Source organism: Camelus ferus, chromosome 2 (genome assembly GCF_009834535.1).
Source record: "Camelus ferus isolate YT-003-E chromosome 2, BCGSAC_Cfer_1.0, whole genome shotgun sequence".
NCBI lineage: Eukaryota > Metazoa > Chordata > Mammalia > Artiodactyla > Camelidae > Camelus > Camelus ferus.
The window spans coordinates 68,296,525-68,368,613 of NC_045697.1; positions in this window are offsets into that span (position 1 = coordinate 68,296,525).

The following is a 72,089-nucleotide window of genomic DNA, read 5'->3' on the forward strand; positions in this document are numbered from 1 at the left end:
TAGGGCAGAGTTGTCTCATTGTGATGGAGGGTTGAACTCTGCTGTTCTGTGGGTCAGCTCCCTGCTTCAACCCCCCTCCACTCAGCTGAAGCAGGGCCACATGTCACATCTGAGTACCATACCATTGGGGGAATAATTCCCCCAACCAGAGAATAAAAACCCTGCATTTCATGCTGGTTGGACCAACTTAGTTCAAGTGCCCTGGACAGTCACTGAGGTGGGGGGGTGTGATTTATGCTGAATGGATAAAGCCACCTAGTGTTCCTTTCCTGCTGTCAGTGGTGGGATCAACCCACGGGAAAGAAATGATTGCTTCCTAGTGGTGAAGAAAAGGAATAGATGCTTTGCAGGGATGGAAGGTGGAACCAATAATTTCCACTACAGTTTTTAGTAAATATGAAATGAACACATAGGAGAAATGACTATTTTTAAATCTTTCTGTCAGGTAACTATTTTTATTCTAGTAAATGCTTTTTTTTTTATTTTTAGGTTCTAACTCTATCCCCATTATTTATTAAGTATCCATGTGCCATAAATCAATAAAAAAATAAATCAGCATAATGGCAAAGGTTAAATGATTGCAGTTTAACTTCATAAAATTTGAGGGAGGCAGAGATTCTAAATTCATGGAGTACAAAAATAATGAAGATTGAAAACATTACAGTTATGGGAAATGTTTTGGTGATGGGTCCCTGAAAAAACAATTTGAAGATTATTGTATAAACTAAAACTAAACTAATATTGTTTTCATGAGTTAGTGGAATGAGCTTTGTGGACAGTATCCTGGTTACTCATCTTACACAGGGATGATCGCCTTAATAGAGTCATTATTGATGATGCTAAATTGAGACAGAGCTGCTCACAGCAGGCAGCACTAATAAACAAGCAGCCTATTTGAACGCTTAAGAAGAACGAACAAAATGCTATCATTATGGATCGTTTATCCCTTCACAAAATACAGAAAACATGCTCAGGGAAGTGCAAGGAAACCATGAAGCAGTCACATATGAACAGCAAAAGGAATAATATGATAATGAAGTACTGTTCAATACAAGAAGAGAATGGGCTGAAATAAACTAGTTTCCTTGGCCTGATGCTACCCTACAGAAGTACAAGCTCCTTGAAGAGTTATCTCTTCTCCTTGTCTTGTAAAACCTGCTAGACCTTAATATACTTTCAGGCACATAGGCTGAGCTCAATAAATATTTGTGGGACTTATAAAGAGTGTGATGATAAGCACTAGTGAGACCAATATTAAAAATAGCCACCACTCTCAGAGATTCCTTAGTGACTGGAGTCTTTATCCTTAAGCAGATAATACTTACTATATTCAAAGTGTTTGGTATTCCAATTCTGATATTTTCTCCCCTTAAGTTCCGTAAAGGATTTCTACTTGTATCACCATCAGCAAATCTCTTACTATTTCGTAAATAAAATAGAAGCCATCAGTGGGGAAAGTACCTCGCCACCTACTTCTCCAGTTCTCATCTATGCCTATACACCCATGTTGCCAGCTCCTAAGGTTCACACTTTCATCTATATACTTTGCCCCATCTTTAATTGCCCCATCAATTTTCTCTGGTCTTTTCCAGGTAGTCTAGCTCCACTTCTCTTCTACCCTTCACAATAGAAATGTACTCAAGTTTCCCTCCTTCCTTACTTATTTTATTTAAATGAACAAATGTACTTTTTTTCTGAACTGTCATTATCCTTCAAGCTGAGACAGACTGTTTATCTCTCTCCTTCTCTTAGTGATCAGATTATTTAAAAGATATTGCCCACACTTGCTTTCCCAGTCTCCCCAGTTTCTCATCACCTAAGTCAATTGCAAATTGTAAATTGACTTCCATCTCTACAATTCTGATAAAATTACACTCACAGACATCACAGAGATCCTAATTTTCAAATACAGTTGGACTGTTTCAAACTCTTTGATATGTCTAAAGCATTATTTCTGTTGTCAACCATCAAATTCTTTTCTTTAATGCTCTTTTATTCTTTTACTTTTCTCTTAGTTTTGTGTACACATAGACCATATGGCTTCTATTTATCTGTGACCTTTGGTAGCAGGGCCAACTTACTTTCAGTATATGTGCTAGCCAAAGTGTACTCACCCTCAACATCTAACCCTTGATTGATTGTCCTTGATAAAACTCTTTCCTGATAGCTAATTTTTTAATGATTTTAAATATACATTTTATAAAAATTCTTATCACTTACTGCTGCATGCCTTTCTTTAATCCCATTTATTTTCTAATGTATCTCATTTTTCTTCCTGGATTGCCATTCTTTTCTTTATCTTTCTAGAAAAATGCTAACTCCCCATTCCTCTCTCACTCTTTCTCTGTCCCTCTTCTTAGTTGAAGCCTTTCTCAGGCCTCATGGATTATTACAGTGACTTCTTAACACTCAACCCTCCAATCTATCCTCTCTATTATTGTTCGCTGGTATGCCAAAAAAGAAAAGATCCAACGTTCCAATATTTTTATTTGTCCTCTACTGCATAGAAAAATGGTGTACTTATGGAGATGCACAAACCCTCAAGTGGACACAAAACAGTGCACATGACTTATAAGAACAGAACGTCAGGTGTGTGTTCTATGCATAGAGCTGTCCTGAGAAAATGTCTGTTAAATGGAAGAATGCAAGAATTCCCTTGTCAAAGTATGTAGTTACAATGTGCAGTACGTATGATACATTCTTTCACATATTCTCCAAGCTTTTACTGCAAATACATGTTGCAAAAAGTATAGCATTTAAATTGCAATCTGCTGTGTACTTTCTGTTATACTGCTCTGAATAAATATCTGAAATGCCTCAAGTGCTGAATGCCAGAGATGATTGAAATCCCTCTGAGCCATAAATTTAAAATGTGTTCTCTGTGATGGTGAAGATTTTGCATTATGCAAAAGATATAATTGGGTACTCTATCCCGAAAGAAAGACAGAATAAATATTACAGAACACTCTATACCTAATTCCTCTCTTTTAGAAAGTAGAAATACACTGTACCAATGTACATAAAAGTAGAAAATAAAATATAAAATGATACAAGTCAATATCTATTTTGTTTTCTCTGATTCAAGTAGTCCCTAATTTAAACATACAGACTAGCAGCTGAATTTTCATTGTTGTTACTGTTAGATTTAGTCTCAGAGAAGGAATCTCAGAGAAGGAATACGAATTTCAGTCTGTTGAGTGAGGAATTAGGTCCTTTGAAATTTTGGAAAGCCTGCCAAACCTCAAAGACTCTGACCTTCTGCTACCACTTCCAAACCATAGCCAAGTCATTTGTCAGCAGAGTTTTTCAAGCAGAGTTAGCCAGATAGATGAGTAGATATTACCCTGTTGCTAAAATACCTCTAATTTCAGGGGCACTGAATAAGCTAACAATTTCCCAAATATTCCCCAAGCAAACTACAGAGCTGCAAGCATTTTAAAAATTTATACTTATTCTTTAAAAAAAAAATTAGTCGGGGGAATCCATATTTTATATAGGTAAGTCATTTTTCACCTAGGAATTATAATTTACTGGGTAGTTTAGTCATCAAGAATTGGTTTACCTGATTTAATTACTACATATAATCACCTATAAGCAGAGTCCTAAAAAACATATGTTGACTAAAAGGAGATAAATCAGATGCAAGCATTAACTTGTCCTGGTCACTGGTACAGAAGCGGGTGCTAGGATGAGTGTGTGGGGTATAAACTGGTAACGAGGAAGCAGGCAATGAAAGAGCAATGGGAAGAAGCTGACCACATTTTTTTAACTTCATAATTTTGCCTAGAATCAGCTCAATTGCCAGGTAAAGAAAACTCTTGTGGGTTTTTTGTTTTTGTTTTTCTTTTTTTTTTGGATTAGAAATAATGTTTAAAATCATCCATTTCTAGAAACACTGCCAATCAAATGGAATGATGACTGACATGTTTGCTCCATTGGCAGACGGTTTGAATGTTGATTTTGTTAGTGTATAAACTGTTTGGCTTGGGTGTCTGCATACCGCTTTCTGAAGGTGACTAAAAATCTCTGCACCTGCCAAATCTCATATTTAACATTCAACAGTTGGTGGTGCTGGCAGGAATATCATTCAGAGATAAAAATCTCTATTACTCATGCCATTTTAGGTGGACTATTATCAAAAGCTAAGCAAATGGCAACCTGGATTCATTCAAACTTAAATTCAAGGTTCTGATTTTGGCCTTTGAGTCTGCTAAGACACTTAATCTAATACTCGGCACTTAATCAGCTTCATAAAAGCATCACAGTAGCATGAATAGATAATCTAAGAGCATAAGAAACAACTGGCATTTACCATATTTTAATTACCACAATGAGCTGCAAATGCAGAGCCACTGTCCTCGAAAAATTTGGGGAGTTTTTGTTTCATCGTATTAATCTTTCTAATATGATACAATAAACTTTTCTATATTTTCCAGTTTCTAAATTGGATCATAGTTGGGCTATGTATTTTGTTCAGATCATATATTTAGAGGTCTGATTTCAAAGAAGCAGGCAAAAGTGCCTTGTAAAAATGTCATATTGGTCATACCGTGTCTTCATAGATACTATGATAGACCATTGATTAAAATGTGATAGCCTTTTTTTTAAGTAAAGAAGGAATCAATAATCACCAATTAAAAATAGATATGATTTTAGTACAAACGTATACCTTGTACTCTTAAACGCGTAATACTTACACAAAAACTATAACATCTCATGATGTTTTTGTCTTATCAGAGAATAATGTTCAATATAATAATAGCAACTGCTTCAGCTATTAGTATCTTCTATGTGCCGGGCACTGTGCCGAGGGCTAGGGAAATACAGTCAAAAAGAAAATATTCTCTGTTTTGGTGAAGTTTACAATCTAAACATTAATTTTATAAAACCTGTATATGATGTTGCAGAGCAACCATTCTTTACCATAGCTGATTCTGCAATCTTAACTATATTGCCATGCTAAACAAATAAAATGTCTCAACATTGAATTTCATTTTTTAAGAATTTTATTTTTAAAATATATTTTAAAATAACTGGGTATAAATGAATTTAAATTTTAAGGTTCTAAAATTCCAGGTTAGTCCACTACTTAATTACTGCCAAAATAGAGGTGCTAATCAACCCCACTAAAAATAACCTCATTATTTTTGCTAGATACAAAGAAACATTTATTTGACTTACAATTTTAGACTCATTTTGACTCATCTATTTACTTCTGTATATGATTTGCCATCAATTTATTCTGCAGGACATGCCCGGAAATTACAAAGCTCAAGGTTAAATGGCCTGTAGAGGCCTAGCTGGGTTTCATAATTGCTCTGAGTATTTAAATACACACAGTATACTTTTTTTTTCAGGCTGAAATTACTGTGGCCAGATTCAAGGGGCCTTTTTATCCATGAGTTAAAGCAGACTCCAAACTGCCCCCTGAGGAAATTTTGGACCAACTCCTCCCAACAGGCCTTTTCTAAGTAGAAATGGGGTAGCTGTTATTCCATCTTCTTCCAGGGTCCCTCCTCCTTCCTTAGAAATACTGGTCTGCTCCCAGACCACAGAACATAAAGTGTACAGCTCTGCTCTTTATCAGTAACACAAAGCAGTTGCACTCCCAGCACCTGTTAGGGAGTCCAACTACAAATTATTGCTACCCAGTCCCCATCAAAACTTCAGTTAAGAGAATAATATCTGTGGAAATTTTCCTGAAGTGTAATTCAGTCCACATAGAGGAACCTTTAAAACCAACCCATGGATTAAGCCTGACGAACAGAACAATGCACACCTCGACAGCCAGACGCTGTCCCCAGCAGAAATACTTCTGGTCAATTGTGTTTCATCTTGGCATTATGCCCTAGGCCTGCACTGCAGGACTCTGTAACAAGCAGTCCCATAAAACTCGTTTATGTAGTTACTACAACAGTTTCTTGAGGACACTGTTCACTCTGTCACACTGTCCTTTTTATGAAGACTCAAAGGAGAAATTTTTCTCTGGACTCAGTGCCAGGAATAATTGTGCTTCTTCCAGGCAACAGGTAAGTTTCTTCTTTATGGGCACTGGGCAACTTGTTTCCTCTGATGTCCTCTTTTCTTTGACTGCTTCAAAACTCAGGAGTCAGGTGTGTGGCCCACCTCAAGCAAGTCTAGATATTTTTATGGTGTCTTGAATTTATCTCGTTTCCTTCTTTTGCTTTCCTTCTCCCCCATTACTTTTTTTTTATTTCAATTTATCTAAATGTATGAAAGCTGCCATAAATCTTGCTCTGGAACAAGATGTGATAAATAAGTAAGATTAATAATGTGAGATAATAAACAGCATATATTTTCCATTTTCCTATATGAGTCCCTCTATTTGACTGAGAGACAATGAATGAGCCAACTTTTGCCCCAGGGGCAGTTGTCGGAAATAGACTGGGAAAAAAAGCAAAAGCAAAAGCAAACAAAAACCCCCCTCATTTTTAGCTTCTAATTGTAAAAAGATTCACTGATATAAAGAAAAAAATTGAGTCTGTGGAATGTACATAAAAATGATATTTTTCTTCCAATTAGAAGACCACATAAAGAATTCTCAGAGTTAAGAGGGGCAGAAGAGAAAAGAAAAGAAACTAGACTAAGAGGCAGTGTAGGGGCCAGATCTCTGCTCACATTCTCAGCTAGTGTAAACTAGCACCTTTCCTGCCCTGGCTGGGATTCTGGTAGTCAGTAGCCTCACAGAAGTGGTGAAGAGGGTCTTACGGAGCAGTAAGAGTAACCACTGACACATGAGTAGTTGTAGCCCTCAGAAAGGCATAGATGAATAGCAGCCAGGTCCAGGAAGACGTGGCTGGAGATACAGAGGCTGGGCATCAAGGATCGGTGTTGTGGCTGGGGTTATCACAACAGAACTGGCAGAACATAGGCCAAGGAGGTGTCATACTGGGGTGGTCTCTATCAGGACAGAAAGACCCATGTGGACCTCAGGTGAGGGTGAGGCAGGATCACCCCTCTCCAGCTAGTCTGCTGGAGGCAGTAAGGTTCCCTGGAGTTTAGAAATGAAAGCAGGATGAGAATCACCAAGAGGACCCTGAGAACAGTGAACTAAAATGAGACTGGGTTAAACTACAAATGAGTGAAAAATACTTATGCTGACAAAGGAAGACCCATGAAGAACCTAGGTTAATTTGTTGTTAAGCAGGTTGGTACCTCGGTGTAAGGAAATTATAAAGAGGGATATTTGAAAGTTACATTTTTTCAATTTGTGACCAGAATATGTGTCTGTTAAATAAATAAATAATACTATATATGAGTGTTCACATAAGTCTGTAATTTAGATTTTCTTCCTGCCTCTCTTTTAGAAATTGTTCTTTCTAAAGTCAGTAATCATATAATGCAACATATATGTATCTAAATTCTCATTCTCATTTTCTATTTTTAAGTCTTTAGGAGCAGTTCTAAACACCAAACTTCTTCTTTTGGTTTATATGGCACAACCCTCTCATTGTTCCCCTTCTGTTAGTTTGGGTGTCCCTTTCCTATATTTTTACTGTCATAATCTGAATGTATGCCACTATTCTATTCGGGTTTTTCTGTTTCTCCTCTTATATTTCCTACAATGGAAATTTCATTCATCCTCTCAGTTTGCTCTCAAGTAAAGTGAGATGCAAATCTTTATCTCCAAGCATATATTTTTCAAACTCATGTTACAAACCCCAAATTGCTATCTAGATATTTCTAGTTATATGTCTCATTATAGCCTCAAACACAGTATATTAAAACTTAAATTATCAACTTCTCCTAAAGACAGATTCCATTGCCATGCCTGTGATTGATGTCAGGTTACTCCATTCTCTCAAACCCCCGAACAAAAATATATACATTATCTTTTTTTCTCTCACTTACCGTATAAAATGAGTCAAAGACTTTCTTGCTATTAGGCTTACATCCAGACCTACCCACTGCATCCCCACTGCCATTTCCACCATATAGATTAACCTTTGGATCCTCAATTTCTATGATGAGCTATGGTACAAAGAGCATGGATTTTGGTGTTCAGATGAACATAGGTTAGACTACCTTGTGTGACCTTCAGCAATTTACTTAAAACTTAGTTTCATCATCTGTAAAATGGAGACTTTTGCAGTCTTTATGAAAGTGAAAAATAGCTGCCTGACAGATTTGATGTGAGGATAACTTGAAAGCATTTATCTAAAGACCTAGCACAAGTCTAGTACCCACTTAGGAAAATCTATCATCTCAATTATTCCCACAGTTGCTCCTTTATTCCACTTCAGACTGCTGAGAACTACTGAAGAAAATCATACAATTCTGCAATTTCAGAGTCACAAAGAGTAGCTAGGCTTCCAATAATAATTCATTATTTTTTGACCTCTTTTACTTTCTTCCACCTCTTTTACTTTCAGAACAGTTCTGAACCATCACCATTCCCCATAAGCTGTCTTACCTGTTCTCATTCCATTTAATCTCAGGTATGTTTTTGTCTTCAACCTAACATACACGATTGAGGCCGTCAGGAATATTTCTCTCATCTTTCTACCTTCACATCAATAAAATTATCTAACTATGCCTCCTCTCTTATTTCCTTGCTCCCAGTTTTAGAAATGGAGTTGTCCTTCCCTTTGTCCAGTATAACCCTTCACCACTTCTTTTGACCACTCATTTCCCATATTATCTATTTCAGGAACTTATTCCATTAGTAATGCCCCTTTTCTACTACATCCTAAATATCCATGTCCGCTTACTCTTTGCCTTAATCTTAAAACACATTTGAAACTTCTCATCCTGAAATGTCCCTCCCTGGTCTAAGATTTAAATGAGCTACCATCCCAATCCTCCTCTGGTCTTCCAGGAAAAATTTCTTAAAAGGATATTTTTTTATTCACTCTACATACTTCCTCAATTCTTTAGTTCTTAGCCTCCTAGAAACAAACTTGCTTCTCTATCCATCCTCTAAATTAGATCATATCTAGGTTGTCAACCACTTGACTATTTTAAAATAGACCCCTCCAGTGAATTTGCATTTGCCCCTCATCATTTCATGAATTCTCTTTCCTTTGGCTTCCATGACCCTACTGTTTCCTACTTCCAGAACTGTGCCTTTGTAATGTTTCTTGTGAGCTCAGTCTCCTCTGCTTGATGCTTAGGTGTGCTACTCTGAAGTGAAATCTCATGTAATTTCACATTTTGAACAATCATTGGTATGCAAATGATTACCAATTATATATTTATGCTTTTAGTCTTGAGCTCTTCTCTGAGCTCCAGCTCTACGTATACAATTCTTGACTCAATTGCTCAGCTATGCCTCTTCATTTAACTCTTTAACAGGCACATCAATTTCAGCATGTCCAAAAGAGAACTTAGCAATCTTTCTTCAAAACTCACCCGCCTCTTTTATCCCAAATTTCTGTTAGTGATATTGTCATTGCAACAGTGAGTTGCCCTTGTCAGAGGTTGGTTTTCCTGCTTCTGACTCCTACATTGAATCAATGACTGAATCTTATATAACTACTTACAAAATGATTCTCCCGTTCATAATGTTTTCTTCATTCCAAGCATCAGTGATATTATTCAGTCCCTCAACATTTCTCAACTTGCCTAAGGAAATATATTCTAAATAGTAAACATAAAAAAGATAACATAGCATGTTGGCAAAGAGTGTACGCTTAGAATGGTAAGTATACATACACACACACACACACACACACACACACACACACACACACATATGTACATGACCAAGAGGGCCAGCATAAGTTATATTAAACTACAGTGAAGACCAAGTGGATCAGTGAAGCATGCTGAGAGGTTACAGCAGCAATTTACATGCAAGGCTTTGTAGAACTGAACTCTTACTGTTTCAGTGGGAATGGGAATGGGAAAAATGAGAGAGAAAAAAAGGAACCCTTAGGAAACAGAACTACATTAGGCCAATAAAGAATAATGATAAATTTTTAAAAATGAGTCTAAGTTACAAAGTCCAAGTATCTGAAACAGATAAAGGACAACTAAAATCTATTTTGGGGGAAAAATGAAGAATCTTGTTTCCTTTTTTTCCTATATTCAGGGTGAATGAAGTATAATAAGGTGGTGCAATACAAAAACTGTGCGTCAATTTAAATTCAACGGCATCCTTTATTCCTTAAACATTTGTCTGTCTTTCCTCATTATCTGAGAACTGATGTTAACCATCCCAAACCAATAGTCGATAAAAAGAAATAAAAACGCCCTGAAATATTCCATATACATATGTACCCATGTAAACATTTCTGGTGAAAGAATTACTTGAGTGTAAAATAAATAAAGAATGCTTATAGGTAACAGATATACTTTAAAATCCCTAGTATATTAATAGTCAGCCTAAGAAAAAAGTTAGAATAAAGTTTTTGAAAACTTAACTAATGAATAACCACTAAACTGTGAATTAAAGTTCAAAGTAAGAAATTATTTTAGTTCACAGCCTCCTAGTTACTTGGTTTAAGGGTTTTCTCATTTATTCTGAAAAATAAAAGTAAAGGATAAGAGTATATGCTCTAGTCACAAAACAGTAATGTGAAACTTATCTCCATTTCTTTTGGACTATAATAAATATATCAAGGTGATTTAGAAAATGACTATCCCACATAAGTCACTGAAATATTTGCTTATTTTGTTGTATGTATATATTTCCTCTCCTAAAATCTATTTGTTGTCCAACAAAAAAATTGAAAATCAAGAAATTAAAATGATTTCAAATCATTACAGAAATCTGGAATGAATGAAACCGAAACCATCAGATCTGATTGCTTCTAGAGACTAAGTTGATGTAAGCTGTGCATTTCTTATTTATTTTTAGAATGAAAGCTAGAAGATTAATCCAGTATTCCTAAAAATGCATGGAATTCTAAAATCTTTTTAATATTTTCTCTTAAGTAGAGGAATTGTGTCCTTCATTGATATCGTGATATTGGTATCTTAATACACTCACTATTTTGTAGTTAAATTTTTAAGAACTCTGATTCTAATTTGTTTCTTAGGCTGAATATAAAACTTTATTATGGAAGACTTTTAAAAGGAAAATTATGATATTTTCTTACAATAAATCTTCTAAATCCACAGTTTGAATCTAAAGCAATTGAGATTATTCCTCCCAATGTCTCCTTGGAAGAAGTCCAGAAAACAATTATATTTTTTTGTTTTATTTTATTCTAAGCATGTTTTAGAATTTCATGATGATAATAATAAAGACCAATATTTTATTGAGTGGCTGACATTGTCAACCATGATGCCTAATGCTTTACAGATATTAGCTCATTAAACCTGCTCTAGCTCTGTGAAATAAGTAATAATATTATCCCTGTTTCATAAAGGAATAAATCGAGGCTTTGAAAGGTTATATAACTTGCTCAAACATACATCATTAGAACGTTGTCAGAGTAGGTATTTAAAACTTTGTCTGCTTTAAACTATAATCCTTATCCTATATTGTGTAAAGAAAAAGAATTCTAGAGTTCTTCGTCAGTTTTTTAAAATGAAATTTATTTAACTTTTATAGTACACTTTTCATATATGTCTTTGAAATCATAAGCAACTCATCTTCATGACAGTGTCTGAAACTACAACCTAGTATATTTTAAAAATATTATTAAGAAGGTGTTAATTCCAAATAGCATTAAAATTACTTAGTACTGTAAATCTTTCTGCTTCTCTGAGATCCACAATTTCAATGTCATTTGTCAGAAATATTCAGCATCTAAGGTCTTTGTCCTGTGTGCTTGTAAAGAGACTGCTGAGATAAAGGGTGACTTTTCATTGCTGAGTGGTCTGAACAAGTGTCAAGCTGGTCATTTTTCAGCCCACAGGCCGATTAGTTACAACAGTTCAACTAGAAAGTCATTGCTCAGGGCAGTGTTTAAAGTGGTAGATTCTATGATATAAACTGGCAGAGGGACATTAAAGCAAGTGGGAGAAGAGGGTCCTTTTGAGGAGGAATGTGGTAGAAAACATGAAAAACAAAATACACTTTGAGACTCTCTGGGACTTGATGGGAAGGCCACCCACACAAGTCACATCTTTTATAACTGCACAAAAGAGAGCACCCTCCTTGTATGTTTGCATCTATTTCATGTTCCTTTTTTTGTGGACTAGTGTGATTTAGCACTGGTGTCTGCTGGATAAAAAGGGTCTGATTAATGTGTGGCACTTCATGTTACAGCACATACACCCATGTAAGTGATGGAAGACCCTCACATAATTGGATCTGAAATGGAATAAAATGATGAAAAATTTAGCATAGCCTTTGTCTTTATATGCGACAGTGGGGACAGCTGAGAGGTCAGGATACTCAGGAAATGATGAGAGGCATTTTATAGTTTCTGCTGGTAAAAATTTGTTTAACACAATCCCATGATTAAAAGGAGTGTGCATCCTGCTGTGGCACCAAGGTACAAGAAAGGGAATAATAAATTGGTGCCATTGACACGATGTCGTTTGTTATCTGCTTTAAAATGTCAGGTCATGTCATTGTGGTGAAATATTTTCTCTCTTGATGTATGTCTTACAAAGCAGGTTCAATGTTTGGCACTATTCTATTTCAATAAAAGAAAACAGCTTTTTATCTGGAAAGCACTGTCACCAGGAGGAAAATAAGGTCATTCGAGACTCTTATTTGGCCATTTCTCCACAACCCTCCATTAACACTTTATTTCAATAGCCTAGTTGGTCCAAATTCTTTCTTTAATTTATCTTTTGAGGAGTGTAATTATCCATCTGCTCTCTTGGCCAAAGGCAGGGAGAAAAGGGGCTTTTAGATATTGCAAGGTTATGAAAAGGCCACAACATAGTAGTTGTACATTCTTATGTGCTATACCTATCTGATTGTTAGAATCTTCCTAACTCCTTCTCTCCAGAAGTCTCAGGATACAAACATAGAAGGAAAAAAAAAAAAAAAAGGTCTTCTAGATTATATCAGTTAAAACTAAGTGAAGAGAATTTTAAAGGCCAAAAATGTAGAAAAAATATAAAAGTTATGTATTTGCAGGCTATGATACTATTACATTGATATATAATTCAAATTACTATGAATGTCAGTGATATAAAATACAGCACATTAAAGACTCAGTGAGTTGTTTTCCATGTTTCACGTGTCCACATTTTCCATGTAAACTTACTATAGTGACATTGGATAGAATATGTTTGTCTTGTGCTAGATCAAGCTGGCATCTTGAATTACAGAACCATGTTCTCATTGAGCTGGAAAAAAAATCTGTTTTGGGTGGTAGGAAACAGCTTACTCAACAAATGAGTAAATAAGAAGTTATCTGATTTCTTGTTGGACGTATCTTAGCTCAATATTTTACACAAAACTCAAAATTGCGAGTGTCAAACTACAAAATCAGATAAAGTGAGAAAGCTAAATAGCTCTGACCTGTGTCATAAAAGAAAGTTACTATAGATGTGCTAAGACCTATAGGATGTTTTAAGAATAGTATTTTGCATACAACCCAGCATGAAAATTTGCCTTATGGATACCATGGAGGACAGGTCAAGGGTTTAGTGAAGATTGTTATAAAGAGATGAAAAGGTGGGCTTACAGACACCCAAACTGCTAGAATTGGAGAGAAAGGATCAGAGACAGCTCAACAGCAGAGTCAGGTTTATTGCAAGAACCCTGCAGAAGGAGTCTCCAGTTATACTGGAGCTTGCTCTCTGAGTACAGGCTTGGTTATTTATGCCTGGGGATAGGAGCTGATTGGTGGGTTCTTATGCAAATGAGGGATGCTGAAAGTAAGAGGGGCTGAAAGAGAGAGGGACATGTCGGATGAACTCTAACAGGCAGAAAGGGATTTAACTAAAGGCAAAAGTTGCAGCTTGTGGTCGGCTGACTTGAGATGGCGGCTTATCATCAAAATGGAGTTGGTCTTGCCTATCACAAACCTCACATCAGACCAAGTGACAACTCTTTCTTGATGTTGTTTTCATTTTTCAAAAAAGGCGTTAGACTGCTATCAAAAGTAGTATGGAAATAGAGATCTCTTTACTAGAAATCAGCTATAAAGATCAGTGTTACAAATTCAAATGCACACAGTAACCAGGCTAATCACTCTCTGAACTAGCCAGTGGGAGTGCTGTCTGAAAGGAGCTTCTCTGCTGCATCTCACTCTTGCCAAAGCTCATTTTTCAATAGTAGAATAATAGTTTAAAATTTCAGATTTTATTCATGTGAAATCTTCTGAGGGTTTAAAATATATAAAAATAACAATGTATGCCATAGTAAAATTGTCTGTGAGTAGTATGTGACAACCTTCTAGTTTCTATAAATTAATAATTTTTCAAATTACTGAGGCGGGATTGTTCAGAACTTTTTGTTGCAAGTAAATTACATGGAATAGATTTGCATTATTATTTGCATGATGCATTGTTGTTATCTTATTATAAACCAGAAAAAAATGAAGATGATATTACAGGTGAACAGAAATTCCACTGAACTTATACAGCCTCCAGGAACCCAATGACCCCAAAGAGAAAAAGGCAAATTATTTACCTCAGAAATACCATCTTCCACAAGCTTAGCAATTGGTGGAAAGAGCAGCATAAGCAAATAAACTAAAGGATAAGAACGTTCATGAAAGACGACTGATCTTTAAAGACTTCTGTACACACAAGGAAAATCTTCCGTATGATAATGAGTATATCTAACTCCCTCAGAGATTGCATTTAAATGAATTTCCTATGGTGGTGGCAGCTGCTCCTTCTGTTATAGTTAAAAATATCAAGTCTCTATGTTCCTTTTATTCAAAATGTCTACATAGCTAACTAATTTAGGAAAAGATAAAATTGTGCTGCATCCATGCATTAATTCTTTAAACTTGTTAGTGCTTTTAGTGCATAAGAACTAAGCATATCTATTTTTCAGAGAAGAAAAATTTAGAGAGATTTAACACAAGAAAACATACAAACCTTAAAGGGTTTGAACTTTGAAAATTTAAGGTGGAATGTTCAAATGCTCTTTAAAATATCTTTAATGTAGTTTAATAAAAATAATAAATTGTCTCCAAATTCCACAGAAGAACAAAAAGCCAACAGTGTAACCTATGGAGAAGAGATGAAGTTTGCACAAAAGATGCCTAATGTGGCAGAATGACTTATTGAAACATTAACTTGGATTTTGCTTAGATTGCTATAAACATTTTCCCTTTCTTATTCCAAGAAGATAGTCAATGTTGTCTTTTCTTCACTCAGGTTCTGCAGAGTAGTCAGGTCTAAAGGAAATATTCCTTGACACAAGAAGGTAATTGCTCTCCTAGGTTTTGTTTGTAAGAGTTGTGGAATTCTGTAGAATTATCCCAGAAGAGAAGGAATGAAAAAAGCAAAAGTTACTAAATGAGGAAACATTGGCAGAAACTTCCTTCCAAAACTGTTAAAAGGAATAAGGATTTTATGAGTCCCATAGCATCTTGGAAATAGCAGGATCTCAAGGAGAATCGCTAGACAATGCACTTAGAGGCTGGACACTTGAAACCGAACATCCCCACCTTGCAAGTCAACAGCAGTTTAGCTTGGCATCTGCATTAGTAAGACTGGCTGGTTTAGACATTGAACACATCAACTATGGCCAGTATAGACTGAAACCAGAGGGTCCTTCCCTGACATGTTCTGCAGCTCATAGGAACCTAGGGAACATTGTTCAGTTGTCTATATTTTTATCTTTCTATTCTTCTCTAAGCAGTCCTTAGTGAACTGTGGTTAGGCTCTAGACTTCAGCCTCTCATTACCACTGCTTTAGCCAAAGTGGCTAACAAGGTCTCAGTTGCTAAACCCAGAAGACACTTACTAAGGAATTCACTTGAACTGCTACTTTTGACATGGTCTGTAGTTCCTTCTTGAAATGCTCTCTTCCTTTACATTCTGTGATTGTTTTGTGTGGTTTCTCTTATCTGTGAAGTCTTTCACAGACCCCTTTTTGGGCTTTCCTTTGTCTACCCATTTCATAAAAGCCATTCTTTCTTCCTTATGCTAATTCCTTCGCACTGTTTCCTTTTCACTCAACATATTTTCCTGAGTGTCCCAATAGTCTCAAAATAATCCATTTTTTATTCATTAATCATCTCAGTTTAAATATTACTTTCTACAAGAAATTCTTCTTGACTCTCTTAAGTCTAGATTATTTGCCCTTCTGTGTGATTTTTTTCGAATTCAACCTTATTATATCATGTGTCAGATATGTCTCTAGAGTATGATCGACTTAGTACAAAAAAACTTGTGTTCACTATTGCATCCTCAAGGAACTGCACAGTATCAGACATATAATAGCCAGTAGATAATCATATACTGATTTTTTTAATATTGGTTAGAATAGTGGGGCATCCTTAGTATCTCTCTGTCCTCATTCTTTGGGTCATAGAGAGGTAATAACTTATAATTTAAAAAAAAAATTCTCCTTAGATCTCAGAAAACTCAAAATCCTTGTACTTCTCTTCTTTCTGTAGTTGAAGTCATTTAATTCAGTCATTCCTCCAATGTCTATCAATCCTCAGCTTAAACTAGAGATGGAGCTATAAGGTGATTGTAGAAAAGCAGGAGTGCAAGGACAAAAGAATCTTAAGTTGTACTAATTTTGCTCTCTTTTGATATCCAGTTGTTCTTACAGCTGTATTAACTTTGCCCTTCTGCTTCAATTTTGAAAAACTTGGCTTCTGCCTAACCCATTCCTGCATCTGTCTTAGCAATGACCTAGTGGCCCAGTCTCTATGGAATTGTCCCTGTCTTATTCTTGACAGCCTTTTTCCTGTAGATTGGAGGCTACTTAAATTTCACCTCCTCAGGGAAACCTTTCATAATTCTGTTGACTAGGTTATATTTTCCTGCCATATGGTCTCATAGCTCAGTATGGCACTTATTCAAAATACTCTTACACCAATTATACTTATATATAATTATATGTGTAAAATTAATATTTGTTTATCTCACTAAACTGTAGGCTCTATGAAGGCAAACATTATGTCTACCTTGTTCAAAACTCTTATTTTGAGTCACTAACACAGGGGCTGGCACACAGCAGTTATTCATTACATAAGTAGTGAAATAATGAAGCCAGCCCATTGGCTGGGGCATATTCTCACCTGATACATTTCCTGAAGGCCAGGTACCTTTCTTCTTCTAGGTCTTTGCCTTTGGATGCTCCACTCAGCTATCACTACTTTGGACTAATTCAGTGCACTGGCACTCACTCCTGGTCTGAAACATAGCCTTTTGGTGCCATACTTCTGTATGTGTTTTTTCTTTCAGCACCTAAAGTTTAATCTACAATAATCATCTAATCCCAAATGTCAGATCCCCTTAGACTGCCTTTTCAGACACAGTTACCTGAATCCTATCTAATTTTGCCTAAACTGAAACAAATTGCTTTTGTAGCCCAAGAGGTACTGGATATGGTTTGACCAAAAATGCTGCTACTCCTGAGGTCACATTTTACATTCCTGCACATCAAGAAATGCGATGATTAGGCAAACTAGGTGACTCTACTTAAACAAGATTTCCAAGTAGAAAGCCAGTTCAAGAAGGAGAAAGAAAGGTACCATATGTCACTTATACGTGGAATCTTTAAAAAATGATACAAATGAACTTATTTAAAAAACAGAAGCAGACTCACAGACATGGAAAACAAACTTATGGTTACCAGAGGAGGAAGGGAATGGGGAGGGATACATTGGGAATTGAGGATTTGCAGATACTACTATATATAAATTAGATAAACAACAAGGTCCTACTGTATAGCACAAGGAACTATATCCATTACCTTGTAATATCCTATATATATGTATATATCTGAATCACTATGCTGTACAGCAGAAACTAACACAACATTGTAAATCAAGTATAGTTCAATGAAAAAAAAGAAAGCCAGTTCAAAATGTCCCCCTCCATCAACAGAAATAATAATAAACATGCTAATGTCAGAGAGAATGAATTGACAGAGAAAACATGGACATAGAGATTCCAGAAAAACAGAAGAACTCTACATTCTGTGTACAAATAAATTTAGCCTTCAGAATTTAGTTGTTCAAAGCCTGATATTTAAGGGTGGTTAACTTTGAAAAAGTAAGCAAAGACTAAGCATGAGTGAAGATACAGTCAATAGTCTATGCAGTTCACTTTAGACTTCCAGTCTTGTTTTAGCAATTGAGATTGACATTTACTAGAACCTGTTCCTTTGTATTAAAAAGCTGTAAACTTACCATCTCTTCCATCATTTGTATCTGCATCAAGGCTGTACTCTCTCCTCTCTCTAGTAAACATTTACCTGTATGGGATATAAAGACATGCAATTATCAATTGCAAATTTATGTTTCTTTGAAATGTGGATTATATAAAATGTACCTGTTTATTTTCTAAGCTTAGGCTTAATACAATTACTAGGTTTTCTAGAACTTAAAGCATTTGTCTAGGTACGTAGTGATATAAAGACTTATCACTGAATTTTCTCTTGACAAAAGGGATCTTCACTTTTAAAGAAAGGGTTGTTTCCGTAGCCTTTAGAAATAATGTCCTGGAAGAGATTTTGACATTTAAAATACTGTAAATAAATACAAATAATGGTAATCACATAGAACTTATCATTATCTGAGAAAAATTTGCTTCTTTCTTAAGTACCTAAACAGTTCATTGTTTATTTTATCTCCTCAGAGGTATGTTGACATTTGCATTCTGATGTTTCCATACACACAGGCATTTCTAGATAAAAGTTCTTTTCATAAGTGTATCATTATATCATTGAGACTTGCCTCAACACACCTCATTTTATCTGTATACTTGCAAGTTGGTGTACCAAATAAATATTTCTGACCAAATCAAAAAGGTGTTGTATAAATAAGATTTTTATGATCACAACGAAGGTGTGTATGTCATGATGAGCTCACTGCTTAACAGGATCTTATATTGAATGAATGCATCAATTAAGAGAAGGAAAGCTAAACTGAGACGAGAGGGAAGGGGGTAGGACATAGCCATTAAAAGAGTGGCACAACAATTAGCACCAAGACGGCGGAAAAGTCAACTCCCAATAGACCTGGAGGCTCAAGATGGCGGGAGATTCGACCTCCAGTGAACCTTGAGCTTCATTATACACATTGTAACATACTAGCATGGTGAATGACACACCCACAGCAATATGACAGCTCTGAAGCTAACCATCAAAGGTCAAAGAGAAGGCAGTGGCCCAATTCCTAGGAATCCCCACCTTTCCTTAAAGTAGTTGGAATAATCCTCTCACTTGTTAGCATATTAAAAGCTAGGATCATTGCACCTCTCTCTCACTTACCTTCTGAGATGGCCCACACTCTATGAAGTGTGTATCTACTTTTACTTTAAACATGCAACCCTGTACCTCTCAGCCTTTCTCTTGACTTATGAGATAGCCTGCACTCTGTCTATGGAGTATACATCTCTCTAAATAAATCTACTTTTACTCAACTATGGCTCACTCTTGGACTCTTTCCTGAACAAAGCCAAGTACCCTAATTTGGCAGGATCTGCAAAGGACTCTGCCTAGACCTGGGACACGGCCATCCTCTCGCCCCCCCATTTTTTCCTGTATCAAAACAATTAACAACTTTGTTAATAAACATAGGCCATACCTTCATCTCTTATTTTTCTGTGATAGGAAACAACTTTCAACAGATAGAATAAAAATAAATCATAACTATATATCTACATGTTGATTATTTGTTTACCAAATTTAAATAAGCTATTTATTTATTTGGTAAAAGTACCTGCTGTATGTTTGGTACAGTTGTTATGGAGATTCTAATGATGATGTGATGTTTGGTCATCAGTAAGTAGCTTAAGTTATAGTAGAACAAATAACTATTCATACAATAACATGTTCTATAATTTAGTCATTTTAAATAAAGATAAAAATTAGAAGCAGATTACAAAGAAAATTAATTTCCATTGGAAACTGCATCATAGAAAACAGCCTTGAAAGATGTATTGAAAGGGAAGGCATTTTACAGTACCATTTATTTTTCACATTATTTTTTAAGTATTCTGTAATATTGTCACATTTGTTTCTGGCAAAAATTCTACAAATTGAATATTGCTTTTTTCATATTATGGATGAGTAGTCTTGTCTTGAAGAATTATGATTATTGACCAGAGCCCAAATTATCTTGCTACCAACAAGGTCAGAGACAAAGTTTGAACTTGGGTGTATCTGATTCCAAAGTCTGTATCCTAAATTACACCACTATATTTGACCCTTCTGAGGAGAGATGATGACTGCAAAACTAATTGGGTAGACCGGTGTAGTGAATACCTGAAAAAAGTGAGTGGGGTAGGGCAATAATGATGGAGATGCATTTGCCCATGTTTATCTGTTCAGACACATAAATGAAAAGAAAACTCAGAATGAAGTACAGACCTCTCACCATAGTTCCTATGCTCCTTGGTGATCTGACCCAGGCCTATTTCACTGATTCTGTTGCCTACTGTCCTCTCCCTGATCCATAATGGCACTTTTTCTTCTGGAAAGCATCTTCCCACCTTTGGCCTGTTAACACTAACTCTTTTCTCTCCTTTCTTCTGTTAAGGAGGAAAAAAATTTTCCTCTTTCCTTCTTGGTTCTTCTGATTGGTCTAAGAGTTAAATTGACATGACACAGATTAACAGGAGAAAATTCAAAATTTAATAACATGTCTACATGGGAAAGAAAAGAAAACTAAATAACTGGGCAAAGTGGCTGAAGCTGTCACATTAAATACTATCCTCCACTAAAGACAAGAGGATATTGAGGGTGGAGAGAGTAGGTTACCAGGAGAAGCACAGTAAACAAGGGTAAGGTTGTTATGTAAATTGAAGCTTCAGCCTTACTATCCATTGATAAGAGTTTATAAATGTTTTGTCATCATCCTCTTCCTGGTACAGTGAAGAAAATACCCTTATAAATAGAAATTTTCCTTACAAATGTAAATGTTTCTTACAAAAGGGTAACTCCTACTTGGTTTTCAGAGTTTTCCCCATGTCTATTGTTTCTTAGAAAATAACCAGCTTAAAATAATTAATATACCAGAGACATATTTTTGAGTGGCAAATTCTGCTCCACACACTTCCAAATCTTACCTGCTTCCTTCTTATTATTCACATTTGACCTCCTCAAAGACATCTTTAGTTTCTCGATCTGAAAATCTGTCCCTCTCATTAAAAAAAAACTGCTCCCACCTATCCTTGTAGCTATGATATTCCCATCTTTTCCACAGCATTTATCCCACCATTTGCTGCCCCTAGAAGCTCATACTTCATTTCCTTTGTCTTGTTCTTTTGTTAGAAATGCTGTATAAACCCAAGCTCTAGGCACCCATTTGAGTTACTCAGTACTAAGTGTTCCTGTTCTTTTTTTTTTTTTTTTTCTTTTTCTTATTAGTCTGCCTTTTGTTAGTCTGATTTACAGAACCTCTAATCAGAGAACCCAGGAAGGGTAGAGGAAAAAGATGATTTTTCCTCCCCTACAGTGATCACCTCAATTTAAGTCCCAAATAATTATATTTGGATTGAGTAGATTTTAATTATCCAACAGTTTAGCTCTCTGTGTACACATCTATCTTTCAGTCTGATCTATACTAAATAATGAGTGTTTGTAATTTCAATGTTTTTAAAGTATATATTTTTAAATTAGTTAAAAACTTCTGGACATGTGTTATTTCTATAATTATTATTTTTAATCTTGTGAGTAATGGGTTAAAAAATCCCAATTTTGTAAAACTTTAACTGCCTTCCAAAGAAATATTTAGAAAATACATAATGGCTCTTGACAGACAGACACCAATGTAGGACTAAGGTAGCTACTACCTATTAATTTTTTTTAATGTTAAAACCCAGTGTTTCTTTTTATTTTCTTCTTAGTCTTTTCTAATTTGTATTTTATGCAAATTCTTTCTCAGCTAAGTTTGTATTTTCATAGCTTTCCTCCTCATCTGAACTTTCAAATAATCAGATGTTTGCTGTGTCACATGCTTTGGAGTCTTTGAATCAGAAAGATCTAAAACAAAGTGCAAGCTGACATTTTCAGACTATATAATTCAAGAGAAATTTCCTGAGAAAATTCCTGTTCAAATCCTATTTTCCTTGTTTGTATAATAAAACTAGTAGGTACATTCAGATTTTATTGTAGGATTACATTAACTAGAATGAGTAATAATATATAAAAATGCCTACCCCAGAACTTGAGCATTAGTACACGTACAATACGGAGTTTTTTCAGAAAAATAGCCAATATGGCTATGATTTTGGCAGAAGATGTTAGTCTCGTACTTCCCACGTCATTATACATGGAGAGGTCCTGCTTAATATCTAAACTTTAGTTCCTGAAGTTGTGCAGAAATTTATAAAATCTTTTATCTTCTACTAAAAGAGATTGTGCCATTCTCTATTTTTTTCTCTAAAATACAATTTACCTGTATAAAGAATATATTAAAGATTAGAGAGGTAGAAAGTTCATTCAACGTATTGTAAAAATCTATGATTTGAAAAAATATCGACTAACGCAACATATACTGTAAACTAAGAGTAAAGATTCTGTTTCTAGAATTGAGTGAACACAATCCACCCTCTATAACCCATTGAATGCAGCTATGGAAACAAAATCCATGAGACAGCTGTTTGGAGACTCTGAAAAATAAATAATGATAGGAGAATTGAGGAAGAATACCAGTGTTCAAAGCACTATTGACCATCAGTGAGTCTACCATTATTTTGTCCCCTAGCATAAATTTAATGCATCCTGAAATCTGGACGAGAGAGAGCTCCAAGAAAAGTCCACTAGTCCAGCTTGAAGAGCAAGAAAGAGATGTCCCAATGTCAGAAAGAGTAAGGAAAGTTGCCAGATTTTTTCTCTTTTTCTTCCTGAAGCTGAGCAGGACCCTGGGGCCCTCTAGTCTTTTTGTGTTTCTCTCCGTTTCTTGTTTGTACAGAAAAAGCTTTAGCCTCCTAGACCTTCCCTTTGTTCCAAAGGGCAGATTCAAACAGTTCCTAATTAGAGAAGGGAGGGAATGCAGAACTAAAGAGGAGCAGTTAAGAAATAATAGTGCAGCTATAAAGTAGAGTCCTGATTACTCCTCAAGGGATATACATAACAATATATCTTGAGTTCTCCTGTAGGAACTAAGTCCCCTACCTCTAAAATACAATACAGGTGGAGAATAGTAACTTCAAGCTGAGCACGAGATTCCTCCAACACTGTTACGCTGTTACCTCACCACTAACCAATCAGAACAGAGACACAGCTCTCATCCCAAATTTTGCTTGTAAAAACTCTTCATCAAAAATAATTATGGAGTCCTAGTTTTTTGAGCATGAGCTTCCCATTCTCTTTGCTTGGTCTTGCAATAAATCTTTCTCTGCTCCTTTTTCTGATGTTTTTGGTTTGTTTGGACTCACTGTGCATTGGACACATGAATTTGCATTCAGCAACATTCCTTGTCTCTGTTCTCTTGGTGCCCTAGGACTCAAATGATTCTGTGAAAGCAGTAACAACATGGACTACAATGGTGACCAAGTGCATAAATCTCCAGAAAGGGGATCTTCCTCAGTGTTCATGGAGCTGGGGTCCTTAGAGGATGGGGAAATGCCCATTTACCTTTTTTTCCCCTTTTTATCCTCCCACTTCTTAGTTGGAAACATGGGTAATGTTGCAGAAGTGTACAGCGTATTGAGGTAAATTGAGACTCAACTTTTTGCCCAAGGATAAGAAAAGGTGAGACCCAGAGAACTAGAATATGCCTGGACAGTGGTGCAGAGGGGTCAACTCAGAAGACTGACCCCTTAAAGTTGTTTATAAACTCACCTCTGAACTGAACATGAGTGGATCTTCCTCTAAATAGCATACATAGCATTTGAAACCTGACTACAAGATAGAACATTATTCAAGTTCCACACTTCGTGGTAAATTTGTAGGACAAATTAGGTTAGTACTACAAAAGTTTGAAAACTAAACTAATATTAGAATCATAACTCATAGGATACTGGTTGGAACTTGTAGCCTGAACACAACTGGGTCGGTTGTTTGTAAAACAAAAACCTCTTTTTTAATTTATATATATCTTTTGTCTGCTTACAAAGCAACAATACCAACGTTTTCTATAGATGTTAAATAAAACCCCAAGTCTCATAACATCAGAATGTGTAGAACGCAATCCAAAATTGCTCAACATATGAAGAATTAAGAAAATCTCAGCTTGAATGGGAAAAAGACAGTTGCCAACATTGAGATGACATAAATGTTGAATTTACTGGACAAAAACTTTGGACTTTATTAAGATTATAAACTTCTGCTCTACAAAAAGTTTTGTGGGCACAATGGGGCAGCCTCTTGGTGAGCCAGTGACATGTGAGTTGGTAAAAGAATTTACCAGAGATAAAGTATGGAAATAGAAAGGAGTTTATTAGGGTTTGCTGTTGTAGACAACAGCGGGCCACACAGACGAGAGGTGGCTTGTGTGAGCACTGAGGGCCACTTGTTGGGGTTTTTTATAAGATCTGGTCACAGGGTGCCTGATTGGCTTGTGCACAAGTCCCTGATTTGTTGTAGGTGAGATAGGAGGTTTAGGGTCCCTGAAGGGTGGTAGGGTTTATAACTCGGGTAAGATGGGCTAAATCAAGCCAGCCTGAACTATAATGAGATTAGGCATTAACTAGGGCTATTAGTTTATTAGGGCAAACAAACCCAGTAAAGAATGTACTTTATCTGGTGAAAGAACACAGCTGAGAGCCCAGGAAAGGGAGTCGTTGGACTTTGAAAGACATCAGTTGGCCCAACAAAAAACACTACTAAGAATTAAATTACAGGCCATAGACTGGGAGAAAATGTATGCAAAACATATGATTGATGAAGAATTGGTATCCAAAATACAAAGAACTCTTAAAACTCAACAATAAGGAGAAAAATGTGAATAAGTATCTCACCAAAAAAGACACACAGGTGGAAAATTATTATATGACAGAATGTTCAATATTGTATGTCATTAGGGAACTGCAAATTCAAATAATATGATAACCGCTGAACACCTATTAGAACTGTAAAAATCCAGAACACTGACAACACCAAATTCTGGCAGGATTGTGGAGCAGCAGGAACTCTGATTTATTGCTGGTGGGAATGCAAAATAGTTCAGCCGCTTTGGGAGGCAATTTGGCTGGTCTTACAAAACTAAGCATACTCATACCTTATGGTTCAGCAACCACACTCCTTGGTGTGTACACAGATGAGTTGATATGCACACAAAAACTTACATATGAATGTGTATAGCAGCTTTATTCATAATTGCTAAAACTTGAAAGCAACCAAAATGCCCTTCAGTAGGTGAATAGGTAAACTGATGCATTTATACAAAGGAAAGTTATTCAGTAATTTAAAAAAAGAAGTATTAAGCCACAAAAAGACATGAAGGAATCTTAAATGTATTTTACTAAGTGGAAGAAACCAATCTTAAAAGGCTACTTAGTGTATAATTTCAACTATAAGACATTCAAAAAGGTGAAAAGGGTGAAACTATGGAAAACATAAAAATATCAGTGGTTGCCAGGGATTTGGCAGGAGGGAGGGAAGTATGAATATACAGAGCAAAGGGGATTTTTAGGGTAGTTAAAGTATTCAGTATGATACCGTGATGGTGGATAAATGTCATTGCATATTTGTCAAAACCCGCAGAATGTACATTGCAAAAAGTGAAACCAAATGTAAACTGTGGAGTTTAGTTTAAACTGAACTATGAACTTTGGTCATATATTATATATTAATAATGATAAATATTGGCTCATCAATTACTGCAAAATTACTACACTATTGCAAGATATTTGTAATAGTGAAGATTGAGGGGGAAGGAGTATGTATAAACTCTGAACTTTGCACTAAATTTTTTCTAACAACCTAAAACTGCAGCCAAAAAACCTATTAAATATTTTTAATGATTTTAAAATCTATGGATTAAAGAGAAAGGCTTAGGAAAATTAAACATTATTTTTATATGAACACCATTGAAAATACAAAATACCAAAATTTGCAGTATTCAGAGAAAGCAGTATTTAGAGTACATAGTTCTAAATACTAATAATAAACATATGTAGAGAGCTATTGTAGTATTGTTATAGTAAGTCTTAAAAGTGGGTAGTGCAATTCTTTCAGCTATTCTTCTTTTTCAAGATTGTTTTGAACATTTTGCCTTTTCATTCAGTTTTAGAGAGCCACACTATTTGCACAGACTTAACGCATGTAGCGTTCTCAATTTGGCCAAAGATCTCCTAGCAGGAGGATTTCTTTCACATAGAGTGGCTGCAAACTCACATGTCCAGAATTAGTTTCACTTACTTTCTTTGGGAGATCTCGTGAGGGCTTAAGACAATTAAAGAACTAATCAGCTATGCTTTGCCTGCAGTGTGTTCCAGTTTGTTTCTTCATAGCAAAGTCACTGTTAACCATATTTTCCTTTTCAGTCTGTAGATCTGTCCTCCAGCTGGGACAAAGCTGCAGTCTCTGAGAGCAACATGCTCTTACTTGTTTGGGAAAGGATTTGAGATAGTTGTGCAGGACTAGTGGCACTGAGAACACTAGGTGTATCCTCTATGGCAGTGATCCTCAACCAAGGGTGACTTTGCTCTCTGCGGGATGTTTGTCAATATCTGGAGATATTTTTAGTTGTCACAACTGGGGATAAGGGTGATACTAGCACTTAGTGGGGAGAGACAAGGCATGCTACTGCTAAATATCCTACAATACATAAGACAGTACCCCACAACAAAGAATTGTCTGGCCCAAATATTAATATTGCCAGTACTGCAAAACACTGCTCTGTGCGCTCATTCATCTTCACAAGGATTGGATACATTTTTTCAATTTATGCCTCTTCTAATTATGTCAGTTATGTCAGGCAAACCTTAGACGAAAGCTCTTTGGAGATGATATCTCCAAGAATGCATTTGTTGTGCAATATCTGTCAAAGCATAAAACCTTTAGAAGTATTTATGTTACTTTCTTAATTGTCTGAACAGTCTGAGGAACCTTTTGCAGTCTGGTTGAACTTTCCAAGTCCAAGGGTCTTTGTTAACTTGTGTTTGAGGTGAATCTTCCATTTTCCAGTTTTGGTGTACAGATATTCAAAATAAAATATATGCCTCATGGTTACTTGTGATAAAAAGGCTTGAAAGTAAAGCATATTAAGTGATTCTTTTGGAATACTATTATAGTATTATGCTTTTTTATTTTCTTACGTATATCCAGAGAGGTCACATGCTGTTATATTCCATTTACCCTCAAAGAACCAGTGTCAAAAGAAAAAAAATCAGTATTTGGATTGTGTAAAAAGATAAAATTAATCATTGAATTGACACAATTTTAACTAATTGAATCAAAATGTGAGAGTCACATTGTCACTTGAAAGACACAGAGCACTTACCTTATGTGATTTTGTCAAGCATTTGTAAGACTTATGAAACTATTCAGTGGTTGGTAGCCATTAAGTGCATCTCAGCTTACTTTGTGCCTAGGACATTGCTTTAATATGAGACTACATTGGAAATTGATATTTAACAAAAATTTTGAAGAATAATATAAATATTTAAGTATAATGCAGCTATATCTTAAACATTAAGTGCACAGTGAGCAATTATCTGCATAGTGAGATTAAAAATGAGTACAATCTGTAACCAATATGGAAATGCCAATAATGTACCAACGTTGTTCTGCTTCAGCCTGAAAATGAGGAATCAATACCAAAGTCTATTCAAGCTCAGAAAAATGGAGACTTGCATAATTGTCCAGTTAATTTAATAAGTGTAGACAGCTGACCTAGATAAATCAAATTGTAAAGAACTCTTTTACCTCATTAGCATTTTTGGCCTGAATTATCCAGATAATTATTCCAATTTTCTACATCACTTTGCCCATATTGACAGAATGTCTTTCAATTTTTCATGTAAATGCCTTTCTTCTGTACTGCTCGAAGCCCAGCAAGGTGTGTGTCTTTTATGATGCGAATCTAGCATTTCCGTGTTTTGTTGATACTTTTCAAACTGTTATATTTTCTATTTGTATAACGTTTAATTCCCTGTAGATAATTTGACCATGATGGTGCCAAGAGACCTATTTATGCACTATATAATTCTGAATAGAAAACATTTCTTGGCTATTCTGCTCTATTTTTTCTTCATTTATATGTCGTTTATTTGAATTTCTGCAGTACATGCCTTTCCTTTTCTTTTGCTCCTAGTATATTTCTTTTGTTTGTTTGTTTTAATTTTATTTTTTTAATCGAAGTGTAGTCAGTTTATAATGTATTAATTTCTGGTATACAGCATAGTGATTCAGTTATATATAGATATAGATACAGATATATATTCCTTTTCATATTCTTTTTCACAGGCTATTACAAGGTATTGAATATAATTCATTGTGCTATACATAGGACCTTATTGTTTTTATGTTTTATATATAGTAGTTAGTATCTGCAAATCCCGAACTCCCAATTTTATCCTTCCACTCCCCTCATTCCCCACTGGTAACCATAAGTTTGTTTCCTATGTCTGTGAATCTATTTCTGTTTTGTAAATAAGTTCATTTGTATCATTTTTCAGATTCCACATATAAGTGACATCATATCGTGGTTTTCTTTCTCTTTCTGGCTTACTTCACTTAGTATGACAAGCTCCAGGTCTATCCATGTTGCTGCAAATAGCATTATTATTTTTTGTATGTCTGAATAATATTCCATTCTGTGTATATATATATAACATATATACCACAACTTCTTCATCTAGTCATCTGTCAATGGACATTTAGGTTGCCTCCATATCTTGGCTATTGTAAATAGTGCTGCTATGAACATTGGGGTGCATGTATCCAATATATTTCTAATTAGTCAGTAAAGCCTAGTTCATTTGATGACCTGGTTTATACCTACTTATGTAGCAATTTTGTATTCAAGATGTTTCAAGCTTCTATTTCACATTGCATAAACTAGTATGATTCAGTTTTTCTATGTCTAATCAGAAAATTCTTATCTTGAATAATTTGAGATTATTTGATTATTTGGATGGGATTATAGAGAATATATTATGGAAAATAGATACTATTGTAAGTGCAGCCATCATTTATATTACTGTTAGTCCAAGACCAATTAGGGTAGGGGAAGAAGGATATGAGAAGTATGGAGGCTCAAACCAAAACATTGCTTAATTATTTTTCATAGCTTCATTCATCATTTGTAATATGTATGAATAAAAATTCACTTTTCTGCTATAGATGTTAAAATTAATCTGCATAAGGAAGTAATAAACTGAGAAACTGTAGAATCCTGAATCAATCCTAGGCATCACTCACCATTTGATTAGTGAATCCAATGCTTGTTTATTACTATTCTCTATAATATTTTGCTTCTAATTTTAGTAGTAGCATACATTTATTAACTTTTTCTTTATTCCAAGTTTTCAGATTCTTTACTGTTGTGACTTTTTAATTGCAATTACTCGTAAGCCAATAGATTAGTTAGCTATTGTATAACACACATTTCCTAGATTTAGTGAATTAAAAACAATCATTTATTATAATTCATAAGTCTGCAGGTCATCTGGGCTATTCTGCTAATCTAGATTACTTGGATTGTTTATACATATGAGGTCTGTTGTTGGGTTGGCTGGGGGCTGGCTGGTGTTTGATTGCCTCACTCACAAGTCTGAAGGTTAGCTGTCAGTAGGGGAAATAGGATAAACTAGACCACATGAGTCTCATCATCCAGCATCTTAGGTGATCTTGTTTACGTAGCCATCTCAAGGTTCCACAAAAGGGAAAGCAAAAACAAACAAGGGTTAGAATTCACCTGAATTCTGTTGTACTCGACTGGTCACCACAAATTACAAGGGCAGCCCACATTCAAGGGGTGAGGAATAAATGCTACTGCTTAATGTATGATTTGCAGTGTTACATTGCAAATATGGTATGGCTATAGAGAAAATATTAATTATAACTATTGTTTGTAAATGATATTCCACAATCAACTTCCTGGCCACAATTGTTCACATCCATCCCATTTCAAGAGTCTCAGAATTCTGATCCACTTATGTTATTACACTCAAAGTACACAGTCTCATGATTTATATCAGGTTTTGATATATTATAATTCACATAAAAAGACAAATTGTCTGACCTCATTCATGTAACTTATAAAGGAGGAACAGAGACAGATTAACTATAAAACCCAGTGGTACCCAAGGAGGGAAAGAATGAGAGGTCCATTGTAGTCACTGGTCCATAGTGATTCTGAAATCCTGCTGATTAATATTGTCATGACTCCTAAATGTGGGGGAGTTTAAGTATATGAGCTTTTGTGAATGTGCTTCTTTGTATCTGTGTATGTAGCTAATTGTATTTTTTCTAACTTCACAGCTATAGAACTATTACGAAAGTGTACTGTATTATTGTTAGTAATTTAACACAAGACTGGGAGATTTAGGAAGTATGGGTGAACAAAAACTGCACATAAAATCGCTGTTTATGTTCTCCTTCAGAGGTAACCACAGGTAACACTACATGTTTTTAAGCATTTTGAAACTACATTCAATTTTTATTAAAAATAAAAAAACAAAATATAATACAGTATATATGGAAAACATAGTATACAGACAATCTAAATAATTTTATGTAAAAATATTTTTCTATTTTAATGTGTAGTTTGCTCCCATAAAATTATATTATTTGTTAAGGATGATAATATTTATTTAAATAAAATGTGTATTTTATATCAACCAAAATCATTTACCTGTCAACTAAATTTTTAATTTTGCATTGAGAGGATTGGTAGCTTTTACACTCTCTTTTGTAGATTATTTAAATATGTGTGGGTTTTTTGTTGTTGTTTTTTGTTTTAGATTGTCAAAATTTGTGAAACATATTTTGCATTTTCAAGAGTAAGCAAAGAGATCAGTCTGGTTGGAGTTGGGTGAAGGAGTAAAGAATGTTGAGGGGAAGTGTAAAGTTTTAAAAGTAGCCACTGTGAAAATATATAGGACCTTACAGACCATGGCATGGAGTTTAGATCTTATTTTAATATCTGAGTAAACAGTGCAGAGCTTTGAGGGAGATGTGCATGATCACAGTTACAATTATAAGGAGAAAAAAAAGTGTATGATGGGGAAGGTGCAAGGTCAGTGGGGGAAAGAAACAAGGAGACAAGCCAGAGGACAACTTAAAAGGTCCATTGGTGAGATGATAGTATCTTGAATTGGTTGGTCACTCTTTAGCATATGAGAAGTAAATGGGCTCTGAATGTATTTTCAGTGTAGAGTTAATAAGATTTGCTGATAAATCAGATGGGGATATGAGAGGGGTGGCTGTAAGGCTTATGTGTCGAATTAGTACATGAAAAAGTACCACTTTTTAAGAAAAGTTAGTGTAATAATTTGAGGGGTTGGTTGTTATTATTATTGTTGGTGTTGGTGCTGTTGTTTTAAATTATTTTGTGGTTTCTTGATACATGTCTCTGTCCTTCAGATTCAGTTCCAATGTTTATCTAATGTGGTTTATATGCTTCAAGGTTTTGATTGTTATAGGTTGATTTTTTTCAAGTAGCTGTTGTGGTTTTCCTTCACTCCTACACATGTAAATTTCCCTCATTCCTACTTATGTAAGTCTATTTTTAGCCATGTTTCTCTCATAAATAGGAATGTTGCCTGGTATTTCTGTGTCAGTTGTCATGGCTTGACGATTAATAGAATTTGATTAAGAAGTGAGTGATTTGGAAAGTGATGAATGGATATGACTTTGCTCTGGAATGCCAGAACCCTAAATCTTCTCCAGCTAGTTTTTTTTTTTTTTCTTATTTACTGTTCCTTTTGCTGTTTTTCTACTGTATGATTGCTTGGTTTGCTTTTACCTGAGATTAAAAGCCAAATTCATAAGGCTGGGGTGAAGTACAGAATGGGTTAGAAGGTACCAAATTGTACAGATATACATCTAAGACAATTTCAGTTAATTACTTTCTTTAGCCTTACTTTTCATTACTTTCCTCTGTACCTTTTAATCTAAAGCTGGAGCATATCTTTCTCTCTAAAAAATTGATTATTGCTTGAATTGAATCCTATTTTGTAAAAGTTATTTTTATCTTTGTTTATTTAACCAAACTTCTCAAGTTTACCATTGCATTTCTCATGACATTCTTTATATTTTAATATCTTCTGTGTTTATATAATATTTTTCATTCCAAAAGTTATATTTTTATTTGCACCTACTTTTTCTCTTAGTTACCCTTGCAAATTTATCAATTTTATTCATTAAAAAAACCACAACTATTGGATTCTTTAATACATTCTGTTGCATGCATATTTTCTGTTTTAGTGGCATCTTCTCTATATTTCCTTTTTTCTTTACATTTATTTTGTTGCTCTTTTCTCACTTATTAAATTGTCTGCTTAATTTAAGTAATTTTTAGTTTTTTTCCCTAATAAAAGTATTTAGAACTATTACAGAATTCCCTATAAACAGAACTTTAACAGCATTCCACGAATTTTGTTCTAAATATTTCCTAAGTTTTATCATAATTTATTCTTTAACGGTAAATTATTTAAATATTTTCTTCCTTTTCAAAATTTATCAAAATATAACATCCGTTTTAAAATGTACATAAACATATAGCCCAATAAACATACACAAATTGAATATACCAATATAAGTAGCATCCAGTTTAAAAAACAGAGCCTTACCAGCAGCCTAGAAGATCCTCTATTTTCTGATACTGCTTCACTCAGTGGTTAACAAAACCTTACTGCTAGAATTATAGGTTAATTTTCTCTGTGATGAAACTTAATGTATAAGGATTACCACGACTGCCCCCCCTCCCTGCTTTTTACTTGCTTTTTCCCTTTAACTTTGTGTTTCTGAAATTCACCCATATTACTATGCATAGTTGTAATTGATTCATTTTTATTCTGTATATTTTATTGTATGATATAATTATCCATTACAATATTCATGAACATTATGGTAGTTTTCAGTGTTTAGTTATTATAAATAATCTTTTTCTGAACAATTCAGGTACATGTTGTTTGGTGAACATATGTACACATTTATTTTGAATTGTTAAATCACATGGTATATGTGTATGTTCAAACATATTTACAAACAGATTTCCAAATGCTGGTACCAATTCACAATGTAACTGGCTGTATATTAGAGTTATATACAGAGTATGGAAACAGATCCATTCACAAAGTCTTGATTTTTGACAGATGTGAATCAGAAGTGCAATATAGAAAGGATGGTCTTTTCAATAAATGATGCTGGATCAATTGAATATTTGTAAAAAAAAAATATTTTTTAGTGCCTCTACCCCCCAGTCTTACACCTTTCCTAAAAATCAGTTCCATATGGATTGCAAATCTAAATGTCAAAGGTTTCCACACATATACCCACATGCACAAATTATGTATTTTCCTTGTTTTCATACTGTTGACAATGAGATAGAGAATTATTGCCTTTTAAACATGGCAAGAATTTCACAAGTATATACAGTGATTGGCATAAGCGTCTGGTAGGCATAGTACACTTCTTGGTTCATTTTTCTGCATTCCAACCTTTGGTGAATCCTATTTGCAACAGTCTGTCCAATAAACCCAGTTCCTTTTTATACTTGTTCTCCTGAATATGGGAAGCTCTTCTTGATCTTCCCTGTATTCTTCAAGCCCAGTATGGCCTATCTATCAACCAGAACCATTCCATAACTAATTATGGATCCTTTCTCCTAAATGCAACTAGACATGCTTACCAAACAATGCAGGTCTTGCACATCTTTGGAGGGCATGGGCTTCCAAAGTAGTTGAAGGTTGAGTAAATCAAAATCCTCATTCATGGTACAAGATCACCTCTTTTCTTTAGAAAACTTCGTTCCTGTCCAATTTATTTATTTTTACTCTTTTTAAGCCCAGTTACCACTTCCTTTCTCTGCCAAATAGCCATTCTAATGCATTTGATATCTATCCTTTTGATTATATGTTTTTGAAAATTGCATATTGTTTTGTGTGCATGTGGATTTTTCTTTTCTTAATTGCTTGTGATATAAAACACATCATTACCTTTTTTCATTCAGTGTTATCTTTAAAAGTCTATCCTCATTGTTAAGTGTGCAAGTAGCCCATTGTTTCTAATTGCTGTTGCTGTGTGTTCTTCATGCTCCAAGGTGTGTGTATACAGATAAATATATAGATATATAAATACATGTGAATGGAATATGGTATATACTTGGTATTAATGCTATTCACACACACAAAATGTACAAATATATTTTATGTATTTTAAATATTTTAATATATACTTTATTTATTTATAGTTTTTACTCCTTCATTTCCCTTTCTACATTTGCTTTAAATGCCATATTTAATTGGCACCTCTATAAAATTTCGCCTACCCCACAGACAGAATTAATGATTCCCTCCTTTGTGCTATATTAAAACTTTGTACATTTAAGCTTAGAGTCATTATTTGTCTAGTTCTGTCAAACTTATATATGTGATTGGAAAAAATAAACCATCATCCTCCCATATCATCATAAAATGCAAATTCAGGAACCTTTGTGTACTGCTAGGATCTAAGTAACTCTTATCAGCAAGTAGTAACTTCAAAGTACATGCTGGATTTTTATAACTAAAGAGCCACTTAAAATTAAAATGTCAAGTTATCAGATTGGGGATTTGGAGAATGGGGAGATATTGCTCAAGGGGTACAAACTACCAATTATAAGGTTAATAAGTTTGGGGATCTAATGTGCAGCATGGTGATTATAAACGATAATACCGTTTCATATTCTTGAATTGCTTAGAGTGTAGATCTCAAATGTTCTACCCATAAGAAAAAATGGTAGCTATGTGATGAGATGGAAGTAGTAGCTAATACTATGGTAGTAATCATTTTGCAATTCATAAATATATCAAATCAACACATTGTACACCTTAAATTTACAATGTTATGTGTCAGTTATTTCTCAATAAAGCAGGAAAAATGCTCAGCTATCTTATTCTAAATGTATCTAAGGAAACATAAAATGAGAGTGTATGGAGGTTGGAGACAGAAGACGATGGAATCAAAGAAAAAAAAATAACAGGACTCCACTACACAAAAGTATTTCTAGGTTGTATTCGGTACTTTCTGCATCTGAGTAAACCTTCAAGTCAACTTTTCTCCTTGTGTTGACTCTGCATTCCTGGCTGGTTTGACTTAAGAGCATTTTCTCATCAATTTGTGCTGTGATCATTGGCACTGGAAAAAAGATTGCTGGAGATCTGAGTTCTGGCAATTAAATACTTCTACTTGGGAAAGACACACTATATCTGCCCTTCCTTTATTGCCTAAAACAAATTACTCGTTCTTGGCTACTTTCAGGAGGGACCAGGAAGTACAGTCTTTTTGTGTGCCCCAAAATAAAGGGGTAGTTATTTTCCCACCAGTGGAGAGTAGTGTGTTTGTATTTAGAGAAACAGAAAAAGAGGGAGAGACAGAAAGAGACCCAACGTCTGTGATAAAAATACAGAAACACAGGAGTTACATTTGACATTCACTCAAAATATGTCAAAGAGGGTCTGTTTGAAGTACCAAAGTCCTCTTTGCTTATAGTTGTCTATTTACCTATGTATATACCTTGCTATCTGTGGTATCTTAGTATTAAGGAACTTTATTATTTTTGTTTCCTCAGTGCCTAACTCATTCTTGCCAGGTCTTCTTTTTTTTTTTTCCAAAATTCATTGAGGCTTGGGCTTCTTAACACTTGAAATCAACATTAAAGAAAGAGCATCAGGAGAGGATTTTAAAAGTAGGTTATTGGCCTGGATAAGACTCGTCATTCTTTTGAGCTAATTTCAGTCTTTTATAAAGATAAATAAGAGCCCTTTTACAGATTTCCACATTATGATATTATAGTCTTATACCTGAATTCCTTAATATTTAAACTCAAACTTGGTTTACTGCAGATCAGAGGAAGTGGGATACTTTTATCTACTCTGTTATGCAAAGGTGTTTCTGGTGATGTTTGTGGAAAACCTGGCTGTCACATTCAGGAGTCAAACGGACAAGCAAAATTAAAGAAGTGAGATTCTATATTTCTCATAAATTAAAAGGCATTTTTACTGAAAGTTGGTTTTTGTACCCTTTATGTAATATAAACCCTAATACAGAACTCTCCAAATTTATATAAAGTCATAGTACACACAGTAAATAGTAATTGGCACAATGAGGTAAGTAAGCAAAGTTATTTATATCTAGTAGTAACAAACTTGGGTGCTCTAGCCATCCTAGACCTGGCAGGCAGCATTGAGGGGGTGTCTATGATTCAGGTTAAGAAGTTCTGTCTTAAAAAATCAAGTCTTGAACAAGCTAAAGACTAGTAAGTTTGCCTGCTCTATAGTTTAGTCAGTCATTGGAAGGTATTCATTGAGCATCCTTTGTGTATCCAGCACCATGATAGCTGCTGGATGCATACAATGGAGACTAAAACTATAGATGTAGTGCTTGTCTGTCAGACACTTAATTCTTAATCCACGAATGGTCTCACATATCCCATATTTTTCCCATTTTATTTTGATCTTTAAAATAAGTGCATGTTGTATTTATTTTGGGGTGATAATACAGCTGAAAATATACAAATTAAGTTGTAAGGATGCAGTTCTATCCCATCTTTCAGTTGGTAACTTTGTTGTGTTGCAATAAAAACCCTGGAATGACCAGCCTTCCCACAACCCTTTCTTAGAGGATAGAAGGACGTTCTGATCCATAGCCATTATAAGTAACTGAAATACACAACTACAGCTTATAAAAACAACAAGATATAGTGAAACATTCTCAACATTAATGTGTATAAGCATCACTTCAGGAGTTTGTAAAAATGCAAATCTTCAGTCTTTATTCCAGATATTCCTTTCAATAGGGCAGCTATTGAAACCTCAAAATAATATTTTTAATGAGACCTCCAAGTAGTTATAATAGAAGAGATCCTGGTACCCAAACTTGTAGAACACTGGTGTTTATAGAAAGAGAATTGGTTTAAGTGTCAGGCAGACTTGGATTTGAATTCAGCCTCTATCTCAAATACTATCTATTATATATTGCTGTATAACAAATAACTAAAACTAACCAACTTAAAAGAAATGCACATTTACTATTTCACAGATTCTGTGGGTAAGGAGCTGGGAACTTCTTACCTGGGTTCTCTATTTATGGTTTCGCAAGGCTAGAATCAAGGTTTTACCAGAGCGGAGTTCTCATCTAGAAATTCAACTGGGGAACGATCCACTTCCCAAATCCCTCAATTTGTTGACAGAAATCATTTCCTTGTGGTTGTAGGACTGAGAACTTCAATTTTCTGCTAACAGTCAAGAGACCACTCCTAGAAGTTGCCCCCAGTTCCTAGAGTCTGCCCAGAGTTCCTTGACATCTGGGCTTCTCCAACATAGCTGCCTACTATAGCAAGGAGATAAGGTGAGTCTCTGGCAGAAATCCACTAGCAAGATCCACAGAATGTAACATAAGCACAGAAATGATATCTCACCACGTCTGCCATATTCTTTTGTATAAAACCCCAGGCTCTGCTCACTCTTAAGGTGAAGAGATTATATAAGGGTGTGAACACCAGGAGGCATTGATCATGGGAAGCCACCTGGGAATCTGTCAGTCACAGTGTGACCCTAGGCAAATTGTTTACCACTACAAATTCTTAACCTCATTATCTAAAAATGCAGTTATTAACACGTGCTTTAAAAGGTAACTTGTGAAGGTTCTGGCATGTAGCTGTTTTTATTAGTAGCACTAACAAGGAAGAACCCCCAAAGAAAAAGAACCACAAGGCTTTAATGCTGTATTTACAAAGTTCTTTCTAATTCTGTGGTTTAATGTCCAAAAATTTTATTTACTGTTTTAATGAATGTGGTATGTCTCCAGAGCCTAACATAGCGTCTGCCTCATGGTAGATCATCAGTAAGTGTTTTTTCAATTGATAGTAATTCTAGTAAATGTCCCTTTCTTTTGTTTCTTTAAATATGACTTTATTTTAAGATGTCCTTTCCAAAGATGGGTAAGAGGAGGACCTCTCATAGCCATTTTTATCGAAGAATAATTTCAACCTGGGGGGTGAAAACTATGAATGCATCCAGTGGAAATGAAAGTAAAAACTCCCAGAGTGTTTCTACTGGGGAAAGAGCACACAAGATGTTCTGTGCACAAGAGCAGCAGCTGCTTCAGGTTTGGGTTCATAACATGACTATCTTGACAGCTTCCCACTGCAGAGTGCAAGCAGTTAGCAGTGCTATTAGCATTTCTCTTTCTGCTCATATTCAGAGACTTAGTATTTTCCCCTACTGGCTGTTTCCCTCAGCCCTCTTACCCTACTTTTCTAACATATCAAAAAAAATACAGATATTCAAAGATAATTGAATGGTGATCTCAGAAACATAGTTAAGTGGGGAAACAAGAAAAATTGCTACAAATAATCACCTTACTTCTGTTGTATGTGCATCCTATTTCCTTAGTTATTCTTTTTTTTTTTTTTCTGTTAGAGTATTTTTTAAAGAAAATTTGGTAGGTAGAGATGGGAATTAGAATGTTTAATGAAAAAAATATTCTTCTATTCTTATCCTATCAGTGTATACAGGTCACATCACATAAGTCTTCAGAAAAATAAAAGAGAAAAATTAATAAGATATTTACTTTGCAAGCAGATAAACCCATAAGCCCTAAAAATATTTTTTTCTTAATGTGTCATTATTTAAGTTAATCTATTCAGTCTCTGACCCCTGTGTATGTACTGTGTAAATCCTTTCTCTTTGTTCTGTGATAAGCTCATTATATTTATATACAGTTGTTCTCCCCAGTAATCATCAATTTGTTGTGTTTAAATAATTGTCTCTGTCTGGCATATTTTTTCATCATACAGTGTATTACAATTTTGGAAATATTTTTGCCAAAAGCCAAGAGTTGTTTTTTTCTTTAATCACACATTTCCAAATTATCCAGCACTTCAATAGATTTTGGAAATTGGTCCTGCTAAGGAAAAACATAGTAAATTCTGTTTAATAAGTATCTTCTGAAAATGGCATACAAGATAAGTAGGTAGGTAGACAGGCAGGCAAATAATATGCTATGAAAAAAATGCAAAATGGAAGAATCAAATGTTGAATCTGAACTGGATACAAAAGATCATTAGCTCAAACTCTAAGGTATTAACTGTTTGTGTCAGAGCATAAAGCTGGTTCATGTAAAAGTTGGAAGTGGAATATCTAGCCTTGCTGCTCCTGGTCTAGTATTCCTTCTACTGAGCCATGCTGATTCCATATATATTTGAAAAATGGAGCTCAGAGAAGTGGGTAATAAAAATTCATAACCTTTTCCCATATTATACATACTCTCATTTTTATGCTTAGCAATCAGGATTTTTCATGCTTTTCTAAATGCTCTTATAAAGTCCTCAGAATAACCCAAGCAGCTGCCAAAAGGTGGATTGCATAGCTACAAACATCTATGCATTCACACCTCACAGTCTGGGGAAAATAACCAGGAAATTATTTAAAAGTAAATACAAAGCTCTTGGGGATTAACTGAGATAATTTGTCTGAATTTATGAAAGAAGTAACACTATTACTGCTGCCTAGCTTTTTATTTCTTTTAGTTACAGATATAAATGGCTTCAAAACAGTGCAGTTTTCTAAAGGTAAAAAAAATTAATGTAGCTTTTTAGAGTTTCTAATCTTTTGATTTATTGGAAAAGATAGTCATATTAAATGCGTTCTCTCAATATATATTCTGATGTGTGTTTTACATGCATTTTCTATGTGTCTTAGTAGAACATTCTGCTTGAAAATCTGATTTCACCTAATGAAAATGAACCACGTTACATTCATTGTAGAATATAAAAGAAGGATCTCTCAGGAATCAGGACAAGTAATTTATCAGTTTCATCCTTAAAGTAAACCATGAAGACCTATGGGTCAGATTTGGGGCCAGTCATGTACATTAGCACATTCAGTTTAAAAGACTTGGCTTTCAGGGGTCATTAGGAAACTGTTCCAGGAGGTTTTTGGTACATAAACTCTTAAAAATTTAATTATAGGCATGAATAAGGCAGTAATAGTTTCAAAATTCATACTGTTTATTTAGCTAGCCAACCCTGTGGTAATGTATTTTTCATTCATTCATTTTCAGGATGAGATGAGCATAGTTAGCTATGCATCTGATATATGGCTTCTAATATAATGCCAGTTGGTTTAGACTTTATTGGTTAGATCCTCAATTAAGTCTGTCATATATTGAAACAGATACACAGTAGGCTTGGCTTTAGGAAATTTCAAACTCCAGCTCTTTTGGGAAATGTTATCTATAAAAAGTCAATTGCACCAGGATTTGCTGAGTGGTGGTCCCTGTTGGCGGAGATGAAGTACTCTGCATTCCATTGTGTGCTGTCCTGCAGTGCTGTGGGCTAGGATGTAATAGGTAGTCTACATCCTCTGGGGAGCCTTCAAAAGCTGACAGTCCATCTCCTGTTGCTCCCTCTGTGGGTTGTAAATGAAAAGATAATTTGCAAGGTGATGACTTTTTTTAAAATGTTAAGTGTATAGCAGTGCGGACTGCAGGATTAACATCAGTCAAATTAAGATATCATAGACAAGATTTAACATCCTTTAATCTGATATTCTGTGCACTGGTAAGAAGTATTTTCTATACACAGGAAGCCCCCTATGAATTGTGTATTACATGGCAGATGTTAAATGAGATGTTAAAAAATAATAAAAAATAATAAATGGGAAAAAATAATTCTAGCTTTGAGTACTGTAATTGTCCCAGGCTCCTTTTACCAGAATAAAGTCAATCAGGTATTTCTATTCTTAGCCATTTCTAATCACATTTATATAATTTACACAAAGAAAATATGATATTATAAATATTTTGGGAAGGACTTTACCATTCACTAGGTGTTTGAAAGTGAGATTATAGATTACACATCCTTTGATCAGTTTTTTAAGCATTTCAGTTCACACAATGAAGCGTGTATTTTAAGTAATATTAATTGCTTGTCATATTCTTTTTCAGTAGTATGTTAGTTTAGTAGTCAGACAGTGATAAAAAGAATTTGATTTACTAATATTACATAAATTGCTCCACAGAAATGCTTATCCTTTATAGGGTATGTAGTCTATATATAGCATATGTGGCCTTGCAGTTAAATGCGATAAATTTGCAAGGGAGGCCGTAGTATACAGTATTTAGTAAAAGCTTTAGATGAAACAGACCTGAGTGTAAAGCCTGGATCTGTGTGACCTTGGGCAGAATCCTTAACTACCTTAAGTCTCAATATTGTCAACAATAAAAGGGATAATAATGGTACTTAAACTCAGGGGTGAATAGGGATTCAAAAGAAGTATTATCTCCACTGGTTAACTCAATAACTGATAGCTGATCATTATGTTATTTGTAACAGTATTGGTATCATTATCAGTAGTAGTGACAAAAGTAGTAGTACTAAGCAGTAATTAAGTTAGAAGTTTAGAGGACTATCTACCAAGTTCTCCAAGAAAAGTTGAGAAAGATTTCCCAGGAAAAATATGATTTAGATTGTCAAGGAGAAAGAGAAGTTTTCTAGTTTAGGGCATACTGAAAGAACATTATAGGCAGAGAAAAAGCTGAACTATGTATAATTGTATGCAGTTGCATATATAAATAATAATGAGAAGTGCAATATAGGTAAAGTAGGAGATGGAGATGCAAAGTGGTAAGTTATGTGATGATTTGGAACACTTATCCTTGCTAAGCTAAGAAGCTAGAAGTTACTCTGTAGATAACTGGGAACCAATAGAGATTTTAAGCAGCAGTATGATACAATCAAATCTATATTCTTCTAGCATTGTCTAAGGGGATTGGAAATGGATCACTAGCCCCACAAGTTTCTTTGCAACCCTCTATGCTAAAATTCAGTTTAGTTCAGCTCAACAATTATATTTTGAGCAAAGAAAGGTACTAGACACCTTAGGATTCTGTGGATATGAGAGCAAGAAACTGAGATATTTTGTGCTGATAGACTCAATTATTTTATGGAAATAGGGAGCAATACATCATCCACTGAGAAATGGTGAGGACTGGGAATATTTAAGGTGAAGGGTAAAAGTTTTCTTCTTGTTTTCTTTTCTTTTAATAGACATTGAAATTGGAAAGGGACAAGTAAAATTAAAGTTTTCTCATTGCAGACTGACTTAGATTGGAGATCATTGTTGTGTGGCCCTCTACTCTGCAGGAGCACCAGTGTATGGTAGAATAGGGGGTGGGTGACTGATCCAGCTTGGGGTGTGTCTGAACCTGGACAAAAGTATGACAGTAAAGTAAGGGAATGAAGGATCTGGGGCAAATGTATTGAGGATGATCAAATTACAGTAAAGACAGAATAATCCAGAAGCAGCACCAGAAAGAAAATGAAAGATCTAACATTGGATATGGCTTAGGGTTCAATGAGCAGGTTTAATAGGAATGAGAAAATGGAACATAAAAGACTGAGTTTAGTGAGCAGGGTACTGGACTATGAGAGGTCTGTTCTATAAGGTGTGGTAGGCATAATAGTGGCCCCTACAGATGTCCATATCATGACCCCCAAAATGTGGCTATGGAAGTGCTCAAGCAAGAGGAGTCACTAGATAAAGAGAGGAAGGAAGACTGTTTCAGCAAGAGGACAGTATGTGCAAAGTCCCTGTGGCAAAACAGAGCTTGAACATTACTAACGGTTGAAAGATGAGGACAGTAGGAACAGAGTAAGCTGTAAAGACTGTGGGGGATTAGCTGTGGAGGGCTCAAGAAGACATGTTGAAGACTTCTTATATTTTTCCCAAGAAAAATGGGAAGTCATAACTGAGTTTTAAGGAAGAAAGTGCCATGATTGGTTTGGAGTTTCAGAAACACCATTTTACTTGCAGTTTGGAGGTTAACTTTGAGAGAGACCAGAATGAATATAGTAGGTCAGCTACAAGGTAGTTGTAGTGATCTGCTGAGTGAAAATAGCAATTTGAGTTAAATGGTAAACTGTGGAAATGGGGAAGGATTGTCAACATATTGCACACAATTTCAGAAAGACCAAACGTGATATTAATATGTCATATATGAATGACATTTTATGCAGACATAAGAACATTTATATGCCTACTTTTCAAGTCAAGTCCATTCAAAACAGAATAAAAATCAACATGCAAGCTTGATATGAAGGTAGGTGGTTGACACAGAGAGAAGAGAGTGACAAGAGGGAATTTTGGTGCCAGGAGAGGCCATTCATCGCTGTTAGCTTTAACTGTTTTGTCTTAAACATTTGTGTAAGTTTTTAATTCCATACCGTAATACTGGTATTGGTTTTACTATGAAATCATTTCATTTTTTTCTCCTCAAATTTTCAGTGAAATTCTTTCTGTTGGAAGATACACCATCTTTATTCTAAGAATTCTGCACTTGCTGATTACCACTTTTCCTCCTGGGCATCCATGTTCTCCTTTTTGAGAAGTCAAATCTGACCTTATGCCATTTGACCCTCACAGCCATTCAGTGAAAGAGCCATACCAGGAAGAGCCATTACCATTTTAGAGATGAGAAAGCTGAGGCCTGGAGTGACCATGAGACACCTCCCCCCTCCAAGGTAGATTGCTAGAAATGAGCAGAGGTAGAATTCTGTAACCATCATAAACACAATACTGTTTTTGTCTTGTCAGATCTTAATGGCAAGACTGAAACAGGTCAGAGGTTAGCTAATTTATGCCATCACAGTATTGGGAAAATTAAAATGTAATAAAACTCAATTGGCTTCAAGTGCTAAGTCCATACAGACTCTAAAATAGAAATAGGCATTGCCAGGAGAAAGCTGAAAAGGTCTATTTCAAAATGTAGTTATTATACAGAATCAATTGCAATTTTAATAGAAATCATACTTTATCATAGACAGGATAAAAATTACATGCTGCTACATCAAGGTAACACATAAATAGTACCATCATAACAAATAAAATAAAAAAGCACATCCTTGGAAATTATAGGGACCTTGATAATTCTTGACACAACTTTTATATTTTATTCATTCCATAAAACTCAAAAAAGCATAAGTGATGAGCGAGACATGAAAGCTTTCCTATGTCAATTGAAAATAAAAAATAAATATGGTTTTGGAAAATACCCACACAAGAGATCACCATGGGAAAAGGAGTAGTAGGGGCAGCAAGTTTTAAAACCTGTAGTTAAAAACCTGCAAACACTACCTTTGGCTACAAAGAAAAGTCCAGTTTCTTGAGTTACAGTTGTTTATACACAGTACATATTTGCATAAAGTTAACCAACATTTTCAGGATTGTGGATTTGCTGACTTCTTAAAGCACAGAATTTTACTATGAATAATTTCCAGTAGTATGTAGATATTTAGTAGTTGATGCTCAAAATGAAAAGTGAGTACAAAGTCTCCTTTATTTCTTTTTCCAAAGTACTTTTCATATTCCATTGTTGCACATGACACCTTGGCAGGCTGTTTTCCCAGCCAGAAGAAAGTAAAGCAAAATTGAGGCTTTACTAACTTCAAAATGTGTGTCATTGAAAAATTAAAATAAAAGTTGTATTATAGTTAGTGAATATATTTCCTGTAATTATATCCTGAAACAAAGAACTAAATGGAAACCATGTCAAACATAATAAAAATGAAACAAAATATGGAAACAAAACAATAAAAATAAAAGACAAAACAAGAAGAGAGATAGTTGCTGCATAAAAACCAAAACTTCTATTTTTCATTGCCCAGAAAGAACCAAAAACAATGTTTAAAGTCTGGTATCCAAGTTGTCTGAATGCCAAATTAACATTATTCAGTTTATTGCATATTCCAGGGTAAGAGAAAGCATAAATGGAGAAAATGACCAGCCTTAAGAAATCTAAGGCCTTTTATGTACTGAGGGAATTTATAAATCTTCCCCTGTTTTTGCCATTTCGGTAGAAAATGATTACACCATGGTCTTACTTGGTAGTATATAATTTTTTTTAGTGTAGGGCAGCAACAGGTAAATAGAAGCTACCTATCCTACCAGATAGATAGATTGCCAGAGATAGAAACTCAGACATCAGGAAATATTATAGTTTTAGAATGAGTACATTCTTAACACCACTCAAAATAAATATCAAAGGCAGGGTATAATGAGGACGGTCTTGATAACTGGGTAGGCAAGAGTGTGGTCTTTGGAGCTGGACTGGCTAGAATCAAATCCCAGCCTTGTCTTTTAATAGTTACATGATCTTAAGTAAATTACTTGATTTTTTAATGTCTCAATTTCTTCATCTATAGAATGAGGTCAATAGTAGTAACTACCTTCTTTAATTATTGTGAGGAATAACTGAGTAAAGAGAAACCCTCCAAATAGTGTCTAATGTACTTTAAGAAGTACAAAAGTGTTTGCTATTGTGTCATAGAAAACAAACAAACAAACCAAAAATTCCCCCACAGTTATCAGTAAGTAGACACACATTGTGATTATTTTGTGTGAATCCCTGTGTTTGTGATTTCTGGCTCATTAATTTACCTACTGCTTAAAATACCTCTACAAAGTACATATTAAGTTATTCATGTGTTAATAATGAAAAAGGCATAGATGTCACATTTTTTTGTGGAGACTTTAATGATTTTCTATGACCGGGTTTGTTGCTTTTCCTGTGAGTCTCTGTAGTATGCCATACTGCTCTCCATAGTTTCAGTTGCCAAGCAGCACTGTAATTGCCTATTTTCATTGTCTTCCACACCATACTATAAATTCTGTGAAGGCAGAGTCTGTGTTTTCTCCAACTCAAATATCTTGAGTGTTTGGCATAGTGCCTATCTTTAGTAGTGACCCATAATCATTTGTTAAGCATTCTATGAAATTCTCTGGAACAGACTCTAGATTGAGTGGCCCAAAACTCATTTTTAATCATCCTTTTCCTCGTTTCCTTTGTTATAGATACTGTAAACTTACAGATACGGTACATGTAACTCTGAAAGACTCTGTCACTTGTCCAGCCTCTCTTGTAGCTAAGACCATGTGATGCAGTTCTGGCCAATGAGCTATACATGAATCAGCATGAGAGAGGGTGGTGGTATTAGAAGCCTTTGTTTTTCTTCTAAAAGGGAGATAAGGGTAACAGGTCCCATTACTTTCTGTTTTCATAGTAAACATGAGTTGTAGAGCTGTGCCAATCATCTTAAGATCTCAAAGTGATAACCGCAGTAGTACAGACTAAAATTGTGTCCCCCCACTAAAATTCATATGTCTTACCGTCCAGTACCTAAGAATGTGACTATATTTGGAGACGGAATCTTTACAGAGGTAGTTAAAATGAAGTTATTGGGGTTGGCCCCAATTCAGTCTGACTGGTGCCCTTATAAGAGGAGACTGGGAAACACACAGGCACAGAGGGAAGACCATATGAAGACACAGGGAGAAGAGGACCCATCTACTGTCCAAGGAGAGAGGCCTCAGAATGAAACTAACTCTGCTGACATCTTGACCTTAGACTTACAGCCTCCAGAACTATGAGAGAGTGAATTTCTGTTTTAAGCCAGCTAGTTTGTTGTCCTTTGTTATGGCAGTCCTAGCAAACTAATAAACACATGGATCCAAGCCAACATATAAGAATAACACAGCAGGAGACTTAAACGGCCTGGGTAGGTAAACCAATACCACTAAGTGCCTAACTTCAGATTTATGTGAGATAAGTAACGCCTACTTGTTTGAGCCATTTTAAGTTACAATTTCTGCTAACTTCAATTGCTACCTAGAACACTCTCCATTTTTCTTTGATTCCCAAATGAGTTTGACCTAATTCAGAGTTTTTTCTGTTACCAAAACCTGAATCAATATGCTTACCTGTTTTCCAGATCAAAGAAACGAGCCAGATTTGAGTCAGAAAATTCAAATGACAGCTGCAAAACCAGCAAAAGGACAATGATTAATTTAAAATAAAATTCATCATTATTTTCTTTTTTTTTTGGAATGAGTCTGTTAACAATTGACATTCTCTCTGGGAATGTGATTAAATGGGGGCTTATCTGTAAATATCCCAATATTTCAACATTTCTTATAGCTTTTAATAAAGAATATATGTCTGTTGTTTAAAAAAAAACAACAATCTAAGCAAGGATTTTCATAGACGTACATGAAAATTAAAAGTGGCAGAGGAAAAAAAGAAACTCTAACAGGGTGAAAGTATAATAAAGATCAAGAAAAAATTGAAATTAGAATGGTGATCAAAAAAAACCAAATATACCTAAATTCTGTTATTTAGTACTAAAATATTTATTAATGGTACTGTTATTGCAATCCAGGGATTTTTATCACCTTACCACCCCAAATAATTGAGTTTTATTGTTTTCAGACAGATGGGAAATCCAACACCAAATTTCCTTCTGAAGTTCTTCTCTTTACAACCATCATTGGTGCTATTTTTATACACCTAAATCCCTTAGCAAATACTTCCTAAGGCAAACCTTAGTGTATACACTGTATTGAGATAGGCAGTACAACCACGGGGAAACGAGAGTAAGTGTAAAGGAAAGTGAGGCAGTGAAGAAGGGCAAGCAAGATTAAAGTTGCATGTTTCTGAACTGTCTCAGCATCCCAGGAAATATAGTCAGGAGCTTAGTTTTGTGGAGTATCTGCAGAGAGACCGTATGATACCACCATCTCAAAACTCTCAGGATAGAAAGGGAAAGCAATCTCTCACTGTACATTTCCCAGTCTATCTTTCTTTGGTCAAAGATCATCTCATGTGGTATTTCCTCTCCACTCTTCTGCATTTTGCTAATTGGCCCCTTTGGGTAGCTGCTGAGGAACCTGGCCCTTCCATGAGTCCAGTTGGGTCACACTGAAGAGCCAGAGCTGCTTCATCTCAGACCATGAGGGCACAATAGAGTTCTTGCTGAAGCTTGCTCTCAATCATGGGGTGTTAGGACAATTTGAAATGTTGAAGATGAGGTAAATGCAGTGGTGAACAGAGCTTGGCTGTGAGCCCATGGAAAGACTGAAAGCCATCATTGGGCTTACTCTGTGTGGGAAGCAGGACAAATGGTCAACTCCCCAACCCAGGGTTGGAGTGGAGCTGAGAGATTGGAAGGCTCATAAACTGGCCTGAATACAATTCAATTTTCAGTTATTTACTTGTCTGTGAGCTTACACTTTCCTTTTTGGCTAATTGTGCAACATTATCACAGTAACAGATTTACTTGCTTGAGGACAGACTCATAATCTATGTATGTACTGTCTGTGAGCTTACACTTTCCTTTTTGGCTAATTGTGCAACATTATCACAGTAACAGATTTACTTGCTTGAGGACAGACTCATAATCTATGTATGTACTGTCATTCTTTCTATGTATATGTATGAAGTTAACATGAGTTTTAATAGTTGCTTTAATTTCATCATAACCTTATGCTTCAGAACTTACTTTTGAACCGTTTGTAAAGTAATCATTAAATTCTTTCACTTTTCCCTCTTTTGGTTGTATCCTTTGATGTTAGAAATGTAAGTAGAAGGACACACCCTAACAGAAGTAGAAGGGCCCTTGTATGAGTAGCATATACTCTTCCTACAGCTCCACTGGTCATCTTGTACATGTGGGACAGGTAGCCTAGGAAAGAAATGAACTTTTATTATGTTAAGCTGCAAAGGTTCAGGGATATTGTACTACTGAAACATAACTTAATCAGACTCCTAAAAGAAAGCCCCTTCAGACTAGATGATTGAGGACATTTATATGAATTGTCATACAAACTACAAGAAGTACAAAAGCTTGACCATAACTGTAGTCTTCAGTAGAAGAATCCAGTGAACCTGTAGTGATCTGAAGAGGGAGATACCAGGAGAGGAAGTAACCTACTTTCCTTTTACCCTCCAATCTCTTTGCATTGATTTCTATTGATGAACACTCTTGGAAGCTGGAAGACAAAAGAATCCATCAATGCAGATAATAACATCAACCTCTGCACTCTACCCAACCCCCAACCATGGCATAAAGTAGTGAAGAGGAGTATGAACTATAGCTCTAGTGTGGTAAATGAAAATATGTTATCCTGATTGATGCAGAAATTGATATTGGTTGCTTCTGTGACAACAAAGCAAAAATGTCTGTGATTAATGTAAAGGCTAGGTAACAAGTAGGGTGATAACTGATATAGGAGCCTAAAGGATGGTATAAGTAATATTATACAGGATCAAAGCATTTGGTAACCTTTCCACCTTTGCTTGGATGTCAGCTCTTATACCTTGTATCCTAGAGGTGGTGGGAAAATTGAATGTTAATGGTATGGAGTTGTTGCTGCTGATTATATTTGGCAAGGTATCAAAGGAAAGAGATGAGTTCAGGAAAACAGATTTCAAAAGACGTAGAAATAGTCCACAAATTCTGGGACTTATTTTAGAAGAAAAACTACTTTTCAACTCCAAACCGTAAAAAATAAAATGGAGAAATGCTTTGCATGAAAAAGGCTGATTAAAATTCAGAATCCTGGCAAGCATCAAATCAAAGTCATAGCCATTAAACTCATTATTAAAACCTCTGAATGGTTTATAGCAACACATAGGAAAAAATCCTTTCAATTTGTCAAAATCTCTCCAGGAAAATGATCAAGTGTTTAAATTTCCTACCAAAACCTGATGAGACAATGGTACCTACAGTTAAGTCAAGAGAGCGATTCATGGGGCCTTAGTCAATAAAATGTGAGCAGATGAGATAACATCCATTCTGGGAAGACCTTTTAGAGACAAAGCATATCTTGCCAGGTTTTCTTCCCTCTGCCATGGCTGTCTAAGAAACAGGAATCAGGATGAAGCCTCTGAAAGCCTTTGGCCTTGGTGGCCATAGTGAGAAGAGCACCCTACTGGTCTTTCAGATATGGAACAAGAGTAAGAGACAACATTTGGTTCCAGTAAGCCACTGTGGTTGATTTTGTGGTTATTTATTATCATCTAACATATGTCCAATAATACAAGCTAATAATAAACTTGTGGAATGGAAGATATTATGCGATACAGTAGTAACGATGGAAATGCAAACTGAACAAGTGAAACCACAGCAGGCAAATACACAAATATGAAAGCCATGAATAACCGCAGCCACAGTAAACTGACTGGTACAACCCGTTTAGGCTCATTTATATCCTTTCAGAGCATAATGGTTAGTTAGAGAAAAAGATAATTGCTGTAATGATCATGAAGAATTTTACATTTCAATTTTGTAAGATATATATGAATAAACTGGGATTTTTTTCCGTTGAAAATTACCTGTCATCTCATGCAATTTTAAATAACTTTCAGTGAGACTGTTATGATCTGTTTCGAAAATAATGAAGACCCAAGCATAGAGAACAGGGGTTTATGAGGGTGATATGGATGTTCTGATTGGTCTAAGTGTGACGTCTGGAATTTCAGGGAGAAATTACATGGTATAGTGTAAAATATATTTGGCTTTGTTCCTGGTTCTTGGCATAGAACTCCTAAAATCTTTGGAATTGCCTAAGTGATAGGTATCTTTTGTTATTCATAAGGCGTCCCTTTGTATCTACCCTGAGTTTATGCTAACTGTGACGCATAGTAAGCACCTAGACAGCTTCAGGATGAGGATTGTAACCAACTGCAAGATTGGAGGATTGGAACTTTGATCCCCCAAACCTCCTGGGAGTGGGGATGGAGATTAAGGGCAATCACCAGAGGCCTATGATTTAATCAATCATACCTGTGTAACAAAATCTTGACTAGGAACTCTGAATGCCAAGGTTTCTGGGGGCTTCTAGGTTGGTGAATACATTGGGGTTCTGAGGAAATCCTAGAAAGGGCATGGAAGCTCTGTGTCACCCTACCCTATACCTCTACCCCTGCAAATTTTTGCCCTGTGCATCTCTTCTGTTTGGCTGTTCCTGAGCTTGTATCTTCTATAATAAAATTGTAACCATAAGCATAATGCTTCCCTGCATTCTGTGAGTTGTTCTAGTGAATTATCAAATCTGAGGGGGAGGTTGAGGGTACTTCTGAATTTATAACTGACCAGGTAGATGTTTGGACTACCCAAGAGTCCCCGTTATGTCAGTTCCCCCAGTCTTTTAGGGCTGAGTCCTTAACCTATGGAATCTGGGCTAATTCAGATTAGTTAGTGTCAAAATTGAGTTGAATTATTAAACAGCGAGTTGAGTGTTGGAAAACTGTTAGAAAGAGATTTATCTCTAGACTCAGAAAACAGCAAGCCAAGTTTAGTCTTGATCTTCCCTGAAACCAAAGTACACTAGGCAGTACCTGGGGTTGGATCTCTAAATTGGGACAGAGCAGCTGTGAGGAAATGTACCATACATCTGATAGGAAAATTATATTCTGATTGGAGTATAGAAAAGCATCCTTCTTCAGAGGCTGTGAAGTCTGTGTGAAGCAGATCAAATTTCCACACATGGATAAAGCTGGAAAAGAATTACCAAAAGTAGCAATGAGTGTTTGCTGCTTCTGTTTTTCATAATTTTGTCTAATATTCATATTTAAATTTTCTTAAGTCCTTTTATCCCTATAGATGTGCCATTAGCTTTGACCAGTTTTTGTTTTGTGGCTCTTCTTTTTAGATGCAACTGTTTCCATGATGATTTAACCCTTGGTTTCTTGTCAAGTATATCTCAGGGTACTAGTTTTGCCCTCCTCCATAGCTTGCTCTCAGTTTCTACCTTTTCCAGTTGAGCATCTGTTTGTGCCTATAGTCATACCCTTCAGTCTTACAATCCAGGCCAGAATGTCTTCAGGCCAGTCTCTTAGTTGAGAAATAATCAGTATATGCTTTAAAGAACAATAGTATCAGAATGATGAAGTTCAGGAAAGCTTCAGGCACTTAGAGATACCAAAAAAGTTCAATATGTCAAGTGGAGCACAACACTATGAAATCCCATATAGACTATTCATTGTGAATAAAATATCTATCTATAGTTAACAAACCTCTCCTTCCAACTTTCTAGGGATTGGAGATGACAGAAAGCAGGATATAGTCCCACAAAAGAATAAAGGAATGGAATGAGCTAAGAGAACATATTTAAATCCTTAATGGGAATGTGAGTATTAATCAGGTCGTCATTCAGTACTACTGGGAAGAATCTGTAAGCCCCATCAGGCACTCTTTCTGACCTGCAGCTACCAGGTAACTCCTTTGGCTGCCAAATTCCATAAAGAAAAAAATGCATCCCATTTTCATTTCAAAGTTACAAAAAAAACCTATTAAAACTGACTAAAGGAAAAAGGGTAATTTATTATCTTATATAACTAAAAAGTCCAGGAAAAGATCTGATCAGCTGTAGCTTAATACAAAGAGCTAATGGCTGTTTAGACCAGGTCTATTGTCATTTGTTCACTGTTCTTTCACCCATTTTGGCTAATTAGAAACTCCTCTTAGTAGCCAGGTGACTACCACCAGTGCCATGGCTACATTCTTCCAGAGTTAAGTTCAGTATGAAACAATATGGTCTTCTATTTCAAAAGTCAGACTAACATCTCAGTATCTCTGTAGGTTTTATCCCTTCTGTGAACTGATCAGTGTAGCCAAGGGTAAAGTGGTGTGTTTAAATATTCTGGCACATCTGATAGACAAAATAATTAGAGCCACTGGCCCCATTTTATGACTATCACAGTAGCCTCCTCTGTCTTTGAGCATTACTCAGAAGGGCAAAAGACACACACAAAAAAATGAAAACATTTTTCCTTCCAGTGCTAGATAGAATGTATAGTATAGCTCACAAGCATTCTACAATGGTATATGAAAGTTAACAGCATTTTAGTCTAGCCAAAAGGGGCTGAGCTATAGACCAACACGTGTGGATAATAAAGTTGAAAGAAAAATATCAGAACTTAGAAGCTCAACTTCCCTCTTTAGCCCAATATAGTTAACAGAGTTCAGGATGCAGTCTTGCCTGCATTTATGCCGGAGAGCCCAGTACCTGGGCCAGGTGCATAACATCTACAATGCAATGCACAGTATGACTGTTAAGGGATAGTACACATTACAGATACTGCTGAACAAACTTCTCCTCTTCACTCTCAATCTCCCTGAGCTTATGCAGCTTGGGCCAGTATCTTCCTGAATTTATTGATACAGAGCTATAATAAAGTTCAGTTATCCAGATGTCTCTGAGAGTCAGGTTAACAAGTTCTTGAACTAGTTTTAGAGTCCATTTTTCCCTCTCCATCTGACAGAGAGACATAACTAGAAGGATCAGATCTACTTGGAGATAGTGTTGGGGAAAGGAGAAATAACTAATACCTGTTAAGTCCTTACCATGTGCGAGGCTTTTATTCTCTATCTATTTTACATAAATTTTCTCTTCCAATTCTTCCAACAGACTGAAAAAATATTATTGCATCTTTTATTTTTTCAATTGAGGAAAACTAAGGCTCAGAGAACTCAAGTAATTTACCTAAAATTATACAGCACACAATAATGTTTCAGCTTAATCTCAGGGCATTCGGTCTCCAAATATTATTCTCTTCCTTCCTACCCCATCTTTCTTTTACTCCCTTCCTTCTATTTTCTATCGTTATTTTTCATATATATTCATTTTAGGATTTTAAAAATAAAAACGCAAAACATTTCAATGCGGCAGGAAAAATTCCTTCCTCTGCCTTTTGTTCTATTTAGGTCGTCAGTGGATTGGATGGTGCCACTCACATTGGGGAGGGCAATCTGTTTTGCTGAGTCTACCCTTTCAAATGCTAATCTCATCTAGAAACAGAGCCCTCAGAAATAATGTTTAATCTGGGCACTCTGTGACCAGTGAGGTTGACATGCAAAATTAACCATCCCAGCTACCTTACAAAATCCTCAGAAATACTACTTAACCAAGTAGTTTTAGAGCAGGGAGGCAGAGCTAAGCTCTGGCTACAATAACAGTGTGGGTGACACAGGTTATGCTGTCCCCATCAGACACTCTCCAAATGCCAGTCAAATCTAGAACCAGCCAATTCAGCAGCTAAAAAGTCCTGATTGTCCTTGCATCTTTGTATAATGATCACAGATTCTTAAGTTCTGGATAGGAATACTTAATTGTCTACACCAAGGGCTCAAGTCTACTTTATAGCTCTCTGGAGTAGGAGATAAAATATTTATTTCATTTTACTTTTGTAGTGGGACGTGAGATAATATCTCCTACCTATATTGAAATTTCCTCCAAATAAAAAGTATATGCAGATGGCAAATGGCCAAAAAACATAAATGAACACTATAATCTAGTTGGAATTTTTTGCGCTCAGTTAGGTATAGGTAATTTTCATATTGATGTCAACCCACATACTCTGTAGATTTAGGATGTGTGGGTTCACCATATCTCAGAGATGGAATCCTGAGGAATATTTGTTCCATGACAGCCTTAATGACTAGTCTATACCTTGCAGAAAATTCAAGTTAACAAGTAATATGCTCTGTCCATGCTTGGCTTCAAGAAGAGGTATATTCAGCAGGTCAGTGACTGTGGCTCCAGAAACACTGAGAGAAAACAGCCTCTTTGGTTGTTGTCAGACTTAAAAGTAGGTAAGCAGCAAGCAGCACAATAGATGTGCTTCCTTTTTTTGTGTATGTGTGTATATATGTATATATACATATTATATATATAATTGAAGTCTAATCAGTTTACAATGGTGTGTCAGTTTCTGGTGTACAGCATAATGCTTCAGTCATACATGAACATAAGTATATTCATTTTCACATCTTTTTCACCATAAGTTACTGTAAGATATTGGCTATAGTTCCCTGTGCTATAATACAGTGTGAACTTCTTGTTTATCTCTTTTATATATGTGTTAGTATGTGCAAATCTCATATTTTCTGCCAATGTAATAGTAATCTGTAGAAATTTATAAAAATCAGAAATGTTTACAGAATAAACACCCAAAATCCAGTGATGTTCACTATGCAACTTCATTATGTCTCCCCATGTCTTCTCTGTTTTTGTGTTTATTTTTATGGTCATATTACAGATATTTAATGATTTGGGTATTTATTTAGCATGTAAATATATCTTAAACAGTTTTCCTTTATTCTATGTATTCTTCTAAGAACAGAGTTTTACTCTACTATTTCATAGATGTATCTTAGCCTTTAACCAAACCTTATTGTTGGATACTTAGATTCTTACCACTATTTTGGTACCTCTGACTGACATGTTTTATTAAGTTATCTGCCCAGAATATAATGATTTGTTTATCATAGGGAACATCTCTTCCTCACACCTAATTGCTCATTATCTTATTTTGGTTGTAGTGTCCTGTCTTTGTCAAACATATGTTCAATATTTTCGTAAATGAATTCATAGGTAGTTGGGGTAGGGACTATGTAACCATGTTTTATTTCATGGCCCTGTCTTGCTGGGCATAGCTTATTGAACAGAGGTTGGGCACTTAGTTCAAGCTAAGCCAGGAGAATTTCTTCCTAGAAATTTGGAATTGAGGCCAAGTAGAATGTAGTCTCAGACTTGGCTGGTTTCTGAACAAAGATGTAAAGATACGGGCTTCATGATGCAATTATCTTCCACCTGGTAGACTACAGGTATAGCAGGAAATCTGCAGAGAACCATGAAGTAGAAATGGTAAATTAAAAAGGTAAGAAAAGATGGAGAAAGTACTAAAGATGAGTGCCCTGATGCTTTTTTAAACAGTTATTATTATACTTATAAAACTTTTAAAATGTACTCTCTTCATTAGCAGTGGTTCTCAATTTTTTATGTGCTTCAGAATTACCAAGGATGTCTGTTAAATATTTAGATGCTTTTGTCCACACTGAAAGATTTTGACCCAGTGTGTTTGGACTGGGCCCGAGAATTTACATATTTATTGCACATTCTAGTTCATCGTAGTGCAGGTGGTATGAGAAGCACTGTTTGGAAAGTGCTGCACTGAGTCATGTTCCCTCTTTCGTACTTTGGGCTCCTTTCTTTCAGGCTTCTTTCCCAATATCATTATCTAACTGCTTCCCAAGAATCAAATCTTCTTTTTAAGCACTATGTACATTTACTACATACAATATTGTGTGCAGCAAGTACAGAAGTTTCTCCCTGCGTCCCCTCTATCTAGTCACCTATCAACCATATATCTAAATTCCCTAAAAAAGAAAGTAGTACTGGAGTATATTTTATTTAAATCACAGTTACTCATTCAGTGAAAGGTTACGTATTCCAAAAGCCATTGTTCTCTAAAAGGATAAAATAAAATAAATTCTTTTTTATCATCCTTATTAGATTTTTCTCCTGAAGACAAAAGAAAACATTGTGAAATTACCTTTAGAGAATCACATATTTAAACTCCTCATTGTAAAAGGCAAATGCGCAAAACAAGCACAGACAAAATCCTTGGCATTGCAATTTATAAAGTTTCATGACTTTGTACTTATTTTTAAAAGGTAACTTTGATGCCTTTAGTAAGTATTAGTTGCCTGGTCCCATTAGGCAAGACAGTAGAATTAACCCAAATTTCAATCTAAAAAGCAGAATATTTTTATTTTATTAGCAGGTAGATCCTGGTAATGGAATGCATCTAGTCTTCTAAACATAGCAGGATATTTAATTTCATTTACAAGATTGCAATGAGAGTTAATGAGGAAACATAATTATCTGATCTGTGTTTATTTATATTGTCTTTCTTTTATTTTCACTTTTAGCTTCTCCGTGTCTTATCCTTCAGGATCGACACTAGTCTGCCTAACTGTTTCATTTTATTATAACCCAAATAGGCCATAAGTAAACATGGTACACAAGCAGGAGATTTGTTTATTCTTCTCTCTGAACCATTCAGCTTCCTTCTGTGACAGGCAGCAGAGTCAAGCCAAATGAATGTTGGGAGGCACTATGAATTCATCAGACAAAACACATTAAAGCTGGATATTATAAATTAGAAGTGTATTAACATTTTGGTCATTAAACCTGCTTAATTAAATTTAATTGTATTTCCCCCACATTATAGCAATTGCACACGAACCATATTGCCTTTCCTGTTCTAAAAAGAAAGCTTCATTGCAATGCAAGTCAACAGTTTAGACTTTCAAACATACCTTTGAGATGAATTAGATCATCTTTCATTACCAAGAAAAGAAATAAGGAAGATCAGTATGTTTATTTGATAGTGCCAGACTAAAGTTTGATATAAGATATTGAGGGGCCTTCTATAGATCACTATAATTAGTTTATTACCATGTAAATACCGCTGTCTGTCAGTTTTGTGTTATTTTTTTTAGAGTGAATGATGCACTCAGAAATGAGTCAAACTAGTCAAACAAGAAATATAGATTTCATGACTGGGCAATAAAGTTTTGAATTTGCAAATTAAAGTAAGTTCTTTGCATTTCATTAGGATCTAGGTCAGGTGATTACATATGTATTTAATGTAGTAGACATTTTGCATTGGGGTGATTACATGTGTATTTAATGTAGTAGACATCTTGCATTGGATAAATGCAAAGATAATTCAGAAATGCTATTGAATGCAAAATAGGAGCTGAAACATACAAATAAACCTCATTTTGTGATTTTGAGGGAAAGAACTAGCTCTTTGCTGGGGATTTAACAAGACATCATTGAAGGAGTAGGATATTAACTGGACTTTAAGAATGGTCACAATTTGTATAGGAAGAGTAAAGGTTAGTTCAGATGGAGGGAACCCCATGAGCTGTGACACAGAAGAAGAGTCTGATTGAATTTGACTGAAGTAAAGAATTCACAATGGGAAGTACTAAAATATTTTTTTAAAGCAACTGGAGGGAAATCATTAAATGCCAGACAGAGACTAAAATTTTTGTGGAAGATAAGGAGCCATTGGAGTTTTTAAATGGTGAACAGAAAGGATGATATTGAACCAATGTCTTTCACTTTGCCCATTGTGCACTTTAATCTCTTTACTTTTTTTTCTATATAAACATTTTTTATTGAGTTATAGTCATTTTACTATGTTGTGTCAAATTCCAGTGTAGAGCACAATTTTTCAGTTATACATGAACATTCATTGTCACATTCTCTTTCACTGTGAGCCACCACAAGATCCTGTATATATTTCCCTGTGCTACACAGTACAATCTTGTTGATCTATTCTACATTTTGAAATCCCAGTCCCTTCCCATCCCCCATCCCCCTGGCAACCACAAGTTTGTATTCTATGTCTATGAATCTATTTCTGTTTTGTATTTTTGTTTGTTTGTTTGTTTGTTTTAGATTCCACATATGAGCGATCTCAGATGGTATTTTTCTTTCTCTTTCTGGCTTACTTCACTTAGGATGACATTCTCCAGGAGCACCCATGTTGCTGCAAATGGCGTTATGTTGTCGGTTTTTATGGCTGAATAGTATTCCATTGTATAAATATACCACTTCTTCTTTATCCAGTCATCTGTTGATGGACATTTAGGCTGTCTCCATGTCTTGGCTATTGTAAATAGTGCTGCTATGAACATTGGGGTGCAGGTGTCATCCTGAAGTAGATTTCCTTCTGGATACAAGCCCAGGAGTGGGATTCCTGGGTCATATGGTAAGTCTATTCCTAGTCTTTTGAGGAATCTCCACACTGTTTTCCATAGTGGCTGCACCAAACTGCATTCCCATCAGCAGTGTAGGGGGGTTCCCCTTTCTCCACAGCCTCTCCAGCATTTGTCATTTGTGGATTTTTGAATGACGGCCATTCTGACTGGTGTGAGGTGATACCTCATTGTAGTTTTGATTTGCATTTCTCTGATAATTAGTGATATTGAGCATTTTTTCATGTGCTTTTTGATCATTTGTATGTCTTCCTTGGAGAATTGCTTGTTTAGGTCTTCTGCCCATTTTTGGATTGGGTTGTTTATTTTTTTCTTATTGAGTCGTATGAGCTGCTTATATATTCTGGAGATCAAGCCTTTGTCGGTTTCACTTGCAAAAATTTTCTCCCATTCCGTAGGTTTTCTTCTTGTTTTACTTCTGGTTTCCTTTGCTGTGCAGAAGCTTGTAAGTTTCATTAGGTCCCATTTGTTTATTCTTGCTTTTATTTCTTCTAGGAGAAAATTTTTGAGATGTATGTCAGATAATGTTTTGCCTATGTTTTCCTCTAGGAGGTTTATTGTATCTTGTCTTATGTTTAAGTCTTTAATCCATTTTGAGTTGATTTTTGTATATGGTGTAAGGGAGTGTTCTAGCTTCATTGTTTTACATGCTGCTGTCCAGTTTTCCCAACACCATTTGCTGAAGAGACTGTCTTTATTCCATTGTATATTCTTGCCTCCTTTGTCGAAGATGAGTTGACCAAAAGTTTGTGGGTTCATTTCTGGGCTCTCTATTCTGTTCCATTGGTGTATATGTCTGTTTTGGTACCAATACCATGCTGTCTTGATGACTGTAGCTCTATAGTATTGTCTGAAGTCTGGGAGAGTTATTCCTCCAGCCTCTTTCTTTCTCTTCAGTAATGCTTTGGCAATTCTAGGTCTTTGATGGTTCCATATAAATTTTATTATGATTTGTTCTAGTTCTGTGAAATATGTCCTGGGTAATTGGATAGGGATTGCATTAAATCTGTAGATTGCCTTGGGCAGTGTGACCATTTTAACAATACTGATTCTTCCAATCCAAGAGCATGGGATATCTTTCCATTTTTTAAAGTCTTCTTTAATTTCCTTCATCAATGATTTATAGTTTTCTGTGTATAATTCTTTCACCTCCTTGGTTAGATTTATTCCCAGGTATTTTATTACTTTGGGTACTATTTTAAAGGGGTTGTTTCTTTACTTTCTTCTTCTGTTGATTCATTGTTAGTGTAAAGAAATGCAACTGATTTTTGAACGTTAATCTTCTTACCTGCTACCTTGCTGAATTCTTCAATCAGCTCTAGTAGCTTTTGTGTGGACCTTTTAGGGTTTTCTATATATAGTAACATGTCATCAGCATATAATGACACTTTTACCTCTTCTTTTCCAATTTGGATCCCTTTTATTTCTTTCTCTTGCCTGACTGCTGTGGCTAGGACTTCCAGGACTATGTTGAATAGGAGTGGTGATAGTGGGCATCCTTGTCTTGTCCCAGATTTTAGTGGGAAGCTTTTGAGTTTTTCACCGTTGAGTACTATGCTGGCTGTAGGTCTGTCATATATAGCTTTTATTATGTTGAGATATGTTCCCTCTATACCCACTTTGGTGAGAGTTTTTATCATAAATGGGTGTTGAATTTTATCAAATGCTTTTTCTGCCTATTGAGATGATCATGTGTTTTTTGTCCTTTCTCTTGTTGATGTGATGTATTACATTGATTGATTTGCGTATGTTGAACCAGCCTTGTGTCCCTGGGATGAACCCCACTTGGTCATGATGTATAATCTTTTTTATGTGTTGTTGGATTCTATTTGCTAAAATTTTGGTGAGGATTTTGGCATCTATGTTCATCAGTGATATTGGCCTATAATTCTCTTTTTTTGTAGTGTCTTTGCCTGGTTTTGGTATCAGGGTGATGGTGGCTTCATAGAATGAGTTTGGGAGTATTCCCTCCTTTTCAATCATCTGGAAGAGTTTGAGAAGGACTGGTATGAGTTCTTCTTTGTATGTTTGGTAGAATTCCCCGGTGAAGCCGTCCAGGTCCTGGACTTTTATTTGTAGGGAGGTTTTTAATTGCTATTTCTATTTCCTTTCTAGTGATCGGATTGTTCAAGTGTTCAGATTCTTCTTGATTCAGTTTTGGTGGACAGTATGTTTCCAGAAACTTGTCCATCTCCTCTAGGTTAACCAGTTTGGTTCCATATAGTTTTTCATAATATTCTCATATGGTATTCTGTATTTCTATTTTGTTTGTTGTAATTTCTCCATTTTCCTTTCTTATTTTGCTAATTTGTGCTCTCTCTTTTTTCTTCTTTGTGAGTTTGGCCAGAGGTTGTCGATTTTATTTACTTTTTCAAAAAACCAGCTTTTGGTTTGGTTGATTTTTTCTATGGTCTTGTTAATCTCTATTGTATTTAATTCCCCTCTGATCTTTATTATTTCCTTCCTTCTGCTGCTTTTTGGGGCTTTTTGTTCTTCTTTTTCTAATTCATTCAGGTGGTGGGTTAAATTGTTTATTTGAGATTGTTGTTCTTTTTTGAGGAAGGCCTGTATCGCTATAAACTTCCCTCTTAGCACTGCCTTTGCTGTGTCCCATAGGTTTTGAGTGGTTGTGCTTTCATTATCATTTGTCTCAAGGTATTTTTTAATTTCAGCTTTGATTTCCTCATTGATCCATTGTTTTTTCAATAACATATTGTTTAATCTCCATGCTTTCCTTTTCTTTTCCTTTGTTTCTCTGTTGTTGATTTCCAGTTTCATGGCATTGTGGTCAGTAAAGATGCTTGAGATAATTTCTATCTTCTTAAAATTGTTGAGGTTTCTTTTGTGCCCAAGTACATGATCGATCCTGGAAAATGTTCCATGTGCACTTGAAAAGAATGTATATCCTATGTTTTGGGGGTGTAGTGCTCAGAAAATATCCACCAAATCTAGTTTTTCTATTGTAGTATTTAATTTCTCTGTTGCCTTGTTTATTTTCTGTCTGGAAGATCTGTCTAGTGATGTTAATGCAGTGTTAAAATCTCCAACTATGATTGTATTCCCATCAATATCCCCCTTTATCTCTGTTAGTAATTCTTGTATGTACTTAGGTGCTCCTATATTGGGTGCATATATATTAACGAGTGTAATATCCTCATCTTGTATCACTCCTTTAATCATTATAAAATGTCCTTCTTTATCTTTCTTTATGGCCTTTGTTTTAAAGTCTATTTTGTCTGAAATCAGTATTGCAACACCTGCTTTTTTGGCTTTTCCATTTGCATGGAATATCCTTTTCCATCCTTTCACTCTCAATCTATATGTGTCCTTCTCCCTAAAGTGGGTCTCTTGTATGCAGCATATTGAAGGTTCTTGCTTTATTATCCAGTCTGCCACTCTATGTCTTTTGACTGGAGCATTTAGTCCATTAACATTTACAGTAATTAATGATAGATGTGTGTTTATTGCCATTTTGAACTTATCTTTGCAGTTGAATTGGTATATCCTCTTTGTTCCTTTCTTCTTCCTTTTGTGGTTTGGTAATTTTCCTTTGTATTTTCATGGATTTTATTTAATTTTTGTGACTCCTTTGTAAAGTTTTGGCTTGTGGTTACCCTTTTTTGTAAATCTATTAACCCATTACTATAACTGTTTTTATTAAACTGATAGTAACATGATCTCAAACCCATCCTACTGTTAAAAAAATTTTAAAAAGAAAGAAAAAGATATTCTATATTTCCCTGCCTCCCTCTCCCACTCTCAGTGATTTGTATGTCTTCTTTTATAATTTCATGTTTACTTTATTTGTAATTCATGAGTTATCACCTTTCCAGTTGTGAGTTTCTCATTTCTGTAGCATCATGCTGTTTTTCTATTTAGAATAGCCCTTTCAATATTTCTTTTAGCATGGGTTTAGTGTTGCTAAACTCCTGCAGCTTTTTTTTGTCTGTGAAACTCTTTATGTCTCCTTCTATCCTCAAGGATAGCCTTGCTGGATAAAGGATCCTAGGCTGCATCTTTTTTTCATTCAGGGCTTTGAATATATCTTGCCACTCCCTTCTGGCCTGTAGTGTTTGTGTAGAGAAATCAGCTGAGAGCCTTATGGGGGTTCCCTTGTAACTTACTCTTTGCTTTTCTTTTGCTGCCTTTAGAATCCTTTCTTTATCCTTGACTCTGGCCATCTTGATTATGATATGTCTTGGTGTGGGTCTATTTGGGTTCTTCCTGTTTGGGACCCTCTGAGCTTCCTGTACTTGGATATCTGATTCCTTCTTTAAGTTTGGGAAGTTTTCAGTCATGATTTTTTCAAAAACCTTTTCAATCTCCTTTGATCTTTCTTCCCCTTCTGGGACCCCTATTATGCGAAGATTGGGACGCTTTATTTTATCCTATAGGTCCCTTATGCTATTTTCATTATTTTTTATTTGCTTATCTTGTAGTTCTTCTGAATGGGTGCTTTCTATTGCCCTGTATTCTAGATCACTAATTCGTTCCCCTGCATTATCTAGTCGGCTTTGCACAGCTATTAGATCATTCCTCATCTCTGTCAATGAGTTTACCCATTCTACTTGGCTCTTCTTTATAGCTTCAATTTCATTTTTGACATATTTTATATCTCTAAACACTATCTCTTTTAATTCCTTCAGCAATTTGATCACTCCTTTTTTGAAATCTTAATCTAGTAGGCTATTGATGTCTATTTTGTTAATCTTTCTTTCAGGGGATTTCTCTTGTTCTTTTAATTGGGAAAGGTTTTTCTGCTTCTCATCTTGCTCATACCTCTCTGGCACTGTGGTTTATGGAGTATCAGTTGTTTATTTTGGTCCTTAAGGATTTTATCTATCTAATACCTATTTAGGAATAAAACTTAGGAAAAAAAGAAAAAAAAATAAGAGAGAGAGAAAGAATTTTAAAAGAAGGGAGAAAGAGGGTTTGAAAACAGTGTATAATGAATAATAGAAGAGCGAGTTGAAGCAGAGTATTAATCAGGTTGAGACATCCTTTTAAAACCTTTACAAAAAAAGGTGGGGGGAGATGAATAGATGTATTTAAAACCTGTGTCTAATCAATAACAGGACATCAAAACCCAAGAGAAATAGAAATGAATTAAGAAGTAAAAATTAAGAGAGTAATAGAAAATAGAACAGGTAAAAACAGATTTAAAAAAAAAGGGGGGGGGGGCTTGTCGGTGTTCTCCTGGAGTCTGTGTGCTTTTAATGTGAAGTCTTTCTGTCTTCCTCCTGTTTTGGAAGCTCAGCTTGGTGTTTTCAGAGGCCCTCCGTTGGCGCCCTCTTCTGTGCTGCTCCCAGCACCTGTCGGCAAGCCGATCGCGCCTCCTCCTAACACTGGGTCAGGTGCAGCTCTCCTCTGCTGTGGGCGGGCGGGTCGCTGCCCCTCCGGATGCCGCAGTCAGATGTTGCAGACTGGCCAGGTAGGAGGGCGGGTCGTGCCCCCTCCCAGCACCTCGGACAGGGGCTGTGTTCCTGCCCGAAAGGCAGGGGCCGCTCTCGCTCTACCTGCGCCGCCGGTAGTTCCGCTCTCTGTGAGGCTGCGCGCTCCGCCCTGGTCGGCGCTCTGCGGGTGGGCTCGGGTAAGACCAAGGGACAGCCCTGTCCCTGCTCCGAGCCAGAACCCAGCTCCTTGTTTGTCTTTGTGGAGCAAGTTCTCTGAGGGACCAGGATGGAAGGATCCTATCTGCCCCGGGCTGCAGGCCAGTCTCAGTCTGGCCTTTGCAGCTGCTAAGCCCTTCGGTGCGTATGCAGGTTTCGCCCCCGCCCCCGCCTGAGTGCTAAGCGCGGAGGATATGGCGGCTGTGCCTGAGCCCTGCCTCTCTTCCCCCGAAAACTTTCCGCGCGTTTTCAGAGATGGGGGTGTGCACCCTTCCCCCGAGAGCACATCAACCTTGCTGTTTTATGGAGGGCCCAGGTTGTTCTGCCCTGTGCACCCACAGCCACGGCGCGCAGCCCCTTGCGTTCCCCCAGGGCTGCCTCCGTGCAGCCGCCCCCGTCCTCCGCCGGGCTTGTGCAGCCTGGCCCTGCCCGCCGCTGCCGGCCGCGTCTCAGGCTGGGTGTCGGGGGGACGTTCTGTGCCCGTCTAACTTAGTTCTGTTAGTCAAGGGCTGCTCTGTACAGATCCGAGCCTCGGAGGCTCCCCCTCCGTCCCGCTGGCCTCGCAGTTGGAGAGGGGAGACCCAGCGAGCGAGCGCCAGTCCTCCTTTGCCGCTCCCTCCCCGCAGGACCCGTCCCGCGCTGCTTTGCCTTTTGTTATTTCTTTTTTCCTTTTCTCCTACCAGATTTTTGGCGTCTTTATCTTTTGAAGAGGGCGATGTTCTCTCAGAGTTCCGCAAGTGCTCTGGTTGGCTGAGTGGGTCTGTAGATGTGGGTCTTGGTGTATTTGTGGGAGAGGGTGACCTGCTAGCGTCCTTCTACTCCGCCATCTTCTCCGTCTCTCAGGGCCAGGACTTCTGACACCTTCTTATCACCTTTGTCACCTTTATCAGCCATTGGTATGATGAAATAGCATCCAGGAGTTTTCTTCTCGAGTCTGAAGTAGTTTGTTCTAGAATACATGTACATTATAGATGATAGTAAAAGCATAATGTGAAGTTGTTCAATCAAATGAGTTACAAAAAAACTACATTTGAAAACCCACTGTGTAGGAGATAATGACTACAAACATTAAACATACATGCATACCTGTAACTCACATACTGTTGCACACATGCATGCCAACTGACAGATATTTTTAAGGATTTTGTTCTGATTAATATAGCTTTACCTCATTGATTTTATTATTGTTCCTTATACTCATTATTAAAAGTCAAGCAAATATGATGTAACATACAAGATACAACAGTTAAAGTTTACTGTTTCATTTGTATTCATTTATTCAGTAAATATTTATTAAGCAGCAACTGAATGTGAGACACTGGGGATATAATGTTAATAAAGCATTTTATCTGCCCTCCAAGCTTCAGGAGTTTGAACTTCATTTGAAGAGACCAAAAAAAAAAAAAAAAAATTTATGAAAGCATGTCAAAGGGTATATCCAGGAAAATAAGTTACAAGAATAACAGTCCCAGCAATCTATAACCTGAGTATGACATTTCCTCAAGCCTTTTCCTAGAATCATTTATTCCTTTATTACCTCTGGCTTATTCTCTGTTTCAAATTTCTATTCACATGCCAAATGTCAAGTATAAAGGTAAATTTTCAAAGAAAATAAACTCTCAGAGAAATAACTGATTAAAAACTTTTGCCCACAGAACTCTGATTGTTGGGGTTCATACTTCAAAAATGACCGTTTAAAACCACTTTTGAAAAAGACTTAGGGTTTTCATTAAATAGTTCATTTCCAAAACTAATTGAAGATGCCAGTCTTACTTCATAATACATTAGCAAATTAAGTGGTATAATGCCCTGATAATCTTTGATCCATCTTAGGTGGAACCAGAAATTGTGGAAGGTATGATACTGGCCTTGGGAAAAATCACAGACTTGTTTGCATGTAACAAACCTATAGTTAATGGTCATTCTTGCTACCAGCACTGTGATCCAGTAGGGGAAAAGGGGTCTTTGAAATCAGAAACTGGTCCAGGAACACCAGCTATGTCACTTTATAGTTATGTGACTTTGGGCAAGGTAATTAACCCCCCTAAGCCTTTCCTCTGATGTCTTCAAATGGGGTAATGGTAATATTAAGTGCAATAGAATATATAAAGTTTCATATTTCCTTCCCACTGCTGCTATTGCCTTCCTGGTTTATTCCAGGATTCAAGTGAGAACAGCAAAAGGAGGACATTCTCAGGAAGGGCTGGAGGTAATAGCTGGAACGGAAAGTTCTCTTACCTCAGATCACAAATGATGATGAAAGTAGCAGAGAGGAAAATAGTACGTTAGTGACTATTGAGTCCCATAATCCAGCATTTGTGAATAAGCAGGGACTGGCATGGGGTTTGAACCTAGGCAATAAACTAGACCCAGCTTCCTGGTCATGTTTTAAATGTAGAGTCTAATGAGGGAATTAAGAGTACAGCCTTTAAAAAAAGATGTTTACAACTTCGTTAAGTAAACCTAGATCACAGCTGGACTCAAGAATACTGATATCCTAGGCTTACTTTAAAGCTTATTTAAACCATAATCTCTGCCTCTAGCTATCTTTAAATGGGCTGTGGAATATATTCATGATTTACTTTTCTTTCTCTTCCCACTGCAAGACAAGGTATGTGATACGGATAAATCTTAAACATCTGTGAAGCCTTTATTTTACAATATCAGTTGATACATTAATATAACCATTGTTTTCTTCACTAATACAAATTTAATTTAATCTAATTTATTCCAATTGTAACAAATATCTGCTTAAGTACCAATGACATTATTTTTAGTACTATATTCTTGCAAACAGTTACTTTATGGCTAAAATTTATTTCACAGGGATATTCTAGACACAGTTGAGATAAAATTTGTTAAAAGATTTCAGTAAGTTTAGGATGTTCATAACATACAGTAGATACATGGCAATAGAAAAGAGGAAAATTTTCACCAATTATTTTTTACAGAGTCTCAATTCTGTTAGTTAGACTAGGACAAGGATGGGTCAAAATTAGCTTTCTTAATATCCTAAGATGTGGCAGTTTTCTATACTTAATCTTTTTGGATTTGGACATCCAGTGTGCATGTCGGTATTTGGAGATCCAAGACAAACAGAAAGATCAGAGAAGATCTTACAAATCCAAACATCTTTAAATGATAAGACACAAACCAGTGGATTAAAGAGAGCAGACATCATTATGCTATAATCAAATGTCTCAAGGCCAGTATAAATGATCAATCATATTGTGTTCAAATGGGTTAGGCAAATTTAAGTGATATTAATGAAGCAGACTCAGCATTACTTTTAAAATTACTCCCATACATAGCTTCTAACCACCTTCAATCTGTCCTTTCTCTGCTTTGTTGTTGTGGGATATTCTTTATACCATAAGGTGTAAAGGCTCACGTTTCATCTGCTGATTTTTCATAAATCCACTGTATTGCTTGAGAAAGCTAAATTTGGCATGTTAAATTTACACCATATTTAAATGCTTAGACAAGTAAAGTTATAAAAATGATTCACTTCATAATCTTGACATTTTCAACCAAATTTGGGAAGCTAAAGTTGGACAATACTGCAAAGTTGAAGAGCAATTAGCAATTAGGATTGTTTTAACTGTAAGAAAATCACGGATATTCTATTTCACTAAAATGGTCCCCCTATTAAGGGAAAGGGGAAAAACAAAACAAAACCTGACATTGACTAGTAAAAGTCATTAAAAGAAACATAATACAACTGCAAATAGAAAAGATACTGCTAGAAAGAAAATAATGTGACTAAGAGCCTTGCAAAAAAAGTTAGCAGTGAAGAACTATAGCATTTTGAACAGTAAATCAAATTTACTGTAATATTGGAATGTATAGTTTTCTCTCAAATATATTCTAGCTCCTTATTATTCCTAATTGGTCACTGTAAATAATCAAGGCAACATTTGAGGCATTAATGGAAAAGGCATTTTTGAAGTTATTCATATTGTACATATCAGATATTACCATATAACTTAGAAACTGTGAATTTCCTTAAACTTAATGAAGCTCATTAATTCTTTGCAACACAGTAGTTACTAGCTAACACAATAGTAAAACTTCCATTTCCATACCGCTGGCTGAGCTACTACAGTGGAGAGTGTATTTTATGAATTAATTCAAAGCCGTCTCTTTAGGCTCTCACTAAGTAGGTACAGTAAAAAGTGGTGTTGCCCTGTGAGTCAGGTAGTCTTACTCTAGTTAAATACGTACCCAGAGGGGGGAAAACATGCAGCATCCCAGAATCTGGGCTTAAAATCAATTTACGTTGAGAACCAAAATGTCTCCTTTATAAATATTTATAAGAAGGGATTTTAGATTATATGTTCAGCGTTGAATGGTGCATATTATTCTTATTAATGTTTCATAAACATTTGTACAAAAAACGATATGCTTTACTTTACTTCTAAGTATTAAGTAGAATTATTGCAGCATCTGCTTCCAATGGTTGAGTACACAAGCTATTCATGCCTTGTCGTAAATTCCATGATGCATTAAGATGTCATTAAATGTACCTTCTGTGGTTGTCTCCTAATTTACATACCTTGTAAATCATCAGGTAAAAATCAAGTGAACAGGGGAATAGTCTCCTATACGCTTCCCTTCTGCCACAAACTGAGTGCAATTCATATTCTTCTCCATTCCAGTCTTCAGCCACCTCACATGCCTAATCTCTGAGACTGTCTCAGAACATTTGAAAACACAGTTATTAATGGCTTTTAAATGATGCCTGTAATAGTATAGAAACAAACTTGGAAAATAGACCAGGAGATTATAAATGAGGTTAGGCATACCAGTTAAATTTAGCATCTCTATTGTAAACAGAGGCTATGCTTCCAGAGAACCTGCAAGTAGAGAGAAATTGGAAGATAACTGAGGGATTAACAGTCTCTTTTCTCTCAGTCCTGTTTTTAATGCCCTCACCATATGGTTCCTAGAACAATAAAATCTCAGCATTAGAAGGGGCTTACTGCTCACCTGGTGCAATTCCCTCCCATTGTGGGATTCCTCTAGATTAGTGTCCATCTGTTGTCAGAACATTTACAGTAATGGGGAGCCCACAGTTTTGTAAGAAAGTACATTCAGTTTGTCATTTGGATTGACTTGCTTTTCAGGTTTAGAAGGAAAAACTGCATTTAACTTTCAACCCCTTGTCTCCTACTATTTCACAATTGTAACAATGACAGTTTTTATTCAGATTGGAGTCTTCTGTTGAGTGCTACTGCTTTGTTAAGGAGCCATGTCACTACAATATCATTCCTCTGAGTTTTGTTACCCAAGGCATTTAGTTCAGAAACTATTATTAAAATCAACAGTTTCAGGCTACTTGGTTAAGTCACAATTGTTAGGATGATGGAAAAATTGAGCTTCTGAAAAGAGCACATTTATATTTTTCCTAAACTGAACCTAGAACATTAATAATAATTTTTCTATCACAGAGAAAGATAAAATATCCTAGGAAATTTATTGTTGACGCTTGTATTTTTTACTGAAATTTAGATGAGATTACTATCCCACAGGAACCTAACAAAGTATTTTTGAGAGCAGTGTCATTAAAAATGGATAAATATATGTGGATTTTATATCCAAGACTCAGCAAAGAGAAGAATGATGAGTGTATTAATCAGAGTTCTTCAGAGAAACAGAACCAATAGGATATATATGGATATATTAAGAGAAGATTTGTTATAGGAATGGCTCCTGCAGTTATGGAAGCTGAGAAGTTCAAAATTCTGCCATCTGTGAGCTGGAGAACCAAGGAAACCAGTGGTGTAACTCAGCTCAAACCTGACGGCCTGAGACATGCAGATGCGAAATAGCGGGAGAAGGCAATGACAAGTTTCAGAGTCTGAAGATCTTAGAAAGAAGGCAGAAGGTTCAAGTCCCAGTTCAAGAAAAGAGAGAGAGAGAGAAAGAGAATTCGCCCTTTTCCACCTTTTTGTTCTATTTGAGCCCACAAGGGACTGTATGATGCTTGTTCACTTTAGTGAGGGCAGATTTTCTTGACTCAGTGTACTGATTCGAATGCTAATCTATTCCAAAAGCATCTTCACAGACACACTCAGAAATAATTCTTACCATCTATCTAGGCATCCCTTAGCCCAGTCAAGTTGACACATAAAATTAACCATCACAACGGGGAATAAGAAATGAAGCATGAAACTATTGCTGAGCAATACATGAGTTCAAGATGAACCATAATTTAGCTAGATTAAATCAATTTGTTTCATTTTGAATTTGTTTCTTCCAAACAAAAGTTGTCTAACAAATACAATATTCTCTTATTTCAGGGTCATATTTTTCCCTTATGTTATGTGATTTTCCAGGCTGTAATAATTCCAGCCACTAACACCATAGAGGTCACTTGTCACAGGCTTATACTAAAAGATGAACTTCTGAAGTTTTGCCTTAGGGAAGAAGATATGGTTACCAAGTGATGGGCAGTTTTAAAAACATTGTGACACAGAAAGGACATAAGCTTTTTGTTTTTCCTTGTTGTTTTTGCTCAAAATATACGTATCAGTCTTTGCAACAGTGAGTCCTTGAATTGCTATTGAAAGGGGCATTGTGAGAAATGGGAATTCCCTGCAGTATCTAAACCTGTTAAAGCACCTAGTTTCTTGCTGCTTTATCCCCCAGGAAAACACTACAGTGTCCTGAGGAATCAAGGGAAGGGAGGAAGATGAATACAGGAGTGGAGAGGTCAGCAATAGGAGAGCAGAGAATGTTGTTCCCTTTTAAAAATGTATTAAAATATTGTACAATGCTCTAATATATCATTTTGCAAACATGTTTTCCTTTTGAGGCACTGAAGGCAATGCCAAGAAGCAGGTGTCAGGAGAAAAATGGAGGCAGCAGAAACAAATCCAAGTATATGAGCTTCTTTGACATTTTTTTCCTCTTCCATCTGTGAGGTTTCGATGGGCACACAAGGTCTGGGAAACTAATTTTAAATGTCATTCTCATCAGAACAGAGTCATATTTTCTATCAAATATAAAGGCAGATTCATTCTCAATAACAACACATATACAAGATTAAACCTGTTTTAAGTCAGCTTTTCAGATGGAATTAAGATCTTGTTAATGTCAAGGAAAACAAGCATATATTTCCCACATGTTATGATTTAGAAACTAAAACTCCCCTGTCTCTTAACCAGTGATAATTATTTGGAAGTCTCCAAAATGAGGTTTACACATACAGTACAAGCTGGAAAGCTGGTATGAAAAAAGTTCACATAAAGACAATTTTTCTTATTTTGAAGTCATGTAGGTTTGATTTCCCAGGATGAATATCAAAAGCACTTGTAGATTATACCAGGCCTTTGATTCAACCCCAGATTCACATAAATTTAAATATAGAAGACATCTTTATTATTTTTAATTGAAGTATATTCAGTTTACAATGTTGTGTCAATTTCTGGTGTAACAGCAAAATGTTTCAGTCATACATGAATATATATATATTCATTTTCATATTCTTTTTCACCAAGCTACTACAAGATATTGAATATAGTTCCCTGAGCTATACAGTATAAACTTGTTTCATATGTACCAGTCAGTATCTGCAAATCTTGAACTCCCAATTTATCCCTTCCCACGCCCTTCCCCCCTGGTAACCTTAAGTTTGTTTTCTGTGTCTGTGAGTCTGTTTCTGTTTTATATATGTAAGTTCATTTGTCTTTTTTTTTTTTTTAGATTCCACATATGAGTGATATCATATGGTATTTTTGTTTCTCTTTCTGGCTTACTTAACTCAGAATGACATTCTCCAGGGACATCCATGTTGTGGCAAATGGCATTATTTTATTATTTTTTATGTCTGAGTAGTATTTCATTGTATAAATATACCACAACTTCTTTATCCAATCATCTGTTGATGGACATTTAGGTTGTTCCCATGTCTTGGCTATTGTAAATAGTGCTGCTATGAACATTGGGG